A 72,089-nucleotide genomic window follows, 5' to 3' on the forward strand; every position below is an offset into this window, starting at 1 on the left:
CCAATGGGATTTTTAAAATACTGATTAAATCATGAACAGCTTGAGTACTAACACAGAACAACTTTTAAGACAGGGGACAACTTTTCCTGTCCTAATATCTGACAAATTGATGGGCATCCCCAACCTGAAATCCCATAGATATCTCCATTATAATATGGCTGCCTCAGAACCCACTTTCTTTTCCTCTGAATCCTTCTTTCCTCTTTATTTATTTATTTTGGTTGTGGGGACTGAAATTCTTCCAGTCATCCAGGTTGAAACACAGCCAACCAAATAGGAAACTAATGGAATAGTTCAAATGAGAAGTGTTATGGCAGTTATGGGAGTAAAGAGAAGGGCATAGATGTGAGAGATATTTTGGAAGTAAAAATGATGAGATCTGGCAAACTGATTAGACTGAGTTTAATACATGAAGTAAGAGATATAAAAACAACAACATAACAAGAATATACAGAACATGAAGATTTACAAATGGCTTGTATTGTCTCATTTGATATTCATAAGCCTGGTGCAATAGATGACACTTTGTGAACTTGAGTGTCTAGAAGGTTGGAAGTGCTCTCAATAGTAATAGGGAAGCTTAAAGGGAGTTGGGTTTTGGTGGGAGAAAGAACTCAATGTGATCTGTGATAAAGATTTCATCCATGCTTCCTCTTTTTATGGGATTGGCTCTATTTCTCACCAATGAAGAAGAAGGGAGGTTGGGACATTAGTCACTAGTCATAGATCTAGAGCGTGGAACCTACCATCCATAAAGCACCTGAAGAAGTCCTCAGATGACATTAGAACAAGAAATATATATGACTGGAAGAAGGAATTTTCCCCAGTGGTAGCTACTGCTATGGCACCCTCACTGAAAAGGAGGAAAGCTAGGAGCATGTACATTTGGGCAGAATGGGGCAATGTTGGGGAATAAGGATAGATGTGGTTGTCTTAGAGCCAAGGCTCATGAATGGTTGGTCATATGCCCTTGGTGTCAGGTCCATGGCTCCCACCTTAGAAAGCACTACCTTAGCCTTTTACAATATCTTTCTAAACTGTCTCTCTGATGATGCAATCACTCAGCACTCAAATCCGCCCTCCAAAGAATTCTCAAATTTGTAGTCGTATAGCACTACTTTTTGTCACTTCCCTATTCAATAAGCTTCTGTATTTTCTTGTTGCCTAGAGAATAAATTACTAATTTTTCTTTTGGCCTATAAAGTTCTTCACAATTTTTCTCTAATATGTCTTTCACACTGATTACATTCTGCTGATGTATTGTACATTACAACCAAAGCAGTTTATTTGCTCATACCCATAGGGGAGTTTCTATCTCCAGTTTAGGTAACTTTATGCAGGCTGGTGCCATGCTTTCTCTCATCAAGTATATTTCCTGGAAACCCTACATTCCTTTAAAGTTCAGATGAACTGCCATCTTATCCAAAAGGCCATTCCTGATTACCCCTATTATATAGATAAATATTCTCCCTAACCCTGGAAATTGTATCATATGAATCATATTTATAGTTTGTATTTGCTTCTCTATATACAAAAATAAACATATGTTTATTTGTATATATTGTTTGTCCCCAGTAGAATGGAAGGACTTTGAAGGAAGGAACAGTTTTATTTTTATCTCTGCATTACCATTTTTTTAAGCCCTTACCTTCCATCTTGGAGTCAATACTGTGTATTGGCTCCAAGGCAGAAGAGTGGTAAGGGTAGGCAGTGGGGGTCAAGTGACTTGCCCAGGGTCACAAAGCTGGGAAGTGTCTGAGGCCAGATTTGAATCTATGGCCTTCAGTCTCTCGGCCTGGCTCTCAATCCACTGAGCCACTCAACTGCCCCCTGCATTACCATTTTTCAAAGACTCAGTATAATTTTAATTATTGCAAACAGAATTTTTTAAAATGTAGTTGACAAGTCAAAAAATATATATTAAGTATTTATTATACATCAAAAACATCTTCTCAACCCTCACAAATCTCATGATCTAGATGCTGGGACAATATGCAAACCACTCAATAAGATATATACAGGGTAAATTAGAGGCAACTTCAAATGAAAGGCATTAGTACTAGAAGGGAACAGGAGTAAGGAAAGAGAGCATTTAGGTATAGGAGACAGATGATTAAAATGTTATAAGATACAGTGTTTTATATGATGAACAACAAGAAAGCTAAGAATGTTTAATTCCAATGGTTAAATTTATCCAAAGAATCGATTAATTTTTTGTCATTGAATTCTTTTTGGAAATGAGAATGTCTGAGAAAGATTACACATGTATCGAATACTTGTGTCAGGGCATTCTTAAAACTTAGCATTGCTAAAATATGGAATATAAATTAACTAGCCAACCCTCATTTGTAAGATATGTGTAGAGAAGGATATAATCTATTTATTATTCATTTTTTATTCATATTTCAAGATACTCATTCATATACTCATTCATATTTCAAGATACTCTAGTGGTTTGTCATTTCCTCCTGCAACTCATTTTATAAATGACAAACTGAGGCCAATAGACTTAAGGGACTTGTCCAGTGTCACACAGCTAGTAAATGCTGGTGCCTGGATTTGAACTCATGAAAATGAGCCTTTTGATTCCAGAGCTCACTCTTTTATCCACTGCATCATTTAGGAGCCACATATAATCTGTAGCAGTACCTTACAAATTTCAAAATTTACTCTTTTAGTTTACACATCTTTATTAATAACTTTGGGTTTCAAAAATAGAAATTTTTGTGAGATTCATTCTTTCCAACAGTGCTTACTGAGTGCTTCAGTTTGCTAAAAGAGGCATTAATTTAAAAATGCAAAATTTACTTGCTCTCTGTTCATCTTCAGTCTAGAATATGGATTAATTGAAAAGCAAATTGATTAAAAAAGTGACTTTCATCTAATATATTAGACTGAGTATTTTTGCCTCACTCTATTATTTCTGCTTCTCTGGCATACTGTTTCCCTAGGAATGTAGAAGAAAGAGCTCAGCATATCAAAATAGGGTTCTGATCAGTTTCCCTTTCTCAGGTCTCTCCCCACTCTATTATTGCCACATCTTCCACTCAAATGACTAAATGATCTTCCTAAAGTACAATTTAGGTCATGTCAATCCTATTTTTTTCTTAAACCTTTACCTTCTGTCTTATGATCAACTCTAACATGGTAGAATGGGAAGGGGTAGTCAAAGGGCTTTAGTGACTTGCCAAGGTCATATACCTAGGAAGTAGCTGAGGTCAGATTTGAACTCAGTTACTTCCAACCCCTGGCTTTCTATCCACTGTGCAAACTCACTGCTACTCAATAAACTACTTTGGTTCCTAGTTTCCTCTAAGATAAAACACAACTTGACTCCTTCTGCCTCTTCCAATCTCCTTATACTTTATTCCTTCCACATAGTCTATGATCTAGCTAAATTGGTCTTCTTTCTATTCCTTTTCCACCCAACACTCCATCTTACTGTTTCTGTGCCCTTTGAATGTCCTCCCACCTGCAGTGTTCTTTCTCTTCAGTTCCATCAAGGGTCTTCACTAATTTCCTCAGGAATAGCCTAGCCTCTACTTTTTATAACTTTTCCCTATTACATTCCACACCCTTTACTTTTCTCTGAAATTCCCTCACATTTGCAATGTATATAGCTTGTTTGTGCATAAATATTTGTATGTTATCTCTCTAATTAGAATGTGGATTACCAAAGAAGAGGGACTCTATTTTCTTTTTATGTTTCTTTTCCTTCGTTCCTTCCTTCCTTCCTTCCTTCCTTCCTTCCTTCCTTCCTTCCTTCCTTCCTTTCTTTCTTTCTTTCTTTCTTTCTTTCTTTCCATCCCCAGATCTTGATACAATGATTGGCAATTTTTAAGCCTTTAATAGATTATTAATTTTTGAGGAGCAAAATATAGTAAAAGGAGGAAAAGGGAAATAATTCCTGAAAATAAAATCCTCCCTCACAGAAAAATAAAACCAAACAAAAACAGAAACTAAAAGAAATCAGCAATCAAAAGAAGAAGAAGAGCCATTATAATCATATCATATTTATGGTAAGAGAATCTAAGGAAAATTTTCCACGAAAAAGGAATATTAATACTATGACTAAAACCTAAGAAATAAATATAGAACAACAACCAGAGCTTTCATAGTAGTTCAGAAACAGTAAAATAATTAAATATAGAGGGCTATGACTGGAGATCATAAAAGATAAAATATAATAACAATTAAAATTTACAATAATTTGCAAGATTAACATCAATGGAGATAGAAGCAAATTACAAAATCTAAAATATTTACCTGTTATATTTAATCAAAGTCTGAAATCCAAAAATATAAAAGAATAACATTCTTGCTAATGACACCCATAAGAGGTCAAAAAAGAATAGCTGTTTTTGGAAGAAAGTGATTGTACATTCATTTGGGAATAGTTGAAATAATAGTAGTCAAAACTCTAGGTGGCTCAGTGGATAAAACATCTGGCCTGGAGTAGGAAGACCTGAGTTCAAATTCAACATCAGACAATTACTAGATCTGTGACCATGCATTGGCAAGTAACTTCATGCTGTTGACCTCAGTTCCTCATCTGTGAAATGAGCTGTAGAAGGAAATGGTAAACCACTCTAGTATCATTGCCAAGAAAATTCCAGGTAGGGTCAGAAAAGTCAGACATAGCTGAAAAACAATTATTTTGTTTTAAAAAACAAGGAATATAAAAATCCAGAGAAAAGTAGGAGAATGTAGAATGATAAAAAATGAAGACATTAGAATCAACAAAATAAATTTAATATAGTTGTGTATATAAGAGCAACAGTAAATGATATTTGAACTAAAAATAATAAGCAACTGTGATCTCTGAGAACAGATAATATAATAGACATTCCTCTCACTTAAAGGAATGTTACAGATAGTCTTAGAATGATTGCTTTATCAGTTGAATCTGATAAGTAATTTTCTTTGTTGAAAAGGAGTAGATCACTGATGGTTGAGAAGTATGTCAGAAAAAGGACAATATTGTAAAAAACTTCAAGATCACTCAAAATGCAAAGAAAAGTCAGTAGTAAGAGAACTCTCTTTACTTTAGATTTGGTAAAAAAGATTATTGAACTACTACCTTGTCTATTACTTTTTAAATTTTTTGTTATATTTCTTAAATTTAAGATTACAGGTTTTTTCAGTTCATTTAATGTTCCTTTTAAGCTATTCATTAACCTCCTGCTAACACACTGTCCTTGTCTCAATGCAATTCCTGAATTCATATTAATTATTACTGTAGTAAAATATGGTGTTGTCAAAAAAAAGCACTTTTTTCAGAAACCTAGCTTTAGCCATATTAAATTCCCTATGGGTAGATTTCAGGGATTGAATTAATTTTCTCCAGGTAAACATAAACAGCAAAACTGAGTTATTTGGGTGGACTTTGTCCCAAATTATTTTTGAATAATTTTCTCTTAATGATTTGAAAATCTCAGGTTATTAGAAGAAAAACAAGAAACTGAGCTGAAAATGAAAAGGATACTGTTCTCTAAGGGATCAATTTCTAGGAACCCATATCATTCATTATTAGCTTAATTAATGATTATCAACAAATTCTGTTTGAGTTTAAAATATTATTTGACTTTCAAAACTGAATGCTTTGGGTAATGTAAGCTACCTATTCAGAAGTGTTTAGATCTTAGCAGTTGCCTCCTGAACTTGTGTAAAAGTATTCATTTACAGTTAAAAATTTATAATATATTATCAAAAGAGATAACAAATGAAAATGCTTTGAAAAACTTAAAAACATATAAATGGTACTTATAATTATTATTAATTTTGCCATTATAATGATGTCATGACTAACAATTCCTGTTTCTGAACTACTTATTTGGCATTTAGACTATAATACTTTAGCTTTTTTATATATTTATCCTGTTTCCTCTATTAGGATTATGTGCCCCTTAAGAACAAAAACTAATTATTATACCTGTTTTCATTTTTACGACTTTTCTAAATGCCTTCCATGTTAGGCAAACAATCTAGAGAAAAGCAGTAGTCCAGCATTCACACATTCTCATTAGCAAGTTCCTTAACCTCTCTCTGTACCTTGGTTTCCTAATCTATAAAATAGGGATGATAAAACCTGTACTGCTAATCTCACTAAGCTGTTGTGAAGAAAACCTTTGTAGATACTAAATTGCTATAGAAATGTGAAGGATGTGGATGATAAGGATATTGGTGATAATGTGATGTTTGACTTGGAGCTTTTGGGTCTAAATTAAATTACTTCTTCCTTATTACAATTTTCTTTCAAACCATGAGCTGACTTAGCTCCCCCACTCCCCCACACCATTTTTTTAAGAGGTAAAAGAAGAAAAAGGTTTTCAAACTACAATAGTTTTCTCAGTGAGTTCAGGAAGAACCAGAGAGATCTCCCATTGTTGTCTCTGAAAACTTCACAGCTTAAGGAGTCAAAAAACTGCCCTTTACTCAAAGGACCTCTTTTGTCTTCCTTATTTTTCCCAGAAGTAGAACATTTAGTCAATAGGAAACCAGATGAATATTTATCTTGAGACCTCTTCAAGAGGCAAGAGTTTCACCTCACTGCATATAGAACAAATAAGCCAATTTCATTGCCTTTAATAATGTTAGGCCAAATTTGTTCCAGATAGCATTTAGTAGTCTTTAACATGAAATTTGTTTCAGGCAAAACTAGCTATATTTTTGCAGGGGAAAGTATGGTCATTCAATAAAATAGAGGACTTCCAAGCATTTATAAAGAAAAAAAAACTGTACTTAAACAGAGAGTTTGTTGCCCAAATACAGAACTCAAGAGAATCACCATAAGGTAATTAAGAGAGCAGGGGTTGGGGGGGGGGGAATTAAAAAAAATCTTTTCTTTAAGAGACCCAATAATTTCAATCAATTTGTATCCCTAGAAGAAAAGAAGATATTGGCAAATATTAAAAATTGTTATTATCAAGTGGGTAACTAGAAGAAGTTTACATAGAGGGAACAGGGACAAATTGTATGGAATGAAATTTCAAGATATATATATATATGTAAATATGCATATATGCATAAATATATACAAAACTAGAGGAGGAAAAAAAGAAGGGAATATTAAGAAAATTGGGAAAATAAAATTTGTTTCAGAAAACGAATGGAAAGAAAATCCTGTATGGGATGAAAGCATTAAGATATTTTCTCCAAAGTCTAATAGCTTAAAGAAACTTTAGAGAGATTGAACAGTTAGTCCAAACTACTTTCTATGGGTCAGTGAGTGAAAGACAATAATTCAACTCTTATTGAAGTGCCATCTCCTGACTCAAGTGTCTCAGCAGTAGCAATAAAATAGAGATACAGGTGGTTAAATCTAGGAAGGTTTCATTTTGGATTGCTTAGTAATTAGGGACATTAAAGTTAGCTATCCAAGGGAGGAGATTGACTTCAGGGTTGCCCTAGAAACACTGCAGTCAGGACATCAGGAAATATTTGAGATTTTGTCTTTTCCATAAAGTGTTTTAACACTTCAAATACCAAGTTATTGATAAAACCTAGAAAGCTGAAAATAAAGAAGTTGCCCTATAGTAATTGTCCTGGGCCAGGGAGGGCACAGAGTCTACTTAACTCCTCTATGATGAACTATGAGTGGGAAAGTTAATTTTGGGATAAAAATTACATTTAAGAATTATAGTTGGAGGAAGAGAAATCTCTCTGGGAAGTCACTGGATTTCCTGTAGTTCATTTTAATTCTTATAGTTAGCAAACCAAAATACTATCAGGTCATAAGTCTCAGCCACTTTTCAAATATGCTTTTATCAATGTGATGTAAATCTGTCTCCTTGACTCTAAGCATTTTCATTGGTCAAACCTCATAACTGAAATATACTCTTTCCTAAACTCCAACTGCTGGCTTCACTGGCTTCTTTCAAGACATGTGTACAATCCTGTCTAATACAGGAAACCTTTTCTGTTCTCTAATTTTAGGGCTTTCCCTCTTCATTTTTCCCCCAATTTATCCTGTATGTAGTTTGTTCGTACATAGTTCTATACAAGCTGGCTCCCACATTAGATTGTGAATTCCTTGAGAGCAGGGATTTCTTTTTGCCTTTCTTTGTATATCCCTGATCCTCAACCTAGTTTCTTGCAAATAGTAGGCATTTAATAAATGTCTATTAACTGCCTACTCAATTCACAATTGAGTGAATTAATGAAAGAATGAAGGAATTTTAATGATATAATAAGGTGATTGGGGAATGGCAAAGACAGTTAGAACCAGAAACTTCTATAAGAAACTATCAGAGTCTATGTGATATCTATTTCCATTTTATGTATCCTTATTCAGTGGAAAAGATAAATCTGAACTGAGGGATTCTGTGTCTCTGAAAACACAATTTAGCATCACAGGTACCTGAATGAAGCTTACTAGGACCACAGCAAATAAGGATGTGTGTCCAGTTTTAGCACTAGAGCTTATATAGAACTATTGTAACTTCAATCTATTGTCAAACCAATAAACTCCAGTAAGTTAACCCAGCTTTATAATCATAATGAATCAAAGGACCTAAGCACAGCATCCAGCAATATAGGCAAGCTAAACTGTTACTTCTAAGAGAGAACCAAAACTCACATAAACTTTTATCTCCTCCAGCATCTTACATAATACATTAGATGATGTAGACAATGAAGAAAGTTTTCATGAATGAATCAATGAATGAATAAATGAACAATTGAGTGAATTAATGAAAGTGAAGGAACTTTTATGAATTGGCTTTGCTGTTGATTGAACAGATAAAGTTTGGTTTCAAGGTTTTTCTAAGTTTATATTTAGCTGCAGTACCTGAAATTAAACTATTTTAGCACATATTTGAAGCAGAAGGAAAACATGTTTTTTAAGAAAAGCATCCCTAAATTAAGATATAGCTAAAGGGATATCTGAAGAAGATCAACAACCTTAAGCTGGAGATATGTCTGTTCTTTTCCTAGCTACCCTTTGAAGCTCATAAAGTCAAGGACTATCTCATTTCCAAACAGCTCATAAAATATGGCTCTATATGGAAATGAAATTAATTTAGCAGTTGGTAGAGTACCATTTAAAAACTGTTTAGAAAAGTGAGCCAATTATTGATCTCTGGAAATCAGAACCAGAAATTAAATGCTCAGATAACAAGAAGAGTGCCTTATGATTAATATCAATATTTATAATAACATATTCATCTGAATCACTCTGTTGTGTCAAAAAAAATCTATGCTATTCCTGCTGATGAACAATTAAAAGAGCTCTGGCATACTTATCTGATGGTGTAAAAACTCGATTTAAAGGGCTTGAAATTCACACTAGAGACTTTTATATCCCCTGACAATAGCAACATAATACACTCTGCTATTCAAGTTTTGATGACAACTATGATTTGCTGAAACTAACAAAGAAAAATGTCCATTTGATGTATGGAAATGCAGAATTTAACTTGAAACCAATTTACCTTTTTCCTCCCCTGATAAATAACTTTGTTCATTTTTTTCTTTTCTCCAGCATCTAATTAAATATCATAGTGCCATACTATAAATAAATTCCTTGCTCTTTGGGTTAAATATGAGTAAACAGTGGTAGCTAGTTAAGTCAGTGGCTAGAAAGCCAGGCCTGGAGACAGGAGGTCCAAAGTTCAAGTCTGGCTTCTGATATGTTCTAGTTGCATGACTGAGAAAGTCACAACTCCATTTGTCTAGCCATTGCTGTTCTTCTTTCTTGGAACTGTTATTATTAAAAATGATGAGGGCCGAGATCAAAAGGAAGAATAGTATTTTAATAAAAGCCATGCTGATAGAGATAAACTGACCACGCGCCTGTAAGAAAAACCTATTCCAACCTCACCTCAGCCATTTACCTTCCTCTCTCCTCCAGCTCAGGTAACTAAAGAGGAAGTTCCAAGTCACTACCCCCTACTTAAAATAGTCCCTCACCTTTAATACATCATCCAAAACAGGAAACCCATGAAACACGTTGGACCATGGGAAATGTAGTTTTAAGGACCCCCACAGGTCCACAGAAGTTTGTCAAACACTATATTGAGGTTCAATCCTTCCAAATAGAACCCCAGGTGATTTTAACTAACACAGAACCAATACTTAGTACTGATTCTAAGATGGAAGGTAAGGTTTTTCTTCATTTGTTTGTTTGTTTTTAATTACATAAACAAATGATATAAGCTTTACATACATGTTTTCCTTCGTTTTAAAGGAAAAAAAAAGTTAGTCCTTCCATCTTTATGCCTTAACGATGGCTATGGCTAGATATGCTGTTTTTTCTCACTTCTACCCCCTAGAGTTTTCTGTTTCCTTCAAGACATGGTTTCCTATCAAATAAGATAACATATATAAAATCAGGTCATATGCATAAGACTCTTGTTATTGATGGTATCTGATAACTGTGCTTTATACCTGCAAGAGGGCAGAGTAGACAAGATCTTAGAAAAAGAGAAACCTGACTTCCAATTTCTAAAGAAAAGACATGATTCCTCTCTTTAGGTCCCCCAAAGGAGAAAAAGATTTTGGGAAGAAGCCAATAGGTAGGGAAGCCCCCCTACCCCCTTTATCATGGTCTTATGGCCATCTTGCTAAACTGGAAACTTCAGGGAATTTTCCTTTTGAATAAGATCCAGAACTCTCAGTTGATCCCAGATAGCTTGCTTGCTTTCAATAGGAGAAATCTTTCATTCTCTCTGTTTTCCTGTTTATTTTTACTGGCATCTCTTCTCATTTCTATTTACTATAAGCTTTGATACGTGGGTTTATTTGTTATATTTGCTAAATGGATTCATTGTAGAGCTGGCATTTGGTGGGAAATGAGTAAAGTCTTAAATAATACTTTCAAACTCTTCTTCCCCATTACAGATCAAAGGCTACACTTGAGCTTGAAAATTATCTTCCTTAAACTAATAATATTTTTGAGGGAGAATGATATAATTCTAGCCTGATACTCTTTCTCTGAGAACAAAATGGCCAGCAACTGTTCTCACCCTTCTGCTTCTCCTCCTAGAAGAAATCGTAGTCACTCTTTGAGAAGATGTGAGAAGCCAGAGATATAAATTCATGCCCTAGTCACATAGAGATAGACCCATAACACTTCCTATCTTCAAGGGCAAAACACAGCATATTTGCACAGACATTGGCAAAGTGCTTTGCAAACCTTAAACTATTATATAAATGTGAAGTATTGTTATTGTTGTTGCTTCGATTATTACTGTTATTGTTTTTTCTGAGTCAGCTCAAGTACCACCTTCTCCAGGAAGCAATTCTCTGTCTCCTCATCTCCTCAGCTAATAGTGATTTCTCTTCAAAGGCTATCGTGTAACTACTTTTTATAACTTAAATACCCACATATGAATATATTATGTCTTCGGCGAGCTTCTTAAGGGCAGGGACAATTTTCCTTTTATCTTTATATTCTGAAGGCTTAGCCCAGGTCCTACATGAAGCAGAGGCATAATAAATGCTTGTTGGTTGAAGGAATCGATATTTCTAGAATTTAACATATAATTATACTCAACTTATAAATAAGAAAATTCAAGTTCAAAGAGGTTAAAAAATTTCTCCAGATAACAAATGAGTAAATCAGGATTTGAATTACATCTTCTGACTCTATGCCATCTGACCCCTTTGGTAGCATCCTATTTGACAAAGTCCTACTAGCTAAATTCTATTTGTAGTTCTGTTTTCAAGTCATTCAAACTAATTAGTCATGTTCTACTCAACAGAACAACTGGAGAGAGGGGAAGGGGACAGGAAGAAAGGGTGAGGAAAGAGGCTAATTAATGTGATGGCCTTGGGAACAGAAAATTGCTTGTTGATAATGAATGATAAAAGGGAGATACAGCAGGGCATAGAGATTGTGAGCCAGCCTTGGAACCCGGAAAGCCTGAACTCAAGTTCCATTTTTTTGGAATTTGTTTTTCGAAATTTTCCAATTTTTGACATATGGTAGCTGTGTCACCTTTGGTAAGTTATTTAACTCTTCTGTGTTCTGGCCAACTAAGAATATAAGTTACAAAGGAAATGGCAACCTATACTGGTAAAGGAAGTTTTCGCCTCAAGGCATTCCTGATACAGATGACATCACAGGACAACTCCTATACTAGTAATAAAAGGAACTGACTAAATAAAGATGAAACATTTCATAGCATGGAATTCCAGGCCATATTTATTTCCATTTAACTTTTCAACTTGAGTCCTTCTCACACTCTACATTCTCACTAAACCAGAATATTCTGTTCCTTACCTTATCCTCTAAACCTAGAAAAATGTTTTATTTTTCCTATTTGCCTACTTAATTCTTTTGACCCTTTGAAGACTTTTTACTATGTCATGTTCTCCATGAGGCACTTCCTAATCACCCTGTCAGTTATAGTTTTTCCTCCAGGATCTTACATATTACTTTGTATAACAACTTGGGTAATGGGGTTGCCTGGCCAGAAAAACCCAGGGATTTGTACTTATTACCAATTTGGAAAAAGAAGAAACTAACTCAATATAAGCACTTGATTAGGAAACATTTCCACCTGCAGGATAAATTAGGAGTTTTAAGGGACTGTAAAAGGGCATGAAAAGAGAGAATGGGAGAGGTTGTAGTCATCTCATGGCAGTGGCACGAGGGTGGCATCAGCCAGTGTTTGCTACATCTATAGCTACCTTCTTCATGACCATGAAAAACCAGTTGTATCTAAAGGGGTGAGTCTCATTGTGAGTTTTTATTTGTTAGTGCCCATTGAACTAATCTGTTAACAGAGGTACTGAAATCAAATTAGTCAGAATTTTGCTTATTGCTTCTACTTCTATTTTTTAATTAATAATATCTAGGAATTTATATACTATGTACTATGTACCAAACACTGATTTTACAAATGTTTTCTCATTTAATCCTCACAACAATCTGAGAAGTTATTATTATTATATCCATTTTATAATTGAGGAAACTGAAGCGAATGGAAGTTGTGAATTATCTAGAATCACAGTGAATCACTTTCTGAGGTCAGTTCTGAACTCTGGACTTTCTGACTCCAGATCTAGTATTCTATCCATCGAATCAACAAATTAATTGATAAACACTTATTAAATATTTACTATGTGTTCCATGCTTTGATAATTGCAGGACATAAATAAACGAAAAAAGAGGCAAAATATTTTGTGTGAGTTGGGGCAGGGATGGTGTCTCTGGATTGATATTCTTGAATCATCTCTTTCCTCTTCAATATATCTACCTGCCACATAGGTGCCAAAATGGTATTAAAGATCTGAGCAATTTATTCTGTTGCTCAAGAAACTCATGTGGCTTTCTATTATACTTCATGTCTAGAATGCTCTAGATCACATCCAATTTAAATGGTATTCTTACATGAGGCCTTCCGTCAGTTGTTCTCTGAGTTGTTAGGACATTCTGACTATATCACCATCCCTACCCCACCACACACACAATATTTGTTTCCTTATATTTACTTATTTACAGCCATATAGCTCCCACCGCTCTGCTAAGAAAGGAAGCTCCAGACTCCAAAGTTAGTGGTGTTTTCCCACTATCTTTCTTCCCTAATACAGAGAGATCTTAAAAGGTCAAATAATTGAATGCCTTCATTTTCCAGACAAAGAAACTAAGAAATCAAAACTTAACTTACACATTCAAGATGACACAAATATTAAAGCAGCAATTATTTTTGTACTAGAGCCTAGTAAAATGTCTGGAACCTAGGCATTTGATAGATGCTCGTTGAACGAAGGGAATAATATACAGATGTTAGTTAGTAAAATTGAATTACTATAGAACAGTTGAGGAATGGTTCTTCTACTGCATGTGATAAAATCAATGCACGAAGGAGCAGCTCTTCTCAATTCTCCTTTCCTGCCTTCTTCCTAACCTACAGTCTCTCTTCATGACTTTGCTGTCTTAATAAGTTAAATATTCTTGTTTCTTTAACAAGTACCATGAATGAATTTTAAGCTGGATACTGAAGAATTCTTGCTTTTGGAATTATCCAAACACAAAAGCAATTGCAATCACGTGAGGATAATTTAACCTCCTGCCTCAGTCTTCTTTTAACTCTGTAGATAATATGTATGGGGCAGGGAAAAGAAAGCTTAGGGTATTCCTACTGTACTTTGTTTTGAGACACAATTCAAGTCTACTATGATTATGCTTAATACATTTCAGTTTATTTTTCTTAGAATGAATAGAATTATTTTCACCAAAGGGTAAACAGACCTATGTTCACTTATAGAGTGAAACATGAGTCAAAAAAACTGATCTGAATCTCTTTGTCTGAGATGTTATTTGATTTCCCACATAGCACATTTCTTTTTTCTTCTTAGATTACATCCCTGATCATTAGCTGTTCTCTATAGTTTCCATAATGTTTCTTTAAATCATAAAAGTGAGAAATCCAAATGTTATCTTATTTCCTTCCTACCCCCACTGAATTCATTTCTTGGATCCCTGAATTGTACTAATCAAAGAAATTATTCCTTTGATTTGAGTAACAGGTCAATCTCAGTGAATGATTCAGTCAGTTCTAAGTCACCACATGAAACATTCTAATGGGAAATGATTCTCTAATCATCAATAGCAAAGGAAGAGTTTCTCTGACTCATCCTTAGTTCACAAGGTGGAGTTTTCCATTTACTCATTCTATTATACACAGGTATATTGGAAACTCATTTTCACCTAATGTGATATAAACATACCTTACTAGGAAGTGAATGTTTTCACTTGGACATTACAATCTCATTTGTCTGCCTAGCCTTGCTAATATGATTGTAATCATATTACTTATCTTTTAATTTCTTTTGAAGCTGATGTACATCAGAAGTGGCATTCATTTGAAATTTTCATAGGTAAAATTGATTTTTATCACATTTAAATGTTTCAGAACTGGACTTGGGTTATCAAACATGCAATTCTAAACCACCATGGGAGCAAGGGTCCTAGAAAGAACGCCACAGGAAGAAATTTAATGGTGGGATATCACTAGTTGTTCATCACTCTGAAATGCTTCAATTACATCATTTATAATGATGGTATACTAATTTTGATCTTCTTTGCTTCTATCAGAGACAGCTTTGGACATTTTTATGAGCAAATGTGAGTAATATTTTGTTCTACTATTAAGGAAGTCAAATTATAAATGTATATGCCTGAAATAGAAAAACATGTTATTAATTATTCTTATGTACAGTTTTATTGGGAAGAGTGAAAAAATGTCAGTTTAAGAAAGACTCTAGCAATGCTGACCAATCATTATGTAAAAAATATCAATAATGGTTCATAGATCTAGAGCTGCTGGGGATCTTAAAAGTATCTAGTTCAATTCCTTCTTTTTTATAAACAAGGAAACTGAATCGTGTAATAGAAGCTATAGTCAGCAGATGAAGAGAAATTTTTGCCCTTTCTATTTTTTTCTCCTGTATTTTTTGAACCTGGAATTAAAAAGACCTGAGTTCAAAATTGGTCTTATACATATATATACTAGCTTTGTGACCCTGGGAAATTTCCTTAACCTCCTGGTTTCTCCACTTTATCATCTATAAAAATGAAATAATTATAGCATCTACTTCACAAGATTTCTTTGAAAATACAATTACCTGTTATTATTGGCTATGCAAAATAAATAAAAAGACTCATTTTTGCTTTGTGTTGTTTTAGTGTAGGGGGAAGGCACAAGCAATTGGGAAGATCAGGAAAAGCCTTTTGGAAGGTAGCACTGGAGTTAGGAGATTAAGAAGGCTTAATTTTTACTAGGATTATTACTCAGGAGCTTTGAGTCAGGACACTAAGTGGTGGAGAAGATAGGGCATTGGACTTGGGTTTAGGAAAACTTTATGAATTTAAATATCCATGTTGACAATTACTAGCCATGAGACCCTGGACAAGTCATTTAACCCTGGTAGCCCACTCAAGTTCTTCTCTACAAAAAAGAGCTGGAGAAGGAAATGGTGAACCACAATAATATCATTGCTAAGAAAATACTAAATTAAGTTCATGTAGAGTCAGGTCTGATTGAAATGACTCAACAACATGTGCTGAAAGTTCCAAGCTCTGTGCCAAAATAAGGATAAGTTTCCTAAAAATTAGAATGCTGCCAGTGTGGAATGTGTTGCCCTTCACAGTTCTAGATGCTTCCAAATTAAGCCTTGCTGATCCCATGTGAAACTCTGTGTGTTTGGTGATTCCCAGTGATTCCCAAAGTGGGCGCTACTGCCCCCTGGTGGGTGCTGCAGTGATCCAGAAAAGCAGTGATGGCCACAGGTGCATTTATCTTTCCTATTAATTGCTATTAAAATTAAAAAAAATAATTTCCAGGGAGCTAAGTAATATTTTTTTCTGGAAAGGGGGCAGTAGGCCAAAAAAGCTTGGGAATCACTGGTCTAGATGATCTGAAATTTCTTCCTACTCCTCAATTCTGCCATAATCTTATGAAACTTGTTTTTTCAACTCCTATAGTCTTCTGTGTCATTTCTACAATCATAGGGCAGAGAAAGAGGGAAAGAAAGAGAGAGCCACTAGAAACAGAGAGATAAATTTGTCATTCTTCAATACTAGGAGGGAAGGTAAATTCTTTTTAGCCTTAAACACTAAGAGTGACACAATTCCCTGAAATGCTTTCCTAAGGATCAGAGAGATGAGTGCGTATACACTATTTTTTTTTTTATGTCAAAAGGATGTGCTCTAAATCTTCATCTAATCTCTTGGAAAGCAAAGGGTATTTTTGGAACACATTATTTCCCTACAATAAATCAGCCTAAATATGGGTTGAGATATAGAACATAATCTTTAAGAGTTTATCGATAAATGCTGTCACTAGCGGGCTGTCCTTACGTTTAGAAAGACAAGTTCAAATGTCATCTCGGACATATATTGGAATATGGCCCTGAGCAAATCAAGTAACATCACTGTTGACCTGGGCAACTCTCTTAAACTATAACTTGCTGGCAAATCTCAACCTAAATTGCCAAAAGGAATTCCCTGAACCAGAATTTCCATAAACTAATGAAATAGAGTCAGCCAGATGACTCAGGGAATAGACCACTGGGCCTGGAATCAGGAAGATGTGAGTTCAAATTTTGTCTTAGACACTAGCTGTGTGACCCTGTGCAACACCTGAGCAACAACCTTGGTCTTAATCCACTGGAGAAGGAAATGGTAAACCAACTTCCATATCATTGTCAAGAAAACTCCATGGAGACTTGGGCCACAGGGTCATGAAGAGTTGGATGCTACTGAAAAGCTGATCAATAAAAATGAAATAAATCTCTGGTCTAATCCTCTATCTGTCCTCTAAAAGAACCATTTATTCAGGATCTAACTCCATTATCTAGGACAACCTTCTCCGGAGCCCCATCAGAGATTAAAACCTAGAAAAACCATATTGCATTGTCTCCCTCACTGGAAAATAAGTTCCTAGAGGGCAGAGGCTATCTTGACTTTTACAGTACTTATCACAATACGTGTCACCCAGTAAATATTCATTAAATGTTTGTTTTTAATTCTGTGCAAAGCAAACAGAACACTATCAGTTACTGTGGAACTAGAAAGTTTGGATAAAATATAGCCACCTTCAAAGGTTCTTGACCTGATGTCCATGGATTGATTTGTTTTTAAAAACAATTCATATGACTGTATTTCAATATAATTGGTTTATTTCATAACTTTATGTATTTTATTTTATGCATTAAGCACATTATTCTGAGAACATAGGGTTTAGCAGACTGCCAGAGGAGGTCATAACAGAAAGATTTAAGACCTTCTGGTCTGGCTTATTTCATTTCTAAGCCTTGGTAGTAGAAAGGATTGGTTAATTTTGAAATCCACTAAATTCACAGAATGATGAAACTTCCAAACAAATTAGAAAATAAATTAGTAAATAATCAATAAGAATTGGTTATTTTCTTTTTTTATTTTAACTTTCTATTTAATTAATTAATTAAGAACATTTTCCCATGGTAATAGGATTCATGTTCTATCCCTTCCCTCCTCTCACCCCTCTCATAGTTGAAGCACAATTCCACTGTGTTTTACATGTGTCATTTATCAAGACCTATTTGCATATGATTTATATTTGCACTAGGGTGCTCATTTTGAGTCAATATCCCTAATTATATCCCCATCTTCCATGTGATCAGGCACTTGTATTTCTTCTGTGTTTCTACTCCCACAGTTCTTTCTCTGAACGTGAATAGCATTCTTTCTCATAGGTCCCTCATTGTTGTCCTGATCTTTACATTGTTGCTAGTACAGAAGTCCATTACATAAGATTTTACCACAGTGTATCAGGCTCTGTGTACAGTGTTCCCTTGGTTCTGCTCCTTTCACTCTACATCAATTCCTGGAGGTCATTCTACTTCACATGGAATTCCTCCAGTTTTTTATTCCTTTGAGCAAAACAGTATTCCATCACCAACAGATATCACAATTTTTCAGCCATTCCCCAATTGAAGGGCATCCCCTCATTTTCCAGGTTTTTGCCACCACAAAGAGTGTGGCTATAAATATTTTTGTACAAGTCTTTTTCCTTGTGATCTCTTTGGGGTATAAACCCAGCAATGGTATGGCAAGCAGTCTTTTAGTGAAGAGTTGGTTATTTTCAACCCAAACAAAGAAGGAAAAAAAATACCAGTAGGACAATTTTTTTTTCTGTGTTGACTTAGTGTGCAACTGGTTGCACAAGTACATTAAAATTTTTGTATATATTTCCACTGCACTCACCAGCCACATCCAATGTATTTACTCTGGGAGAAAAGAATCAAGAATCATGGTAACTGAAAATCTGAAATTGAGAAATAGTTTTTTTTTTTTTTCCAAATGGATTTTATGTAGAACCTCAGGTGAAACTGGTATTCTCATATACAGGGTTTTCATGCTGTTAAGATGGTTTAAGGACTTGATTATAAAGATGTAATTGTTAAGAAGAGGTAAAGCAAAAGTCCCTGATGACAAAGGAGCTTTAAACTTTCCTTAGATATAAATAGGAAATCAGATAATTCAACTAAACTTCCTGTAGAATTCCCCCAACCAATCACAGTGTGTTTTTTCAGGAAGACTAGCCTCCTGGAACCAAATGATGTTTCAATAAATGATAACTAAATCTATAATATCAGAGTAACAATGATAAATTGGTAATGTATCTGACTAATGATATTACTGATACTAGTAAAGCTTAACTTCAGGGAGTAAGGCTGACTCCTCCTCTGGCCCTTCAACTTGCCCTAAGACTTCTTTGAGGCTGACCTGTTGCCAGGTCAAACCAACAAAAGGTCAGTCGCTAGACTGACTTTTAAAAACAAGGCTTTTACTGGTATAAATCAAAACAAAGGGGTAACTGGTAGAAGGGAAGAGGGTTATTAGGAGACCCTAAATGTAGTTTGCTCCTAGTTATGTGTTATATCTAACAGCTTTAGAAAGTTGACAGCTGAACTAACCAGGCCCACTGACTCAGGCAGGTTGCCTGCCTTGGTGAGGCACTGCTTGCCTGTAGACAAATTAGACGGTAGCTTGATTAATTGATGCTCGACTGCTGGCCCAGGGCTGACAAGCCCTGAGCCAGATGAAGAATAATTAGTTGGTTTGAAATGTATTTTTGTAGTTTCAGAGATTGTTGGGTTTGACGGTGAGTTGTTGCTATTTGTCATCTAAGTTGAATAAATCCTACCTAAGTTATCTAATCCCACAATCCTCCTCCCTCCACCCTGGATCCCAGGTTCCAGAATGAGTCCCAGGGTCCAGTCTCTGCCTCCCTTATATAGGGCGCAGCCCAACCAACGACTGGTCTCATGCCCCAGGATGGCATCAGGACTCTCCCAAGATTCCAAGTGTCCAACTGCAAACTGTGGCCACAGGCATGGCTTCTTGCAAAATCTTGCAAAACTTAACTTACAATGCACCACTTGACCATTATTACAAGACAATTCATGATTTCATCTTGCTAAAGTTGAGATATTATTTAATCACTATCAACCATGATTTGGGCACTATTTGGGGTTTAGGAGTGTGGAAACCTCTGCTACAAGTCCCTATTCAATGTATTCTTTCACTAATAAGTCATTCAGTCAATAAACATTAACTAGGCTCCTGCCAGGTGCCAGGTAGTGTGCCAAGCTCTTGGGATAAAAAAAAAAGAAATGTAAGAGAGAAAGATTCCTTATCCTCAAGAGCTCACAACATAAAGGAGGAGGCAATATGCAAATAACTGTACAAATATATGGGATAAAAAAGACCAAGAGAGGGAAGATTATAGGAAATAGAGAGTCTTCCTGTAAAAGATAGAATTTGCTTGGGACTTGAAGGAAGAAAAGGAGGCCAGTAAATGGACAGAGAGAAAGCATTTTAGGTATGGAAGAGAATAATTATACCAGTTTAACAAATGAAAAACAATTTAAACAAATGAAAGCTTTTCTTTTAAACCTCTAAATAAGAAATTCTTTCCTGGGAAAGTGAAGACTAACTGAGAAAACAAACTCTGATTACAGTATTTTGCTAAAGGGTTTTTCAAAATGGGCTATCTTCAGCAGTATTCTTGTCTAGTAGCACAAAGAATTTTTTTAATAGAATTTATTTCCAAGTTTCTCAGATCCTTCAGTCCCTCCCAACATCATAGAATGCATCATCCCACAAACTGGTATGTACTTCTAGATTATGCCTTTTATGTTTCCATTTTTCAGTTCATTCTCTGGAAGTAAACATTCACACTTTATTCTCCAAATATTAAATGTTTAGTTGTATATAATGTTCTCTTGGTTCTACTCTTTCACTCTTCATTATGTCGTGTAGTTCTTTTCAAACAGTTTTTTTCAAATTAATCTATTTACCATTTCTTTTGATGCAGTAGCATTCCATCATAATCATATACATCAATTAGTTTAGCCATCCTCCAATTGATGGATATGCCCTCAATTTCCAGGACTTTGCCACCACAAAGAGAGAATGCTATAAATACTTTAAAACATATAGGTTCTTTTCCTTTTTCCCTGATTTCTTTGGGAAATAGACCCAGAATTGCTGGATCTAAGACTATACTCAGTTTTATAGGTCACTGGAAATAATTACAAATTGCTCATGCAAATGTTTGTATCAGTTCACAGTTCCACCAACAATGTATTGGTTTCCTCCACTCTTCTGCATTCCCTCAAAAATTTGTCATGTTGCCCTTTTGTCATTTTAACCAAATTTATGAGTAAGATGATATGTCAGAAATGTTTTGCTTGACATTTCCCTAATCAGTAATGATTTAGAATATTTTTCCTTTATATGTCCTTGAATTTGATTTCTTCATCTAAAAACTATCTGTTCTTATCTTTTGCCCATTTATCAATTGGGGGATGGCTCTTATTCCCATAAATTTGGCAATATTTCCATTGTGTTGTCAATATGAGACCAAGTTTTCTGCTTCCCTTCTAATCTTGGCAACATTTGTTTTAGTTATGCAAAAACCTTTCCATTTAATGTCCTAAAAATTATTATTTCTACATCTCACATTGCTCTCCATTTCTTGTTGACTAATAAATTCCTTTCATCCATGAATCTGAAAATATGTTCCCTGTTCTTCTAATTTGCTTATAATATATCCTTTTGTGTCTAGATCTTATATCTACTTTGATCTTATTTTTGTGAATGATATAAGACATTGGTTCCATTATTCTACCTTGTTCCTTCCAAACTAATTTCCAGTTGTTCCAGCAATTTTTACAAAATATAATTTCTATCCCAGTAGGTCGGGATCTATACTTTTGTCAAATACAATATTAATAAATTTTTTACTACTATTTGCTATATATCTGTTCCGTTTTACTGATCTAACTTTCTATTTCTTAACCAGTGTCAGAGAGCTTTGATAACTACTGCTTTATAATAATTTAAAATCTAGTATTACTAAACATCCTTCCTTTATATTTTTCATTAATACTTTTAATATTGTTGATCTTTTATTCTTTTGATTTATTTTTTTCTTCTTTAACAAGATAATTTTTTGGTAATCTGATTGGGATGGCATTGAATAAGTAGATTTGTTTAGGTAGGATTGTCATTTTAAATATATGTGTTCTACCCATCCATGAACCATGACTATTTCTCTAAATAATATACATTTTTTTATGTAATGAATACATTTAAAGAACTAAAACATTTTATCTGTATACAAAGTGTTTTATAGTTATTTTCATGTAGTTTCTGAGCTCATTTGGTAGGTATAGTTCCAGGTCTTTTATTCTATCTGTCGTTATTTTAAATGGAATATCATTTTTATCTCTTCTTGTAGGTCTTTGTTAGTAATATATAAAATTTTGATGATTTAGGTGGGTTTATTTTATATCTTGTTACTTTATTAAAATTATTGATAGCTACAACTAAGTTTTTTTTTATTTTAATCTCAGGGATTTTCCACATATACTTTCATATTATCTTCAAAAATAGATAGAAGGATTATGTTTTAATGGTTTCTAACTGCCAGTTTTGTTGGTTATGGCAGTACAGAGAAGGCAAAACCCAAACATTCTTTTCCTATTTTGCTTCTTTAAAGAGTTTACTCTTTTGACATTTATTCAGCATTTTTATTGCAGTATTCTCTGCCTACCAGTAGGCATGGCATGGAGAGGTAGGGCAGTGTCTGAGAAGACGGGAGACAGAGAAATACAGTTTTTCTCTTAAAAAGCTGCAAGTTAGTTGGTGTTCTTGACTTCCAAGATGTCAAAAATCAGTTTCTAATATGAGAGGTTCTCCTTATTTCACCTTCATTTCGCGTGAAATGTGACAAGCTGACAGCTTCAAGTAATGTTTTCCTTTGGCCGGCAGTAAGCATTTCTGCTTATCTCACCAATGTAATAGAAATGACCTAGATTTTTGTTTGTTTGTTTCTTCAGCCTGTCATATTCCATTTTCCTTCTTCAAACCTTCAAGTACTATAATGAAATATAGATAGATAGATATAGATATAGATAGATAGATATTATCTATAAAGGTGACAACTCCCTGAGATGCTGATAGAACAACATTTATTCTTTATACCATAGGGCTCTCCCCTAGGTCCTCTTTTCTTCTCCCTCTAAACTATTTTACTTGTGACTTTATCAGATCCCATGGATTTAATTACCATTTCTATACTAATGATCCTCCTATTTCATTTATTCAGCCAAGCTCTAACTTCTCTGTTAACTTCCAATCTTATAACTCCAGCCCCTACTGGACATTTTGAAATGGATATTCTGTAAACATCTTAAACTTCAACATGTCCTAAAGTGAACTCATTATTTTTACCCTAGACTTTGCCCCTTTCAAACTTCCCTCTTACTGTTTGGACATCCTCCTCCTCCATGTAACCCAAGCTCACAGTATTGGTGTTATCCTGAACTCCGCCCTATATTTTCTTCTGTCCTTCCCTCTATCCTCACATATCCAATCTGTTCCAGAGGATCATCAGTTTCACCTTTTCACATCTCTCAAACATGGTCCCATCTTGCTTCTGATACTGCAGCCACCTGAGTGTAAGTCTTCATCTTCTCATACCTAGACTATTGCCAATTAATAGTATTAAGTAGCCCCAGAAGAAATCTTCAGGGTTAGGAATCAATAGGAACATTGCTTTGAATCTCAAAAAAACATGAAATGGGAATGAATTACACTAATATTATTTTATTCACTAATGAGCAAATATTTGAACAACTTTATTTGCAGCCTGGATGACTGCCAACAGAAAGCACTGTCAATAGAAAAGAGATGAGATCCTTCTGCTTTTTCAAGGCTATGATTTCCTCAACTTTTGGATCCTTTTAAAAGTTAGTTCTGAAACATTATAGAATAAGCCAAAAACCCATGTTCTGAAGCCAACAACCTAAGGCATTTTATGCCAAAACATGAACATCTGAGAAGAATTAGATTTGGATGTAGATTTATTGGAGTCTATTTTTAACTAGAGAAGGAAACATGGCATCAGAAAAGGAATTTACACTGTATAAGTGTCTTCACAAATCAAATCTTCAGCTCAGGCTGTTTCTGAAAAAATACATGAGTAATGTGCCCAAGGAGGAAGACCTTCTCCCCACAACAGACAGGCTTATCTTTGTTCCTAGACGCACAAAGATCAACTGATAAAAATAAATGGACAAAAATTATCTTTTTATTTTGGGGAAGGTTTTTTGGCTAGGCAAAATGAATTTTCCTTTCATCTAAATCTAATAATTAAACTTTAGAGAAAATGCTTAGAAATTAATGAAATCTAATTCAAGAAGTATTTGTCAAAAAATACTACTAACAAGACAAAGAAGTATTCCCTGCTCTAAGATTACACTCCAGGAGAGAATGATTGTATGATAAAAAATACACATACACACAATATACATAAAGTAAGGAAATACCAAGCTATTTAAATAACAGTAAGGGCACTAATCAGTGACTTATTTGTAAGCAAGAAAAAAATGTAAATAACAGTTAGAAACTCAATAATTAAAACAACAACAATAGAATCAGTGTTTGTTTCATTCCAATGGATAAACACAATAGAACAAATGCAGTGATTATAATAATGGCAGGCTAAAAAATCAACCTTTTTCTTCCTAAGATCAACTAAATTTTGTTTCTCTGCTATTTGAACAGAAAACTTCAGGCCTTTAGAGCCAGTAAGCTTTCCTAAAAGACTTGCTGATGTGTAGTAAAAATATTTTAGTGTGAAAAGACTACTCCCCAGTGTACTTGTTTGCAAACTGCTGAATTTCAAGATAACTCTAACTATGTTCTGAAGACTATTTTTGATAGTGTAGATCTGGTGTTGAAATGTTTCTCTAAAGAATCAACACTTTTTTTCCCTTTTCTTCTTTCCTTGTTCTTTTTTTTTAAACCAACTAAAAACCAGAAGAGAAACACAAAGAGGCTTGGATGGCATTTTTTTGTATGATAAATAATTTGTTATATTGAACCCAGACCCTACTGTTTCATGGTTATAAAACAGTGAAAAGCAGTCAAGTACAATGCAAATTAGCATTGTATTCAAATACACTCTTTTGCAACTAATTCAATTGCCAGAAATGTAAAGTAAGGTTTTAACACTGTTATTAATTATATTTTCTGTGCCAGAAACAGGCTTGCTATTACCTCAAAATTATAAAGAATTGTTTTATCCCATCCAGAAATTTCTGTATAATTTAATTACTGTTTATTCTGATTTATCCTCATCCATTTTAGTTCAAATAAAAAATGAGGCAGCTAAGCAAATACTATTCTTAATGGTTCCGTTGAAATCAACTACATTGTGAAGTCAATACAATTATCGCTGTTTGAATCTACTTAAAGTAAGACTAAAAATTAATTTACCAAAGGTTTTAATTTATAGCTAAACTTTATATGTACTTGAATTACTTAGGATATATCATTGTATAACGCTGTCCATTGAAGTCCTCCAGTATTGAGTTGGGGGTAACCCATGTAAGGAATAAAAGGTGGTTTGGAGGTTCTTCACCAAATTTATAAGCATTTTTTGAGAGAGAGAGAAAGAGAGAGAGAGAAAAGAGAGAGAAAAAGAGAGAGAGAAGATAGAGAGAGAGGGGAGAGAGAGAAGAGAGAATGAAAGAGAGAGAGAAGAGAGAAAGAGAGAGAGAAAGAGAGAGAGAGACAGACAGAGAGAGAGAGAAAGAGAGAGCGAGAGAGAAAGCGATAGAGAGATTGAGAAGTATCGATCTAACTGGAACCAATTCTTCATTTTGCTGGGTAAGGTCCTGAGGTCCTGTCCCCAAGGTAGGGTAGCCATAGATCAAGAGCCAAGGTATTATACTGGGCCTGGACAGCTTAAAGAACCAGCAAAAAGAGCAAGCAAGTGCCCAGCTCACTTTCTGAATGGGTTTAAGAACCCTCCTTGCCCACTGCCTTTCGAAAGTTGTGCCCTCTGCCCTTCTGTGGCGACATTCTGCTGGCTCTTCCCTGTTTGCTAGGGATGCCCGCAGTCACACTGGTTCCCCAGGTTGTCACTCAGGATGACATCGATGTTAGGAGACACCAGGAGATACCAGCTCACATAATCAGAGTGCTTGAAGGTTAAACATTAAATAGAACCAGAAAGGGACCTAAGTGGTACAGTAGCCTAGACTTAGAGTCAGAAAGACAAATTAAAATGCGATTCCTGATAATCCCTAACTGCTTAATCTTGAGCAACTCATGAAGCTACCTACTAAAGCAAGCAGCAGACAAAGTCAACATGTTTCACCTATATACTCCCTCCCCCTCTAATCTCAGGTCTTTCGAAGTATTGCACAACAAAATTAGTTTGCCCATATTTATTTATAGCTCAATACTTCACCATATAATTATTTCCTTGGTAATTAATTTTATATTACATATAATTCATAAAGTTCTTTCATTTAACAGGACAAAATCCAATTTATGATAGGGTTAAATAATAGTAATAAATACTACAAACTATTTCTACTACTAATAAGATGTACATATAGGGCTTTAAAATTTGAACAGTGCTTTACAATATTATCTCATTTGATCTTCACAACAATGTTTAGGAGGTAGTTAATTCCCATTTTCCAGATGAGAAAATGGAAGCAAACAGAAATTAAATGATTTGCCCAGGGTCACACAGATAGAAAGCATCTGAAATAAGACTTGAACTTGTCTTTCTAACTTTAGGTCCAGTGTTCTTCACACTGTACCAACTGGCTGCCTCGAATTCATAATTGATACATTAAATGTAGTATCTGATGTTTTAGTACAGTTCACAAAGACGATTTCCTAGGAGCAAAGCTATTTATATTTATGTCTCCTATGAGTAATATGACCATTTAGACAGCAATCAGATAATCTTCAGAACTCTATATATGACCAGTAGGTAAGGAACTTTCTAGCCCATTTCACAATCTATTGTGATAATTTTCATTAAACAAATTTTACCTTCTGCTATATTGATATGCACCATTCTTCATATTTGATAATATTTTTTATCTAAATATCTTTAACCCATTAACTTAATAGTGATTCCTCTCCTTTTTCCTATTATGATCATAGGGATGCTGTTGGTGGAAAGCCACCTGAAGATGGAGAGATATTGGGTAATAACATGAATGGGTAGATCAACAGAGGTCTTTTTAGGCTGAGGGAGATTTGGGCACATCTACATGCAGGAGGGAAGCACTCAGTGGCTGGGGAACAATTGGAAATTAATGAATGCAGGGATGATAGAGCAATCTGCATAGCAATGTGTGCAGCAATCTTCACAGAAGACAGGATGGAATGGGATCACCTGTGTATGTAAAGTAATTTGGCATGGCAAAAAAGATCCATATCTTTATGCAAAACAGAAGTGAATAAGGAGATTGTGGCTGAAGGCATCAGTGATATGAGATGGAAAACAAAGGAGAAGAGAGAGCTCTCTGAATGACCTGCTTTTTTCAGCAAAATATGAGACAAGAGAGGTAAGAAGAGGAAGATTTGTAAAATGATTGAGGAAGGATAAAAAAAACATTTTAAATGTCATTGTGGTGCAGGGGATCATAAATAATTTAGGGAACTATGAAAGAATTTCCTTGTCATAGTGAGGGACCAGGTGAAGTTATGCAACATACATTTTTAGTGGACACAATAGAACTTCATTATTTTATTCAGTATCTTTCAGGAGTGTCTGAACAGGAATAAAGGCAGTGGATGATGGGAGTGATCAAAGAGGGGAGACTGCAAAGTCCTGATCTTCAATAGGATAGTGAGGTAAAATGATTTAAGAGAAGAGGATGGTATGGAGTTGAACTGATTGATCAGGAGAGTCAAGCAGGAGAAGAGAAGAAAGTGTAGCCAGTGCAAAGACAATGATCTGGGAGAGAACTGCAGTGTAATGTTGAGGAAAAAAAATGTGGTGTTTGGAATTGCAAGACAAAGACAGATGTAAAAAGATGAAACTCATTAAATAAAAGAATTTCAGGGTTCATTAAGATGGAAGTAGAACATTTGTGAGTGAATGAGTTATGGGAAAATTAAAACTATTTCCATCTTTGGTGTAGTTGTTGTATGTGGAGTGAGTAGGTCATCAGAAATGAATATTAAGGAGTTGGCAAGTTAGTGTATCTGAGAGAGTTTCAGTACATACGTTGAAGTGCTCCAGTATGAGGGCAAGAGTTGGGGAGACTGAAGGAGACTATCCTAGATACCTGTAGACAACAACTACCAGAATTTTGAATGAATGATCAATATGCATTTAATGATCTTCAAAGGACGAGAAGTTACCTGTTGGTAATGATAAAATGAGAGTCTGAAAGTGGCAATGGGATGGAGGCAATAATAATCCAACTTCTTCTTTGCCATGACCAGTCAGTCTATAAATAAGAGGGAAAGTGCAGCTACTGATGGAAAGGGTATCCAGGAAGTCATCAGGAGGGAGCCAGATCTTACTGAGTGCGATAAGATGGAGGGATCAAGAAGAAAAACATTTTTAAGATGAAATCTAGGTTTTACCTATGGAAGAGCCACTGTGGAGAGCACAAGGGAAACATTGAGTAGCCTCAGAATAGAAGCTTGAAGGTGGACTGTCTGGATCAAAGGGTGGGAAAAAGGAGGTTCAATGGAGGATGGAGATTGGAATTATAACATTGGCAATTTGTCAATTCAGTATCACTGGTATGGAGTAGGTGTGACTGGAAAGAAGTTTGTTAATTATTAAAGATGAGTTGAGGGAAATTATCATTGTCTGTAGTAGGAGTTTGTCCTCTTGTGGAACTGTCCCAGGGTGTCTGGCAGCTAAGTATGTGAAAAGCAGACCTAAGGGAACCTGCATGAAGGGTACATGAGCAGGTGAAAGGCAGATCCTGGGGAAATGTAGATGGTGGTGATTGGTGCATGCCTAGAACCTGGCAGGAGAGCAAACCTGTGGATTATGCTAGCTTGGAGTTCAAAAGGAGGATCCAGGTGAGGCATGAAACTTTAATGCATGAGCAGCATTCCCATTCACTGAACAACTACTAGGGGAAAGGAGGAAAAGAACCACTGGTCACAGGGAGAATTTAGGCAGATTGCTCAAAAGGGAGCAGGGTCATAGGGGATGGCTGAAGAAGAAAAGAGGGTTATAAAATGAATAGGAATCTTTATTCTGATGCTATTATTGACTTTTGATGGTAAGGTGTTGGTATTCAGGAAGGAGAATAATAATAAATGATACTTCTTAACAATGAGTGCTAGATTAAAGTGGAATGGACTACCTCATTAAACTTTGGAGTCCCCATCATAGTAGTGAGCTTTATATGGGAACTGGAGATTCTTTTTAGAATTTTAAATTTGTAATTCAGATATTAGTTGAACTGACTGTTCTTTAAGCTATCTTCCAAATCTGACATTCAACTTAATGTTGAAACTTAAGGACATAGCATTATAGATATAAAGATAGAAGAGTCCTCACAGGCCTTGTAGTCCAACTGCTTAATTTTATGGAGGGAAATAGTGAAACAGGGAGATTAAAACAATTGAGCATAAAGTTTTCAGTAGGCTCTTTGAGCCCTTACTTATACATTCATGTTAGGTCTCCAGAATATTATTTTTAAATCCACCATCAGGATTTTAGGGGACTTTGAAGGTTTAGAGATTGATTTTCTGTGCTATCATTAACTCACATCTCCCCATCCTGTTATGTTTCTTCCCATGATTTTCAATTTATATTAGTCATCTAGATTTAATTAGCTTTAAAAAATAGTATTTGCCAAAGAGGTATAGTAATATTAGTAGGTATACATAATTTCTTAAAAGACTGTGGGGGCAGTGAGGGGGGCACAGTGGTTAGGGCACTAGCCTGGAGTTAGGAAGACTTGATTCAAATCTGTCTGCAGACACTTCCTACCTGTGTGACTATGGGCAAGTCACTCAACTCTGATTGCCTAACCTTGCTGCCCTTCCATCTTATAATTATAGTAAGTCAGAAGGTAAGGGTTTGGGGAGTAGAAGAGACTGTAACCACATTCTCTCTAGTGCATAGAGTTGAGGGAAAAAAGGGGCTCCTCTTTGTACAGCCATTTAAGACATTTTTCTCAGGCATGATATAGTTGCTCTGTGCACCTTGTAGAAACTTGAAGCTCTCTCTTCATTGTGTGGTTTGTCCTTGGCTCTTCTTGTAGACAGTAAGTTAGCTGTTCCTGGGAGGCTGTTAGAATTAGGATATCAATTGGAAGTACCAAAACGCTCAGATCCTTTGAGGTTCTAAACATTCTTCTCCACTGTAGGAGAAGGTAGGGATAGGCTGAGACACTTTCTTCCCTCTTTCTCCTCTTAAATGATTCCTTCTCAGGTCAATTTCACATGACCAAATTTCTGATTCCAAATTAGATTTCTACCTTTATATAAAGCCCACAGGACATGGTCAAGCCCTTCAACAAATCCAAACAAACATTTCTGGCTTAAAAATGCCTTCCATTGTTCAGTTGCTTCAAACAGAGATTTCTAGGTCTTGTTCACACCATTGACTGATTCAATTAAGACCATTCTTAAGAAGAGAAGAATTAAGTGGGGTGAGTTGTTTGACTAAATGATTGAATCAATGAACCCCCATCCTTACACCTAGAAAAACTGATTCCCCAGAGTCCTTAATGATCACCTAGCCCAACTTTATCAATTTCTCATTCTGATGGGGGAACAGAAATCAAAAGAAGTGAAATTACTCCCTCCTAATGATAGATGATTACTGGCAAAAACTAGAAAAGGAACCAAGTCTGTTGAATCTAAGGCTTATGTTGACTAACCTTTGGTGCCACCATTTTAGCATGAGTGTGTTTTTAATGTAGATTTGTTGTATAGATAAGCCCATGTTAAGTTTTAGGATTTTAGAGCACCATCTCTATGGTTTTTTTCAGGTGGACCTGCCATATGGCAGACACCTCCAAAGCAGTCTAGCTCAGTTTCTTCATTGTTTCTGGTCACATAGGGTACCACCTGACAGAAGTTGGAAATTTATTCTAGACACTAACTAAAGGAACACATTAAGCATTCACAGAATCCAGCATTCACACATTATTAACAAAGGAGAAAACAGAAAGGGGTAAAGAGATTAGAGCAAGATTGTGATCAACACAAATCTCCAGCAAACTTCTGACATATATAGCACAGTGACTATTTCAATACCTCACCATTTCCTTTCTACTTTAAACTGCTCTCTTTGGGAGCATTTTGTTAATGAAGTGTTTGCAAGTACAATTTAAGGAAGTATGAGAATATGTTCAATGAGAAAAAATTAACTGAACCTTAATAGTTTGGCTAAAATGAGTTTCAAGACTGAATGCTGTGGAAATATGCAGAGTGGAAAGAATTTGGGATTTAGAGTGATCAAGGGCAACTAATCTAACTTTTTTATGTCTCATTTTATCCTCTGAAATATTGTTTAAATAAAATATAGGTAAGTTAAGGGAGAGAACAGCGGACCTGGATTCAAGAAGCCCTTACTTTAAATCCTACTGCAGATGATAGATGTATGGTCCTGGGTAAATCACTTTTTAAAAGTTTAAAATGAAAGGACCAGACTCAATGACCTCTAAGTACCTTTCCAATTCTAAATCAATGATCCTTTGATGCTATTTTTGGAAGTGCCTAATGTAATCCTGAGGAGCAAATGAAATTATTATGAAAGTTCTTTGTAAATGTACAAATAATGCTAAAAATCTATTATTAAATTGTTTCAAATGTAACTCCACCTCCGCACCCCAGCAAATTCAATATTCATGGCAGTGGTAATATATAATTTTGTCCTCTGTCTAGGCTTTCTCTTTCCTTTGAAGTTACAGATTAAAAACAATGGAATCAACATCTTTTGAGAAGGAATGAGAAGTTCATTTTCATAAGCTAACCCAGCTCTTCTGGAGAAAGGCAAGAGATGGAGATAAAAAGACAGAAAAATGGAGTGCCTTTCAGAATTTCTGGTTTCAGGCTGGTATTAATATGAGCAGGAGGAATATTGCCCAGACAAGTAACTAGGGAGAGGGCAAACAGGATTCATCCTCTATGACCTGACTCAGAATAGCAAACAGTGATTCCTTTGAAGGGTTCAAGATGACATTCCCCCAGAAACCAAAAGAGACCATCTGTGTGAAGGGTAGGTACATGAATCTGGGAATAAAAATAAACACTCCCCCCAAAAAACTTCCAAAGGCCAAGTGGCTTTTTCATTTAGAGGTGTGAAAAAAAACTTTAACCCTTTTAGCAAAGGTGTCAGAAAAAACAAAAACAAAACAAAAACAAAACAACCTTCAGAGGCCAGATGCTTCAGAGCTCATCCTCTGCAAAGGAGATGATATGAGGACTATCTTTTTAGTGGAGAGCTGAATTACATGACAAGTGAGATGAATGATGCCATCGGAGAGAGAATCAGCAGGGATTAGAGAGGGCAACGGTAACAGCAGTGGGGGCAAGGAGATGCAAGAAACCTGATGGGAGTGGAGGAAGGTTATATGCAGTGCATGTAGTGGAATTATGGGGAGAAGACAGAAGAATTGCTGGCAAAATAAAGATATATCTCATAAATAATCTTAGAGCAGCAGTCTTAATGTTTTGAAACAAATCTCAGCTTTCCCTTTGCTGTTACTAAAGCTAGGACAAATACTCTAGGTCATGGAGGTAGTACAGGATTTTGCATGAACATGGCCTCCTAAAGGGTGCCTTGACTCACATGTGAGATGATGAAAAGTACTTTTATTTATAAATAAAACAAGAATATATTTTAAATCTTGGGACCCAGAGTAAGGAGATTGAGAGAGCACATGATACAGATATTTCTAGATCCCATATACGTTGGTAGTTCTTTTTGAATCAGATGAAAAGGTTACATGATCTACCCTCTCCTGTGACATTTTTTTCCTTATTATAAGTTTAAATCCCCTACTTAATTGAATGGACTAAGTAGTAGCTTCTGGCCTGAAAACTCTCCTAATTTTAGATACATTACTTAAACATACCTGAGTATTCAAGTCAAGAAATCATCTTTTGGGGGAATTTTTGAAAGTGAGTGATGAATCGTTCCTTAATATGTTGGTGCCCTCCTGGCAGTCTCTAAATGCCATCTCTCTATGCTGGGTAACACATCAGTCAAGTGCTACTGAAATTTGTTTTTGATCGTACCTATCTAAGTAAGATATGCATCTCATTTTGCTTTATTTCCTCTGACCTTGCATTTGTTGTAACCAGTCATTTCAGTTCTGCCTAACTTTTCATGAGTCCATTTGGAGTTTTCTTGGCAAAGATGACTTGAGTTGTTTGCCATTTCCTTCTCTAGTTCATTTGACAGATGAGGAACTGAGGCTAGCAAAGTTAAGTGACTTGTTCTGGATCACACAGCTAGTAAGTATCTGAAGCCAGATTTAAACTCAGCTTCGAAGATGAGTATTCTTGACTATAGACCTGGCATCTCTTTTCTCTAAAATCCATTCTCTTTTTTTTCTTTTTCCCTCATTACTTCTTTGGTCCCCATTTTGGATTACTTTCTCAGAAAGGCCTGTAGGTCTCCTGCAGTTTACTTATGTGATTGTCTTTAGGTTTTCGTTTCATTGATCTGTCTTTCGGGGGGGATTTGAGAAGCAAGGTCTGGACTGTGGCTTTACTGTCCTGTTGGCCTGACTGATAACAAATTTTGTTCCTCCTTATATCCTGTTTTCCTTTTCTTCTGGAACAGTTCTGGCTGGTAACCAGACTCTGCATTCTTTAACTTTTGTGGCTCCAGCCAGGCCTCAAGACAGCTGACTAGCTGGCATAGCACCCTCAGGAACAAGGACATTCTTCCTCTTTGAAGGATTTAACTCTCATTGCCCAAACATACCACACACTTCCTGAGGGCTTTTCATGCTCCTATGACCATTCTCTGCCTCTGAGACTGAGTCATACCCATTTAGAATCAACCAGTTGGTGAATGAATCCTATCACATCCCCCCAACTCTAGCATGCAAAGTTTTGTTTTCTTTTAATGCTCCAAATACTGTTGTGGAAACACACTGTAGCTACATTAAGATGAATCAGAGATCATTTTTATTGTAGCATTTAAATCTAATAATATACTTCCTGGCATTTACTAACTTCTTTCTAATATAATTTCCAGAGTCTGCCTATAATAAAGTACATCTTCATTAATATTTGTTTTCCCTGGCTATTGACTAGTTATATCAACACATCCAAGTCACATGTTTTCCTTCCTGAACTTGTATTTCAAAAAAAATAAAAAAGTCCTCAAGGAACCTCATTTTGTGTTACTCTGATCTGCTTTCGGAGGACTTCTATTTTGCTAATTAAGCACAAACTCCTGGCATTTGTGTGTGGAATGTAGCATAAGAGGACTAACAGTTTCTATTGAGTTGATCTCTGTCATATATTTAGAGCATAGAAATGGAAATTGATTTTATTAGAGATGCATGCTTGGTTGTGTCAGCACTTTCCTTAGAAGTTCCTCCTTTTAAAGGTTTGTAACTTGGTTATATAAAATATCTCTACAGCCAAAATTTAGCAAAGCTAGAACAAAGGCAATTTAGAAATCAAATTTAAAAGATAAATATGTTCAGTCACTTGTAAAGTCAGAGATGTTCATTCCTTTGGAAAAGAGAAGAAATAAAAACCACTGACTTTAATAAAACTGGCCTGGTGCATACCAAAGTAGATGCCTAAACTATCTTTCTGCATTTCTTCTCTCCCATCTAACCCATCCAGGACACGGCTGCCAAAAAAGTTTTCTCTTCATGAATAGGTCTGGTCGCTTTATCTGCTCCTCATCCCACTGACTCCCAGTGAAAGCTTAAAGTCTTTTGTTTGATATTCAGGAGACCCGTAACCTGATGAATTTTGTCTTACTGTATCTCATATAGTGTACTTTGCCACTAGCATTCATTCTCTAGCCAAACTAGACTTTTCTTTGTTACCTGAACATACCTGTTGCTTCCTGTCCCCAGGATTCTGGATTCAGCATTCCCTGGGTCTTAATACCATCCTTTGTCTCTTCATTTTGTAAGCCCTGATCAACTTTTAAAACCTAATTTAAATGTATCTTTTTCTGAAGACATTTTTAAACATGGTATTTCCACTCAGACAATTACCTCCACTCCCTCCACAAAAGAAAATTTGATTCTACACCCTGGAACTTCCCTGAGCTTTGATAAGGCAGTTTGGCTTTATCTTGTTTAGTTCCAGGCCTCCAGGCCACTTCTTAGAAAAATTCCAGTCATGCCACCTGCTGGTATGTGTCCCTCCCCAGAGATGTCCTGTTTTCCTCTTTTAGAATGTAAGCTCTGCCACATAATGCTTAATAAAACTGCTTTGTCTCAGTCTCTGTCTGAATCTCTGTATCTGTCTCTGCCTCTTTGTCTGTGTCTGTCTGTCTGTCTCTCCATTTCTCTCTTCCAAGGACCTCCTCCCATTCTAATTGTCAGTAATGACACAGCCCTGTTTGTTATACATCTCTAATAAACATCATATATCAAGGGGTAATCCAGTTATCTCTAAATGTATAATAAAAGGTATAGAGTATAGAAAGCCAGCTGCCAAGTCTCCAAGAGCTGCTGGTCTGTATTGGAAAGAGTTCCTTATACCAGTGAAATCCTAAGTCCAGACAATGCCTCCTGCCTACACAATGGGATAGAGATTGAGAGAGGGGAAAATGATGTGTCTTATTCCCTTACTAGACACTCACCTTTAGGAAGGATGGGAAATACTCCATATCATCCACGTTGTCTAACACTTGGCTCTTTACATGCTTCGAATATGTCTCCTAACTCACACATGTGTAGATCAGCATTCTTTGTTTGGTTCTTATCCAAAGTCTCCCATAAATCCTCCACGTGAGTTCTACTCAACATGAAAAGAGGCCTTCTAAATCTCTTGGGTTTAATTGGATATCAATCGAATAAATGGGTTGTCCGACAAATTTCTTTGCCTTTCACTATGTGAACTACATTTTTATTCATAAATTTCCCTAATGGTATCCTTTATACTGCTTCTCCTGTACAGTTTATCACTGGAAATATATGAATGCTGGCTCAAGCCCACAATATATTTCTCTGATGCCCTTAAATGACTCTAATTTTTCAAAGATAGTGGCATTCCATGACTTGCGACAGCAAACACAAAAGAATGTTGACATTTAAAAAATGAAACCTTGCTCTCTAGAGTAGGTGTGGTTTCCAAGAATGCTGTTCAGAATTTCCCCAAAATGATGGAATCCACTCTTCCCCTCATATTCAGTTATGAGACCAGTTCATTTTCCATTTGCTGTGTCTGTTGAATATATGGACAGATTGACCAGTTCTTGAGTTTTTCCAACTAATTATATATTTCTGTTCCTTCCTTATCCAACATTCTTATCTAATCATAAATAAACTTGCTAATTTTTTTTCACATTCATTCTCAATAAGAAAATATTATTAGAAATACAATATAGGCTACCTACATCCACATTTAATTTGCCTTTGTGTTGCTAGGAATTTTTTTATTCTTCTGAGAATATGGTGAATTTTCATTCACCTCCATATAACATCTCTGATAGAAAATTGTTCTCAATTATATTTCCTTTACGAAAAATTCACTAAAGTCCTAATATTCTTATCAACAGTGGCAATACAATGACTCAATTTAAAGTGTTCCCTCCCTCAAGGATCTTACATTTTACAGGAGAGAAAAAATAGTCATGTAAATTAACAATTATAAATTATATTCACAAAAATAAAAACTTTCATAAGACTTGGATTAATACCTAATATCCTAGTTATATGGAGAACTAGTATAACTTCTAGATGAATTACAAACTTTATGCAATGATGCAAAAGAGTCATTCCATCATTAATAAAAATTAAAATGGAAAAAACTCTGAAGTTTCATTTTATATCTGTCAAATTAGTAGAGTTAACAAGGCCTAGAAACAATAATGTTAGTGGTATTGTGAAAATGCAGGTATATTGATACACTGATGGTGGAGTTCTGAATTGATGGAGTTCCAAATTTGTTCAATTATTCTCATAAGCAATTGGGAATTAGGGTCAAAAATTGCCTAAAATGTCTTTATTCAAATATCCTCATTGCTAGGCATAGATAAGAAGGACATCAAAGACAGAATAAAAAATTTCTATATACACAAAGATATTCATAATAACACAATTAAAAGCGATATCCACTGATTGAGGGGTGCCTAGAAAATTAGTGGTAATTGAATTTGATAGAACAAAATTTCAGTGATAAACTAATAATATAGATAAGCATAGGGAAACCTGTAAAGTGATGCTTAGAGAATCAAGCAAAACCAGATTTATAATATTAATTGAGAATAACAGTAATGAATTTGAATGTTAGATGATTGTGCTGACCAAGTTTAGCCTCAAAAAATAGCTGAGAAAAAAGATGCTTCATTAGAGAAGCGAGTGAGTAGGGTTGTGGGATATTCCATACCCTGTACACCATGTTTGATATGGTGGCTAATTTCGCTTAATTCCTTTTTCTTTCTCTTTAATTTGTAATCTTTGAGACAAGAGATAACTTGTTATATAGGGGAGTGAAAATATATACTCAGAAACAATTAAGAAGTAAAAAAAAATTAGCAATAACCGTATGATATAGATATATGGATATAGATATGGGTCAGCAAGGTGGCACAGTAATTGGAAGCCAGGACCTGGTGTCAGAAAGACCAGAATTCATCAAATGAACTAAGACATTAGCTGTGTGACTCTGGACAAGTTATTTAACTCCTGCCTACATGAAATGGAGAAGGAAATTGCAAACCATTCCACTATCATTGCAAAAAAGCCCAATGCATTTGATTCACTGGATCACAAAGAGTCAGATGCTATTGAACAATAACACAATATTGAAATATTTAAGTGGCATAATAATATAAGGGAATTTGAAGGAGAGCATAAATGCTAGTTGATGACAGGATTATAATAGGTATTATATAGAAGTTCTTACATAAGCTAATTTTTGAAGGAATCTAGGAACTCTGAGAAAGGGAAATGAGATGAGAATGCTTTGCAAATGAGGGAGGCATTTTATAAAGAAATGGGAGATGAAACAACTTGGACAGGGAAGATTTAGCAGACTACTTTGAAGTGGAAAGTGTGTAAAGGGGACAAATAAGAAGAAAGAGTGGAGAGAAGGCAGTCATGATAGGAGGACTTTAAATGTCAGGCAGAGTGTGTCATATTCACCTAAAATTTGTCCTGTTAAGGGGTGTTAAATAAGAGGAACTTAAGTAGGTTTTGCTTTCAGGGCCTTTTGGTTTTATGATACATAACTCTCAAGTTCAGACATGCACAGTAAGAACAGCAAAACATTAAATGTTACTGATGAGATCACGGGTATATGTTACCTTTAATTTTTTATTGAAAGCTTTGAGACAATTGAGATATGTTAATTAATCCCAAAGTAGTACTGAGAAGAGTTAGTCTATCCCTCCCTTCCCACAAACACTCTATAAAATCAAGTTGTCAAATTCTTGCCCACTGAGGTCTCCTCTGTCTCCATCTGGGGCCATGTTACAGAGTGCTCCCAACTTTAACCAGCGTTATGTGATCCCCTCTCTCTCCTCATCCTCTTTCCAATGCTGCCTGCCTTCTTTAACCATCAGGTCCCTGACCCCATTCCCTCTGCCTCTGTGCCCCCTTTGCTGCTTGTCTCTCGTCTTTTTATGCTTGCTTACCCCTGCACCATCTATGCTTTATTAAAGTGTGATTGCAGCCTCACTTTGCTCTGTCATCATGTTCTTCCCCTGCAAGAACAGGACATTAATGCCCCATTTTATAATTTTATGAATTAATTATCAATCAGAGAGTATTTGGTATTTTATCCTAGAGACAATAGAGACACTCGAGATTTTTAAACAGGGGAGTGATGGGTTCAAATGTATTGTTTTAATGATTTCCTTTTGGTAGATGTAAGAAAGTTGAACTGGAAAGGGAAAAAGACTAGGATGCTCCAGGAATCATTTGGAGGTAGGGTGATGAGGTCCTGAGGAAGGTCAAAGGCTGTCTGAAGCCACAAGGGCTGGATTCTCAGATGCCATTTGGAAAGGAGTCACAAGACTTAGCAATTGATTGAACAATGAGGTGCAGGGGAAGGAAATAACAATGAACTGTGTATTTTGGGGCAGGGTCATTCATTTGCTATATTCAATTTTAAACAGAGTCAACTATCTATCCTTATATCATGGCCCAGATATATGAAATGATTTGCTAATTCAATTGACTGCCCATCCAACTGTATGTCATAATCTGGGCAATTAGCATTTTCATTCATTCATTTTTATGTCTCTTTTACTTTCTGTGTGAATTATTAAATCAATATTATTTAAGAGTCCTTGGATCTGATTGTAGAGATCAAGAAGTTTTGGGGAACTTCATGTAGCTACCACAATTTCATCACAAAACAGGAACACTTAGAGTAACCTGTCATCTATAAAAAAATCCATCATTATTTTGGAACTTGCACAAGACATTTTCTAAAATAGTGGCGAGCACCTACACTGAGATTGTAACACCTATGTTTTATGCTTTATTCAATGTTTATGATCAAGCAGATCATTGAACAAAGTGTTTTTCCCTAGAAATCTGATATTCATTTCTATATTATTAATTATTCCTTTTAATGGAATATTGTTACTGTTATTTTTATATAGCATACATTTCTCTTGTTTGATAATATCCACAATGTGTACATCTTTTGGTGGAATGTTGACCTAAGCCTGATTTTGGCCACATTGCTTTCATTGTTTCCATAGTTTTTATCCTTTCAGGTATATTGAATATTGAATTACCATGTTCAATTATTTTTGATTCTTATGTAGTCTAACCTATTTATCTGTTTCTATTTTTGAACAGTACAACAAACATCTGTAGAAAATTAAAGGGGGAGAAGTTAACAATACAAAGGAACCAAAGACCACGAGCCAGGTACTTGATGTAATTCTTTGTCCCAATAGGAAGAGAATGCCATAGACCTGGTTGATGGGAGACAGCAACCTACATGAATGAAATGGTATAAGATGATTGTGTAGACCTCAAAAGAAATAATGTAAAGAAGATGGAGGATAAGAATGGTCCAGAAATGGGAGTGGAGAACAAAGAATCTACATATCCTTCAAATTGGCATAATATTTCAGGTTATGTGGGGAAAAAACAACAACAAAAAACTTCTCCAAGATAAGTTTACAAGTGATGTGGGATTATTAGGGAATTAGCCAGATTTTTGTTAATGTGAGAAAACTATCTTTTTTTTAAAGAAAAGGCAAAAGTAAAAGGGAAAACATGAAAAATTCAAAGAAAAACAAAGTATCATTGGATCCAGGACTCAATTTATACAAATAGACATTTATTACCATTAAAATATTTCTTTTCCATTGTCCAATACCCGAGAGCCTATATTTTTAAAGTTTGTATCCCGATTATGTAACATGATTATAATGTTATTCAGGAAAACCATAAACATTGAAGCCTAAATTTTCAACAAGCTTATATTAGTCTTTCTTTCTTGTATGAGCCACTAATTGCACCCGTAATCAACCAATTGCACTTTCAAGAGGCTAATTAGTTGCACCTGACATTGTACACCTGGAATTTTTGTGATCTCACAAAGTAAAGAATCATGACTTTGGCCAAATTACTAACCTTTCAGTTTAGTCAATTCCATTTATTATTTTTTGAAAGCTTTAATGTTGAAACGTCCACATGATTTCTTATGGATGAACAATACTATTAAGAATTTTGTATTAATTTTTTTTTAATTTAGAATATCTTACCATGGTTACATGATTCATGATTCCACCCCCACTCCTGCTCTTTCCGACTTACTCCCAGAGCTGACAAGTAATTCCACTCGGTTATACATGTATCTTTGTTCAAAACCTATTTCCATGTTATTCATATTTGCAGTAGAGTGATCTTTAACATCAAAACCCTAATCAAAGCCCTATTGAACTACATGATCAGTCATATGTTTTTCTTGTGCATTTCTGTTCACACAGTTCTTTCTTTGAATGTGGATAGGGTTCTTTCTCATAAGTTCCTCTGGATTGTTCTGGATCACTGCATTGCTGCTAATAGAGAAGTCCATTAAATTCGATTTTATCACAGTGTATCAGTCTCTGTGTACAATGTTCTCCTGGTTCTGCTCCTTTCACTCTGCATCAATTCCTGGAGGTCATACTAGTTCACATGGAATTCCTCCAGTTCTTTATTCCTTTCAGCACAATAATATTCCATCACCGTCAGATACCACAATCTGTTCAGCCATTTCCCAATCAATGGACATCCCCTCATTTTCCAATTTCTGCCAGTACGAAGAGTGGGGCTATGAATAGTTTTGTACAAGTATTTTCCCCTTTTATCTCTTTGGGGTACAAACCCAGCAGTAGTATGGCTGGGCCAAAGGGCAGGCAGTCTTTTAAAGCTCTTTAAAGAACTTTTATTAAAGACAATGATTCCTGCTCTGATGATCAGGGAGATTTTAAGAAGCAAAAGGGGTCTCAGAAGTACCCAATGGCCCACCTATAAATAATGCTGTACTAGAGCATGGGCTGAGCATAGTAAACTGTCATTTTAGTATAGCCCTCAGCTACTATCTTGACCTTTCTATCCTGACTTTTCCACCTTTATATTATCTTAGTCATACATATACATCTCAGTATTGTTTCTGTCTAGATTATCTTGTTTATTGACCTCATCAATCACATTCTTAATCACATAGCGTTTAATAATTTCCTGTTTTGTGGAAAGCATCATGCAAGGAAAGAGTGAAAATATAAGACAAGAAAATGAAAGATGACAGGCATTCCTGACTTCATTATCTTCTGGATGATTCTCCCTTTTGTATTCTCTATTTCTACTATGAACTCATAAACTGACTCATTTCACTCACCTCTATTCTGTAATCCAATGACCGTGGCTCCCTTGCTATTCTTCTCACATGATAGTCCATCTCTGACACAAGACATATTCAATGGTTTTACCTAATACCTACAATTATCTTCCTACGTCATTTTTGCCTCCTGCATTCCCTGGCTTCTTTCAAATTATACTTGATCTCCTACCTTCTATCAGAAGACTTTGCTCTTCTTCCTTAATTTTAGTGCTATCCCTCTGAGATTATCTTAAATTTATCTCAGATATTCAGTGTTTCTGTGGTTTTTCTAGGTTATCTCCTCCATTATATTGAATGCCTTTAGACTAGACTTTTTCCTCCCTTGATTTCTTTGTCTGTCCAGTGCTTAGCACAGTTCCTACACATAGTGGGTGCTTAATAAGTATTTATTAACTTGAATTTTTTGAGGTTCAGCTCCTGTCCTTGGAAATTAATCAATTGAGCATTTCTGGCTGAGGGACATGAGTTTTGCCATCTACTTATCCTTTGTTCCTTCTCTAGAGAAAAATGGAATATGACAGAATGTTTTCAGTGAGTGTATAATGAATAACTTAAGTTGATTATCCCGAAGAAAGTTTTGGAATAGTATCAAAGCAATAAACACTGAACTTTAGATAAAACAGATTAAAGTAAAAAGCTTTTCTATACTTTGCAAAACAATATTACTTATGTCATTCATATTTTGTCACAAGTTCTACTTTTGATATTGTATGGAAAATTCAAGCTATTTGGGACCAATTAGCATTTTGAAATACAAAGCAAATAGTCAAAATAGTTATAGAGACCATTACTTTAAGTAGTCCTTGGGCAGTTGTATTTTCCCCCTTTGCCTGGAGATGCTAAAGATCAGCTCCTGGTAATTTGAAATGAAGTCAAAGAGATGAACCATTTAACCTAAGATGAAAATTAATGGTTGGAAATGAATTAACTCCCTAAATATTTAATTACATAATGATATAAAAGGCAGTGGTCAGGATCAAAAGCAATTTTTCGACATTATGGCCCCTACCATTTTCCTCCTCAGTCACACATTACATTTTTAGGAAATATGTTGAAGTCACTTTAAAAAAAATAAAGGCATATATAATTTGTTCTCAGGTATAAGGACATGATGACAACCTATCAACTCTGAACTGAGAATATCATGAATCTGAATGGGAGATTCTAAGAAAAACAAGTAACAAAAGCATAGGGTTTTCCCCTGTAAAATAAATTTATTTGAATATCTCATAGAGAAGTAACATATTAAACCATTTAGAAAATAAAATTGAGTTTATAAAGAGGGAGAAAGGAAGTAATAGGTTTTCCTAATCGCCCTGATGTGATTCAAAACTTGAGATGAGAATTTAAAATTCCTGTAGTTTCCACTGCACCAAGATAATCAGGCACAAAAGTCTTAAGGCGTAATCCCTGTAGTGTCAGATTGAAAGGAAATTCATTCTTCAGCAAGAAAGACTGATTCAGAAAAAGTTTATCATCCTCCTTTCTCCAGTCACCAATGCCACTGAAAGCTGACAGGAACATGTAGGAAGCCAACAAAGAAAACAGATTTCCTGTTCCCTGAGTTCCTCCTACCGCAGTGATGGGCAAACTTTTTAAAGAGGGGGCCAAAGGAAAGGAAATGCTCATCTGTCAGTCTGTTTCTAAGGCAATTCTTTCGAAGTTTCATTGTATTGTATCCTAGTCATTGTATTCGTCAGATTAGGAATAATCTGATCATGGCTGGATAGAACATTTCAGGGGACCACATCTGGCCCTCGGGCTGTAGTTTGCCCATCACTGTACAGGTACTGGGAAATACTTGGTAGCAGCAATGGGGGACCACAAGAGATGGGACTTAGGAGTAAGAGCAGGTATGGAAGTCAATTTAAGCTTTACTGGCCAATGTTCATTAAAGATGCAGAAAACATGGCTCTCACATTGACACAACTTCAATTTTAGGAGTCACTAAAATTTCTCAAGTCATAAGAGTCTTGCAAACTCTCAACCAAGAGGTTTATTACATGGGCATTATGCAGGGTGGGGAAAGGCCATTTACCAGCAACTTTTTCCTCACCACTTAACAATGAAATTCATTTTTCAAATCTTAAAATCAAGTATGAATTTTCTCATGAAAATTAGCTGGATTCCTCCTCATGAATTAAATAGGGGTATTCTTACACTTTTAAGAGTAGCTTCTTCACAAATATAAATTGTTGGAAAATAATTAAAAGGAAACAATTTGGCAATTATCATATTCTAATTATCTATGTGATATACCTATGAATCAATTAAATAGTTTTGCAGTGGTAGCAAAACAATATTTTTAACAGAGTGTGTGTGTTGGGGAAGCATATAAAACTATTCAAAACTTGACTCTAGAAATTAAGATGAAGGCAAATGTGAAATTAAGAGAAGCAGGTTGATTTATTTATTTGTTAATATTTTTAAGACTCTTACTTTTCATCTTAGAATGAATAGTGTGTACTGGTTCCAAGGCAGTAGTAAATCAATAAGAACTAAGCAATGAGGATTAAGTGACTTGCCCAGGATCACTCAGCTAGAAAATATCTGAAGCAAAATTTGATCCCAGGACCTCCCATCCATAGGCCTAGCTCTCAATCCACTGAGCCACCTGGCTACTCATAAGCAGGCTGATTTTTAAAATTCAAAAATCAAAATTATCTGTATATATTACTGTCATTCAGATGTTTCAGTCTTGTCTGAGTCTTCATTGGCCCCATTTAGGATTTTCTTGGTAAAGATACTGGAGTAATTTGTCATTTCCTTCTCCAGCTTGTTTTCCAGATGAGGAAACCAAGGCAGACAGGGTTAAATGACTTGCCAAAGGTCACCTATCTAGGAAGTCTCTAAGGTGAGATTTGTACTCGGGTCAGGCCTGATGCTCTAACTACCGTGTCAGCTAGCTCCCCACAATCCCTCTACGGGGAATGGAATAAAACAGGACAGCTAAGTGGTACAGAGAATAGAGTACCAGGCCTGAAGTCATCTCCTGATGAGTAAGACTCATCTTCTGACCTCAGACACTTAATAGCTGTGTGACATTGGACAAGTCATTTAACCCTGTCTGCCTTGGTTTCCTCATCTATAAACGAGCTAAAGAAGAAAATGGCAAATCACTTCAATATGTTTGCCAAGAAAACTCCAAATGGGGATATGGAGAGTCACATAGTACTAAAAAAACAATTAAAGGAAATAATATAAAATGAAGAATTAAGTGAAATAATTAATGATAACAATAACGAACCTTATAACACTTTAAAGTATGTAATAGACTTTAAATTGCATTGCATTCACTCTGAGAGGAAACCTTGTGAATTTGGTGCTATTACTCTCTCTTCACAGGTAAAGAAACTGAGGCTCAGACAGGTTAAGGAACTATGTGTCTGAGGCAAGATTTGAACTCATGACTTCCTGATTCCAAGTCTAGCACTCTGTCCACTATGCCATCATCCCACGAATGACATGACATCCATGAATAAATTAAGGGAAAAAAAACTAGGGAAAGAAGATCTATAAAGAAAATGATACTCCAATCCTATTCATGTTTGAATTTCTTGAAATCACACATTGTTACATACATCCCTGTGCTTTAATTGCTATTCCTTTGCTACTGTAACAAATTTTTTGAAATGTCATAGAATGTTATAATTTTGGTATTCTTGTTATACAGCTTTTACCATTGTAAATATCAATGGAGCTGTTTTCACCTACCATTTTTATTTCTACTCCTCAATTAATGCTAATCACAGTGATTATGCTAATCTATGGCATATACAGCATACAAGAAATAACAAGGAGTCCCATTCTAGACTAAACAGCCAAAACAAGATACAGTAGACAGAGATCCTTGAAGAGTAAACAATATGAATTAGGTCGCATGCTGAATAAATAGCAAATTGATTCAATTTCCTGTGAAAAGACAGAACTTCACTGAACCCAATGAATTTTATTTGTGGCAGTTCATACTACAAAATTTAACCCCTGATGTTCATGTTGTCATATCACTGTGTCCTCTGCAAGATATTGTGAACCACTGATACAGAATCCTAAGGGGCTGGAGACTGGGTCATTTTGCTCCAGGAGAACACTAGATAGTCTTACTTGGGTTAGTTAAAGAGGTTCTTTCTATAGTCCCCCCTAATAATGCATCTCCTGGGACATTCTCTGAAAATCAAGGGCAATTTATCTCGTATATCTCTTACAGAGAGAAACATGTCAAAGATGGCAGCTCTCTAAGTTCCCAGGTTAAGAATATTTACCCTTAAACAAGTATAATTACTGGGTACAGAGAGGCTCAAAAATGGAAAAAAGGGCTTTTTCCTTTCTCTTACTTGGAAATGTCCTGCAGAAGAACTTGTAGAGTGCATCTCATTCCATTTTAACTTGAGCAATTAATATGGAATCATTCCAAAGTTTTTATCACCCTCAACCTCTCTGAAGCACTTGACACCATGAATCATCCTTTCCTAATATATACAAGCTACTCTATTAGACATCACTTGGCTTTAGAATCACCAGATTCTCTTACAACAAAATCACATTCTTGGTTCCTAGTTCTCTTCCTGCCTTTTTAAGGCTATTGTTCCCCAATATTCTGTCATTGCCCATCTAGGAATTTGCATCTACAGTAATAAATCATGTTTAACATTGGAAGGCATTTTACATTTATTTAATATTGGTTCTTCACATCCTTATTCATTAGATTATTATCTTCATGTTAAAGATCATACAAATGAAAGTCAAAAGAGATAAAGGACTTGCCCTTAGTGTCATAGTTGCTATGTACGTGATTCTCTAACTCCAAGTTCTGAGTTCTTTTTATTACCCTGATGCTAAGAAAGCAAAGAGATGGGAATAAGGTAATGTCCTGAAACTTGTTGATCTCAAAAAAGGGGAAGGGGTTCAAGAATGTTTTGAGAAATATAGAAATGCTTTAATTTAATAATGCAATTCCTTTGCTAGTGTAACAAATTTTTGGTTGCCTCTATGTCATAGAGAAAACAAATCTAGAAGCTGTTCCCTCACCCCCAGTTCCAGATAAAAATTTCAATTTCTATAGTTTGAAAATAGGGCCAGAAAATTTCATACATTATTGGGAAATGACTTGGTCAGTTAATGTTTTTGGCATTTGGAATCTCACCCTTCTTGGCCTCTCCCACATTACCCATCATTATTTCCTCTGTCACATTTTTTAGTTAAGTGAGATGAAGGCAGCTTCACATTTGCATTTGCATTATGCAAAAATAATATGATATTTCATTGTTCAGGCATAACTCAATAAAGAGAAAGCCTGATGAATGGGCATATCTGCATTTCACTCAATGTGCAGCAGCAGTTTTTGCTAATATATGCAAATGTACATATGTATAGACATATATGTGTATATATGTATTTTTACACACACACACACATATATATATATATGTATAGTACTGCCTTCAAGTGATAGGGAAATTCTTAGGTAAGATATAAAAATGACTATGTCTTGGCAAAAATGTTCTATGCATTATATTTTAAACATTTGGATTCATGAAATCCATAAAAAATTTTCAACACTGAATTTTTCAGTTCCATGTGGACACACAACATTACATGGAATTTGGGGCTTGTTTTGGTGCCTAAATCCAAAAATCATTTCTCCTTATGTTCTGACTGCTGCTATCTCTTACAAAATTAGCTGAAGTTTGGTGATAAAACTATGTGCATGTTTGAGATGTGCATATGCACACCCATAAATACATACACATCAAGAGATAGTGAGAGTCTGAGATAATCTCAAGAGTGAATTGAAAAATAATTCTTTCAAGAATTATCTTCTAGCCAATTTACATAGCAATAGGATCTGGAAATCTCTGCCAGGTCATCACTGGGTTGTACTGAGCAAATATTGGTTGATGGGACTTGTTCCAGCCCAAGCTGAAAACCTATTTAGCCCAATTCAGGACCCCTGGATGTGGCCATGGTGCTGTTTGTTAGCAATAGACATCAAAGCTAGACAGACTAAATTCATATTTTCTAGGCATCCTTAATAGCTTAATTTAAAGAAATTAAAGAATTCTCGGGTGTGAGGGCCCATTCAGAGAATCAATATTGATGAGGAAAGAAGGACATTGAAGATATTCTACATGAACACTGAATGCTATTTTTTACTTCATAATTCCAAGTTTGATTTTGCAGTCTGGCAGAGTTCATTGAGGGATAGGTTTGTAGTTATTTAAATCTGTGGCAACCATTCAGTTAGTCAACTATGCTGAGCACTGGGAAGGCAAAGAAAGAAAGAAAAAAACACAGTCCCTGCCTTCAAGAAGCACATCTTCTAAAGGGAAAATAATATAAAAACAGATATGTATAAACCAGTCATAATCCAATTAGTTGGAAAGTAATATTAGTAGAAAAGCACTGGCAGCGCTGGCTTGGGGGTCAGGTAGCTGTTGAAGACAAGTCCTCCTGCAGATGTTGGGATTTTGCCTGAGTCTTGAAAGAAGCCAAGAAAGCTAATACATGGGGTGGTGAACAAAACACTCCAAGCATGGGCAGGAGCCAGGGAAAAGCAGTTACAGAGTCCTGTGAGAATTCTCGCAAGAGTGAGAAGGAAGACAGTATGAAAGATGTATAGTGTGAAAGAACCAACAAGAAGGCCAGTGTCACTGGTACATAGAGAGGACTAACTTTGAAATACTAGAAAGATAACAAGAGGTTGTGAGGTCTTTAAAAAGTCAGAGAACTTTGTATTTGTTCCTGGAAGAAAGAGGATCTTATTAAGTTTATTTAGTAGAACTCTGGGAAAAGTATTCAATGCTTTCCTCAATTATCTTCAGAAAATACTCATTGAATTTGATTCAGCAAGAGTTTAGAAAGCACAAGTATCCTTTCCACATTGCAACTTTCCCTATCATAGCTATATAAATGATGGGTTGGTATAAAAATTTAAGTGGGAATTTTGGGGGTGTTATGTGGAAGCTGCAGATACTTTATGACCCGGAGATGACAGAAAATGTTTACAAAGTCAGAAATGCATAAAATATGTGTAAAGTATTATGTAATATCTATATATTTGATCATTTAATATAATAAATATATAACATTTCTATTTTAAAGTTAAAAAGTTAAAGTTTGCAAAAAGAATATGAAAGCCTGCAGATGACACAAATGGTTAGAAATATAGAAATAGTTTTAAAAGTTTAGCAAATCATAAATGCATTAAAAGTAGTTTGAATTATTTTGAATCCCTAAAACTACATTACCCAAACTTCTTTTCTGTATTACCCACAATTCCTTTTGCCTTTCTAGGCAAATATGTGTGTCCTTAGGCAGTCTGTATATAATTTGGGTTTGCTCTGCCATGGTGTCTCTCTCTTCCACATGGATTGAGTGGCGAACGTTCCCTGTGTTCTCTAGCTCTCTAGTAAAATATTAATAAATCTTTAGAAATATTATATTTTGGATATATTGAATATTAATTTTAAAATCCACAGTATCACTGATACGTAGAATATTACCTGTAGAGTATGTATCTTACTATTTAATAAAATAAGCAGCTATACATTTTTTAAAAATTAAATTTGTAGTAAAAGAATTGAAGTTCTATGCACTACATTGGGGATTCCAAATATGTTTACAGTAATTCCTATATGACACCTCACAGTGATCTTTGCAATTAGAGTTTCTTGTATCTTATTTCATTTAAACACCATAAATACATTAAAATCATGGGTCCCAAGACCAATGTTAATAGTAACTTGGAAAGTGCTCCAAAAAAAACAGAGGAAAGTGATGAACTTGAAACAAAAAAGTAAAATGATTAGAAATGCTTCATCCAGGCAAAATGGCTGCCACCATTATGATGTTAATGAGTAGACCATAAGGCATATTAAGAACAAAGGAAAGAAAATCCATGATGCCAATGCCACCTCTACAACAACTGTAAAACATTTGTATAAACCTTGAGATCTAAAACTCTCATATAGAAAGCACGACATTCTTTTGGACCCAGGATTGTCATATAAGCAAGGCATTCAAAATAGTCTCTAGCATGATACATGAAAAGGCTAAATCTTTATATGATTCCCAAAAGGAAAATGAAGGCAAAAGTTTTATCCCTAAGGATTTTCAGGCCATCAAAGGCCTGAAAATTTTCTTAGAAGGTTTAAACTGTGCAATGTAAAAATGATGGGAGAAGCAGCCTTTGCTGATCAAGGGGCCACTAGGTACTTTCCTGAAACCATAAAGAAACTGATTGAAGGGAAAGGCTACAAACCTTTGATATTTATTGCTGATGAAATTGCCCTCTATTGGGGAAAAAAATGCCTCAGAGGACATATATCAGCCAAGAAGAGAAGTGAGCCCCAAATATTAAAAAAGCCACAGGGGAAAGTTAACCCTGCTCTTTTTGTGTCAGTGTTGTAGGGTTCATAATAAAGATAGCCCTGTTATATAAAACTGGTAACCCTCAAGTTTTGAAAAGAAAGAAGAAACACCAGCTGCCTGTCTTTTGGATGTTATTTGGCAATGCCATTAGTTTTTCTTTTATGATGGTGGGGAAGAAGATGATTATAAGCCCATAAGGCATTATTATCATGATGAGCAATTAGTGATATGGTCTATAAACTGGGCCTAGAGACAGGAAAACCCAACATCTCTGAAATTTAAATTTTTAATTTCAAAATAACATTGGTGATAATACTTATACTATCCACCCTTAAAATTTTTATTCTACTATAATCTCTAAATCTTGTTAGCTTTGTGGCTCGGAGAAAGTCTCTTATATTCTGTCTGCCTCAGTTTATTCAACTGAGAAGCACAACAGAGTGCACCTAACAGAGTTGGATGTGAGGATCAAATAAGGTAAAACACTTATTTCCTTCTATTCCATGCCATCAGGCAATAGTTCTTGAAGGAAGGAAGGAACTGTAAACTGCAAGAATTTTGTGTTTGCTACTTACTTCCAGTTTCCCCAATGAAAGAACCAGAAAGCAAGAAATGTCTATGGAGGGTCTATGGTGTGAAGATCAGATAGTTAATAAGCATTTATTAAGTGGCTACTTTGTGTAAGCCATTGTGCTAAGTGCTGAGGTTACAAAAAAAAAGACTTTACTTGTTTGCAATCTCAAAATCTCTGGATAATAACTATGAATCTAGAAAATTGAGGACCCTGAAAAAACTTGAGACTTACCACCAAGCTTTGGAAGTAATTATGATTGTGGTCTACTGTTAGTTTGTAGTTTCTGAATATTTTGGGTGGTGAAATAAAAATTTTACTCTAACATGAAGAGACAAAAGAGAGAGAGAGAGAAAGAGAGACTGAGAGATTGACAGAAACAGAGACAGAGAAGCCTGAATAGGATCTGAAGGCCATTTTATCCAAATCTAGGGTTCCTATATAGGGACTGCATCCTGATACTGTAGAAGGAAATTTTAAAATGTGTAAGACAAAGGGAGAGAAGATTTTAAGTTTTAGTTTCTGATTTTGGACAGTCCATTTAAATGCAGAGCTTAGAGTGCTAGGTTATGATTTACACATTTATTTCTTATTTACTCCTTTTCATAAATATTTACTCCAGTAAAATACTATTTCATTTTTGCCTTGGTATTTTTAGTGATTCGCACAGTAGTTTTTAATAGTTGGGTACTTATTGGATTGAAAGAAATTAAATTCATGAATGAGATCCTTAAATCCTTTATCCATCTCTAAAAAGACCTCATTTGACTATCCATTTAAAAAAAGTGAAATGAATGAAGAACATTCGCCAGATTATAATGTTGAATTTTATAACTCAGAAGACTGATCCATCAGCGTATGTTTCTTGAACAGATATTGTATAAAGAGTGCAACCTGGGACTAAACCTGAAAAGGATAAATCAAGTGGAGTATATTATATTTAGAAGTTTGTGCCGTATTTTTTTATAATACCAAATTTGTCCTTAAAACTAAAGTCCATAGGCTTAGCAAAAATATTCTTCTCTAATTACATAATAGCTAGGAGTGATGAAATATACCATTGTCCCTAAATAATTAACACTAGAGGACACCCAAAGGGCAACAGAATGGCATATTGTGGGCATGAGTAAGCTGTAGCCTATTACCAACAGAGACTTGAACTGATAAATTGGTGCCTGAAATAGCATTAGATAACCATATGACCAGAAAAGGAAATGGGTCTGTCATGTAGTGAGAGAAAGGGATAGTTAATACTCCATCAGTAAAAGCATTGTCAAGAGATCCTGAAGTCCAAAGGATGTTTTGAACAGGCCCTGCAGAGGATTTATTGTAGGGTAAGAACAAAAATGATACCCAGGATGGAGTCTGGCTAGGTTATAGTTGCCATCATTCTAGAGAGTACCCAGTTAAATTAGATCATCAAGCCATGGAACTATCCAATTTAGAAATTAATTGGAATATCTTTTAATATGTAGAAGGAGTCTCTCTAGAGTATCCACAGGTGATTGCTGCAGACTCTTCAGGGTATATAGTTTTTTTTTGTGTGTTTCTTTTTTGTTTCAAAAGGCTGTGTCTTTAGAAAGCAGCAGAAAAGCCTTAAATGAAGCTAGGCAAATAGAAAGAAAAGAAAGAGAAGCATAGACTTAACCAGAGAGTGAGAGAAAAATGGTCCCAGACCTAAGGGCTTCTCTTTGGCTTATGTCCACCATACTAAGGTTAAATTTTGACTTCCAATCATTTATGTGATACTGGAGGGAAGGGCATCATTTCCTCCCTATCCGTGAAGCACCCAGACAAATGGTTCAACTTACTTCTGGCAAACTTTCTCTGACTCTCAGCCTGCTTTCAGCACTCCTCTCAGCATAGTCAGGGTACTCAAGGAATAATAGCAGGACATGAGAGATTTAAATGGTTCAGAGTGGATGAGGGAATTAGAGATGAAGGTAGGAACCAGCAAATGATTGGCAATGTGACTACAGGCTCTGGGCTGCTGGCTCTCGTTATTTGTAAAATGCAGGTATTGATACTTACACTACACATCTCAGAAGTTTCCATTAGGAAAGTATTGGGGGACCTAAAAAGCAATACATAAAAGTGAGCTTAATCTATGATACAGATACCATCCAAAGTTCCATTGTAGTTTTAGATAACATTGATTAAAAAAAAAGATGTGTAATATTTGGATTCCTAGAAAAAGACTTCTCATTTATATAATGGATAATGTTCTTAATATTTAAGAATGGGCCGTATTTTGACCATCAGGTATAACCAATTCATATGAATGGTAAAGCAACACACAGGCTGATGGCTTTGCTTGGCTAGTATTAAACAACTACACTAAACATATGTTGGTTCTGGTCCTTAGTTCCAAACCAATTTTCTTATGAGGTACCTATGACATCCTACCTCAACTTTTGTTTTCCAACCTGTCAGTGCCACTACTGAACTGTAAGGAGAAGAACTGCTTAGAACGTGGTAAATGCTTAATACATATAAATGCTTAATACATTAATTAATCTTAATACATAGTGAAAATGTATAAATGATAATAGATTTTATAGACATTTCTTTGAAATAAAGAGCCTCACACAGATATCATAAGATGAGAGAAACTGAAGTTGACACATGTGACCAGTTCCAGTCAGCATTGTGTTGGGGAACAATGTTACTCTGCTGAATCTTTGTGGAATTTTTTTAAAAAAGATACTCAATAGAACAGAAAATGGGGTTTAAAGTCAATGAAACTTTCCTTTGATCTAACTCAAATTCCTTTTTATTTCTTTTTAAATCATATTTTCCCAAATTATTTGGAGATATAATTTCTAAAAATCATTTACTGAAATTTTGCAATCCATGTTCTTTCCTTCCATCCCTCCCTCCAACCTCCTCAAGACAATAGATAATATTATATGAGATATATATGCTGTCATGAAATACCTATTTCCATGTTCACCATATTGCAAAGGAGACACAAATAACTTGTATGATAAAAAAAAGTCATGAAGGGAATAAAATGCAAAATGATAGGCTTCAATCTTCATTCATACTGACAGAGGTCAGTTCTTTCTATGGCATTAGATAGTTATTTTTCATGATGAGTTCCTTGGAGTTGTCTTGGATCCTCACATTGCTATAATAATTAAGTCATTCACATTGTACATTATTGTGATTTCTATGTGTAACATTCTCCTGGTTCTGCTCATTTCACTTTGCATCACTTCATAAGTCTACTTTTGTTTTTGTTTTTGTTTTTTTGTTTCGCTTTTGTGATCATCTTGTTCTTGTGATCATCTTCATTTCTTATAGCATTCCAGTATTCCATTACAATCATATTATTTAGCCAATCCCCAAATGATGGACATCCATTTAGTTTACAAGCCTTTGCCACCACAACAGAGCTTCTATAAATGCTTTAGCACAAGGAGGTTCTTTTCCTATATCTTTGATCTCTTTGGAATATACACCTATTAATGGTATTGCTGGATCAGAGGGTATGCACAGTTTTATGGCTTTTGGGCATGATTCCAAATTGCTCAAGAATGGTTATATCAATTCACAGCTCTACCAACACTGTATAGGAAATTTTTTCCCTACATTCGGAATTATATTCATTTCTAATGCAGGCACACAAGAAAAGGAAATTGTACCAACAGTCTGCCAATAAATACTAGGAGATGATTCTGAGTTATTAGAAGGAATATTTACTACAATCCTTCAAAGATTTTCACTTCAGTGTTAAGGTTACTCCTCTAGTGGACTCTCATCTCAAATTCTCTCCATCTTACCATCAGCAAGCATCATCTGCAATGGGGATAAATTAGAAGCCTTTCCAATAAGATCAGGAGTGAAACAAGGATACCCATTATCACCTATATTATTGAACATTGTACTAGAAACACTAGAAGTAGCAATTAGAGAAGAAAAAGAAATTGAAGGTGTTAAAATAGGCAATGAGGAGACTAAGCTATCACTCTTTGCAGAAGATATGATGGTCAACTAAAGAATCCTACAGAATCAAATTCTCAATATCTTGCTAAGTAGTATTTGAAAGTTACTACGGAACAACTTATAGAGTGACTATGTCATAACATTGTAAAGCAAAATATCTTGGAAAAATGTTAAGAAATGAAAATGAACATAAGAAAATGAAAAAAAACAAACAAACAATTACCACTCCAGAAGACTAATGATCTATCATACTTCCCATGGCTTAACAAACAGACTGGAGGGGCAGAATGATATTTGAATTATCAGACATACCATTTTTGTGCTTCTTTTTTGTGTGACAATACATATTGGTTCTAAAAGAGGACTTTAGCTTGAGAGGAGACAGAATTAAGGATGACTTACTGATAACAACATTTGAAAAAAGAAAGTATAGAAAAATATTGGTGAATCATAAAAAAATGAAAGTGAATATAATAAATTAGAGAAGTAGACATAGACAAGCATAGCAGTGTTGAGACTAATATACTTAATATCAAATTTTTTTTGAAAGTCTGTAATGGGAAGAAGTTATTGTTGCAAAAAAACAAAAGTTGTCAATCTGAAGACAAATTGGTAATAGATATCTCTGAATTTAGCTAGGGCATCCCTTTCCTGGAGCACTAGAGCAAATTCCAACTTTGACTCTTCTTAATGCATTGTAACAGCAACTTGTTCATATACCAAGTACCTCAAATGGTCTTTCTTAATGAAGAAGGTGAGGTTCCTGCTTCTAAGAGGGTTGTAATAAGCTGGAATGAAATTGCCTTAGAGAGACTCAGAAGCATGAATAGAGATTCTGTATTTGGTTCCAGTTGGCTAACCGTAGGGTGAAGAGTATATTCTTTGTTATGCTGTTGAGACATTTTAAAAGGCCTATTAGCCTTGGCCTATGAGCTTTTGATCGTTTCTCCTGCTGTGCTGTTTGAGGATATTACTGGCTCCTTTGCTCACAGCTTCTCGTCAGAGAAAATGCTAGAAGGGGAGAGACCTTGAGAACTTACACCCTCTGAGGACACATAAAATGATTTTCAGTCAGTAGGGTACTCTGGCATCCTAATGTTCCCACATTCGAAGTTTTATAGTCAATATAGCATCAATTGCTGGATAAGAAAAGAATTGTATTTTGGAGTCACTTGTAAGACCACAAACCAGTGGCTGTTGAGAAAAGAACTCACCCAACAGTAATGCCAGGTTTCAGTGGTTTGGGTGTAGACTAGGTAGGTCTAGTTCTACACAAGAACTGAGCTTATCTGAACCTTTTCTCTCTCCTGACCAGAAATGGAGTTCTAAGGGGACAGACTTTTCTTGAGGTGTTAGGGGATAATGTTTTGTTTTGTTAATATTTCCTACTATGGTATACAAATATACCTTTGTAAATGATAATTGATCTCAGTTGGTCAAATGGAACTGGCCAACTGGTGGCTTGTCCCTAAGAAGTAACATAATCAATGGGATTTAAGGTGATATAAAGTAACATGCCCACCCACCTAATACTTCATGGTACCATAGAATACTAAGAAGGAAATGAAGTTAATTGGATCCAAAAGAATGAATTTTAATGCACTTTTTTGTTTGTTTGTTGTTGTTATTTATTTTAAACATTTTTTTTCCTTTTAAATTTATATTTCCAGATTCTCTCTTGGACTCCCACATCTCAACCACTCACTGAGAAGACAAGCAGTATGACATTAATTTACAAATGAAATAATGGATACATATTTTCAAATTAGCCATATTGCCAAAAAAAAAGAATTAAAAAAGAAGAGGTGAGAAAATTCTACCTCCACAGGTACTCAGAAGTTATCATTATTTCTCATGGAGGTGTACAGAACTTTTTCATCAAGTCCTTCTGAATCGTCTTGGATTATGATATTGATAAGAATGGCCAAAATGTTCACAGTTAATTATAACATTGCTGTTATTGTGCACAAAAATATCCTAGTTTTTCTTACTTCACTTTGCACCAATTGAAATAGCTCTTGCCATGCTTTTTTCTCCTTAAAACAGATCCTTCATCATTTATTATTATGCTCCATCAGGATTATATGCCACAACTTACTCAGCCATTTATAAATGAATGATTTCCAAATCTTTGCCACTAAAAAAAATACATGATTTTACACACTGGCCCCTTTCCTTTAATTTTTTTTACTCTCTCCAGGATTCAGATGTAGTAATGGCATTGCTGGGTCAGAGACTATGCACAGTTTTATATCCCTTTGGTCATAATTGAACTACTTCACCACTCCACATAATAGTTCATTAGTATATCTGTTTTCCCTAATCTCTCCAGCATTTGTTATTTCAGAAAAGTGTGAGGACATACCTCAGAATTGTTTTCATTTGGATTTTTCTAATCAGTAGTAATTGAGAGGATTTTTTCATATGACTGATAGCATTTATTTTTTCTTCCAAAACCTATCTGTTCATATCCTTTAATTATTTATCTATTGGGGAATGACTCCTATTTTTATACATTTAACTTAGTTATCTACATAGAAATGAGGCCTTTATGAGAGAAAATTGTTGTAAAGTTTTTAAATATTATTTAATTACCTTTTTACTTTAATTCACTTATTACTACATTATCTTTTTAGCAAAATGGAGTTTCCCTGATTATGTCTTTTAATCAGGTCTGTTTTTACTTTTGCTCTGTCTTAGACTATAATTTGCAGTTTTTTCCTTCAGCTGAAGCATAATAAGTTCTGCTCCAGACTTTTATTTTAACTCTAAGTGTATTTCTTTTTCAAATATGTCTCTTATCCACAACATATTTTTGAATTTTGGTTTCTAATCCACTCCACTTACCCACTTCCATTTTGTGGGTTAACTCATCAAGTCATATTCACAGTTATGATTACTAAAAGTATATTCCACTCCATCCTGTTTTCTTCTCTTTCACCTTCTTTCACCCTTTTAATCTTGTCTCTCCTCAAAAATTTGTTTTGCTTTTGACCTTCCTTATCCCACCCTGCCTTTTATCAACAACCCCTGCCTTGTATCCCTTTCCCTGCCTATTTCTCTAATGAAAAAAGAGAACTCTCTACTCAACTGACTACAGACTTATATTCTTATCTCATTTGATCAATTAAGATGAAAGTGAGGTTCAAACCAGTACTCAATTTTCTCCTTCACTCTAAAATATTTCTTAAATATCTCTTTTATAGGATAAAAATATCTTCAATCCATCTCAACCTTTCCCCTTCTCTCAATGTATCTTTCTTTCTCAACCCTTTATTTTTTATGGTAGGGGGGAGATCATCCCTATATCAAATCAGTCCCATCCCTTCTGTCTATGTAAACTCATTATAACTGCCCCAATAATGATTAAGTTCTGAAGAATTGCATGTATCATCTTTTCATATAGGAATGTAAACATTTAACATTATTGAGTCTGGCTATTACTCTTTCAGGTCTACTTTTTATTCTTCTCTTGAGTCTTATGTTTTAATGCTATTTAGGTTTGGTCTTTTCATCTATAATGCCTGGAAATCCTCTATTTCATTAACTATTCATGTTTTCCCTTGAAGGATTATACTCAGTGTTGTAAGTAGGTTATTCTATTCTAGGTCAGTTATGGCAATCATAGCTCCTTCACCATTTGGAGTAGCCTATTCCAAGAACTGTGTTCCTTTAATGTGAAAGCTGCCAAATCTTGTGTGATCCTCATTGTGGGCCCCATGATATTTGAACTGATTCTTTCAGGCTGCTTGCACTTTTTGCCATTAGAACCTAACACTCTGGAATCTGGCTATAATAATCCTAGCAATTTTCATTTTAGCATCTCAGGAGAAGATCAGTGGATTTTTTCCCCATTTTATCTTATCCTCTGGATCGAAGCTATCAGGAGGGCTTTCCTTTAGAATTTCTTGAGATATGATACCTAAACTTTTTTTTTTGAAAATGGCTTTCAGGTAGCCTGATAGTGATTAAATTCTCTCTCCTCAATATATTTTCCATGTTAGCTGATGTATTTTTCCAATGAGGTATTTCATATTATCTTCCATTTAAAAAATATTTTGACTTATTTTTATTGTTTCTTGAAGTCTCATGAAGGCATTAGCCTGATTCTAATTTTTAAAGAATTCTTTTCTTTAGTACCTCCATTTTGAAATGCCCTGCTTTTTAAAATATTCTTTTTTTTTTGCAAATGTTTTGCTACTTTTATCATTAGGCAATTCTGTTTTTCATTGTTATTTTTAACTTCTTCTGCTATACTATTAGTTATTTTTGCAATTTTTATCACTCTCATTTCTTTCCCATTTCCTCTCTACAACTTTTATCTTTTTCTTTAATTCTTCAAGGAATTTTTGTTGGTGTATGGTCCAATTAGCATTTTCATTCCTCTGAGACTTTGCTTATTATCTTCTTCTAAATTTATGTCTTACTCTTCCTTGCCACAATAGTATTTTTTAATCATCAGATTCTTTTTTAGGGGAATCTGAGGGTGTTTGATCATTTTCTTATCCTCTTTCTTCATTTTAAAGATTAGGTTAAAGTTGCGCTCTACTCACCTGTTTGTGGGTAGGCATTATGCTAAGCTTCAGGCTTTTTTATACTCTGTTTTCAGAGCAAATTCTGAGTCTGCAAGTTTTCAATGATTCAAAGCAGGTATTATCCTGGAAGAGGTGTAATCACTGCTCTCCTGGTCTACATTTTGACATTTTCTTAGAAAGAGATCCTGTTTCCCTGAAGCAACAAGCGCTAGTCCTCCACTTGGCCCTGGAACTATGACTAGGGTCTTTTCTCCCTTGTGACTGGTCATAAATATTTCCATTCCCCCTGGAAGTGCAACCTAGAACTGCTTTTCGGCAGTAGAATTCCCAGTCACTATCAACTGCACTCAGTGCCAGCAAAGCATCCTTGGTAAGGCCCACTTATGGTACTTCCGTTGTGCTTGGGACCTGTGGCCATTTTGATGTTGCAGAATTCTCCTATGGACCTCCTAAGTTGTCATATGTTGGAGAAACATTTTCCTTTAAACTTTTGTTTACTTTGTAGCTTCAGAATTAGTTTTAAGTCTTTATTTTAAATTATTTAAAGGAAATGTTGGGAGAATTTAGCTATATTGGATAGTTTTGTTATAATAGAAAGGAGATGATCCTAGCCTATCAACTCTCCCCCTAAAAACTTAATTTTATTTCAATATTAAATTCTCAGTTTTACCTCTGTATTGCTGAATTCCATCCCAGGCACTGGAAATTTAGTTTTACCAAGATAAGACAAATTTATAGTACTGTCTCCTAGGTTGCAGCATTATTCTGATGAGGCAGTGTGAGGGATGAAGAAAGAAAGAACTCTCACTCCAAAGGGACTAGAAATGTGGGAGGAGGTAGTTTTAAGAAACAGTTAATGAGTGACTGAGTAGATTTTCATCTGAATTCATCTAGCATTTAATTTTAAGTAAATATCCTTCCTTCAGGCTCTTTAATTTGGACTTGTCAAGGGACAGATCTAGTTCATAGGCTTTTGACAAGTAGTTTTGAATATATCACATTGTTATGGGAAGCTCCCTTCTGATTCTGATAATTTTGCTTATTGAAAATGCAAATACAAATAGATTTTTTTATATTCAAGAAACACTAGTTAAGCAACTTGCAGTGATAACATGTAGGGTAAAGATGGATACAGTTTCACAATACTTAATTTCCATATGACTGATAAAAGAACTTTAGATATAATACCTGGGGAATCATCAACTCTAACACTGTTGTGAAATTATTGGATAAATATACACATTATAATTAAAATTTACCTGGAAGTAATGAAGATTTTATTCATGATAAAGAGCTAAAATTGAAAGTTCTAATTCAAGGAAGCTAATTTTGGACCTGGAAGATGGGTCTAAGGATTTTTACCATATCTTGGAGAAAGGAATGCTTTATTTTCTCTGCACTTCCATTTGCTTTCTTGATGATGGAAATCCTAAACAGCATAGCTAGTATGGCAGACCTAGAAATTAAAATATCTCTGAAAATCTGGGGATGAAAAAGTATAGTACTGCCTTAAAAGGAAAGAAGAAGGTGAGGATCAGCCCAAGAGCAGAGAATAAGGGAACAGAGCAGTGGTGAGACCAAAAGAAAGCTCAGCCCAACAGAGAATTGGGCCAACTAATGAATGGAACAATCCAGTTGTGGAGTAGTCCTTTTGAAGGACAGCCCAGCTTAGTAGAATAGCCATCTATTGAATCTTAACATTATGCCAATCAGTGCTTTTTTCACTAGATTTTTCTATAGAAAAGAAATAATACCAATGCCAAACTTGGAGAGATGTATTGCTCAATGTACATAATTGCCTACCTACAATGATATTTTAAGTGTGTGCCCCCTTATCCTAACATACATAGTATGCATTGATGGTAGAATATGATCTGGTTTGTAGATAAGTCCAACATCGTGTTATAATTATTCATACTTTTACTTCAGTTAAATAAATGTTTTAACGAGTTAATAGACTTAGTTGACTGATGCATTGAGTGGAAACACCACAAATTAGAGGTGAATAGCTATAGTGTTACTGTATAAGAAGAATAGCTACCCACTTGGCTTACTTCTAGATGTTGGGTGAGTTAGTTGCAGTAGTCAATAAGTAAGTTAGGAGTCAGTGAATGCCATTATGGGTGCAAGTGGGGTGAGCAAACTAATAGAAAGATTGAGAAAGAGCCTAGAGAGAGAAATAGGAAAAAAAAATAAGAGCCAAAAGGAATCTTACACACCATCTTACATCAACCCTTTTAGTTTAGAGATGAGAAAACTAAAGTGATAAGTAAGAATTTAGAATAGAAAAACAGAACTCGTGATAAAAAAGAGAAAGACAAAGGAAAGATCATTGCTAGAGATATAATCTTAGATGAAAAGTCAGGCTCTCAGTGACTTGACTGACAGGAATGATAGCCAGAATACTTTGAGGGAGAGAAAAAGGAATTATTTTATTGGGTGAAGAGAAGGTGATGAAAACAAAATAAATAAAATTAAACACAATAAAATAAGAACATTTAAAATTCCCAGGGCAGAAAAAGCAAAAAATACATTAGAATAATTGGATATTTCGGGATGAAAGAGGTTTCAAACATAATGAGCTTTAAGAGATCCAAGAATTCATCTAGTCTTTACTGTCTGAGACCTAGGGAGACAGTGATTTATCCAAGGTCACACAGGAAACAATCATCAGATATGAAATTTAAAGAATAAATGTTCTTTCCATTATATCATAGTGCCTTCACTTTGAATCCAAATAAAAGAATTTGGAGGATGGGAAACAGGGCAAAAAAAAAAAACTTGACTTCTTCAAGATGAGAAAGGGATATCAAAGGAAACACCTTGATATAGGCCTAAAGGGGAGAAGAATAGCTTTCCAAAAGAAATTCAGATTATCTCTATAAACAGTAAAGTAAAAGGTAGCAAAAAGATCCTTGAAAGGACTTTTTGATATTTTAACTTGGGTTTCTACCTATGGAGAATTGAAAGTTATCCAATTATTGAATATCTTGAAATGTTCTGAATAAAAATAATGGCTCTTATGATACATTTTAGCAGCATATTAGTCTCTATCTCTAGATTCCATCACATTTCAAAACTAGTACATTAGAAAAAATTAGTGGTGCATTTAGACCACATGGTTATGTTGGACTTTAGGGGGACACAGGGAAAAATGAAAGATTATGATTATAAAAATTAAAAATGTGGTAACAAAAGTATTCAGTCAGTCATTCCATAAACAATTATTAAGCACCATTATGTGCCAGGTACAGTGGTAACCATAGGAGTCATAAAGATAGAAAAGAACGCTTCCTGCCTTATTGGGGTTTATGTTTTATTGGGATGAAAAATACACATGAAATCTGTGGACCTTAAATGCAGAGTAATTTCAGAGCAGCACAAACAGCTGTGGGAATCAAAAATAACGCTGGCTCTGCACCTGAGTGTCAAAGGAAGTTATGGATTAGAAAAGGCAAAGGCGAAGAGTGAATACATTCCAAGCCTAGAGGACAGCCCGTGCAAAGAAAGGCATGGAGACACAAGTGGAATGTTGTGTAGAGGCAACCATAAATAAATCTACAGAAAGCATATGAAATAGAATAAATCCAGGCAGGCTAGAGCAAGAATAGGAAATCACAAATAGCAGAGCTGGGAACCTCTAGAACCATTTAAGAAGAGAAATGACTTGGTTAGGCCTGTGCTTTAGAAAAGAAAGGCTATAGTAGGTGAGATGAATCAGGAGGCTATTATAATCCTAAAAGTGAAAGAAAATACGGACCTGAAGTAGGGAAGCAGGCATTTAATTAGAAAAAGGCCAAATAGAAGAAATATAGAGAGAATCAAAGGTGTACTGATCAATATTGAACAATAGAATGTATAGCATACACTTTTAAGTTTAATCTGCATTATTGAAATTTTCTCCATCATTTAACAAAACAATAAATCAATTTGTGAGTTGTGATGTTTTCCTACTTCTGGGACATAAAGGTGCAGCCTGAAAATTTAACAATTGGCTTTTATAGCCAATTGACCTGGGTCCAGCACACTACATACATGAGTAGAATTTACAAAATTTGGCAAGAATCTAGATGCTTAAGGAGAGGGCAAAGCTTTCTTTGAGATGGAGAAAATGACTAACACTTTTCTTTTGGGTGCTAAAAGTAAAGAGGAAGCCCCAAATCTAACAATACTAGGTTGGGAGAGTGTATTCCATTATGTTTCACACATAAATAAATACTCTATATAATACAATGTGAGAAATGCTTGGCAGTGAGAGACTTCTCTAGCTGGGTGAAAATAATGATATCACAACAGGGTATGGTAGAAAACATCAGAAAAACATAGAGGATCTTTTCCTTTGTCATGTTAGTACACAGCATCAGACTGCAAATTATGTGATTTAACTTCATTAGTTTAATGTACTTCATGAGATTAGAGAAACTTAGGTGGGAATAATCTCTGCATATATTGTAGCTCTATCTAAAATTATCCTAATCTCTTCAAACATGTTCATAAGATTTTTTTCCATTCCTGTATTTAATGAAGAGGGAATAAAACCATTTCCCCTTCCCTCTTCTTGGGGGAAAAAATCTCAAGTAACGTAGTTAGAATGGCTAATTAAAATGCTTATGCATCTTGACTAATTAAAAATAGTTATTCTAAAGAACAAGACAGCCAATATATCTATATATATAGATAATGCCAGACAAAAAGTCTGGAAACAAGTAACCGGAGCAGCTCAGCTCTTTGAGTTCAAGTCTTGGCATTTTCACAGATATATTGTCTAAAACAGTCCGAATCAGGTTTTTAAATAATCCCTCCACTGGTGGCATGGCTAGAAGGCAAAGAATCCATGATCAGTAGTGTGAAAGTTTTCATTACTGAGTATTATGTCCACAGCCCAGAACGTTAGTCACTCTTGGATTAGAAGATGTCTGTTTTTCATTAGAGGATTTAAAGCATCCTTTGGATGGGATGTAAGCCCAAAGAGAAGGCTTGAGCCTTCTAGAGTATCTCAGATGTCTGAGAAGGGAGGAGCTACCACTCTGTCCCCCCAAAATGTAGGAACCACTCGTACAGAAATACAAAATGCATCATGACATGAGGATCTGACACAACAGTCCTTGACAGTTTAATGAAGAAAGTAGGAAGGAAGAATTTTGAATAGAAATGTCAAAGGACTAAGGCTTTATTCTGAGGATGCTGGAAAGGCTTCACCTTGTTGACTTTCTTGGAATATAGATTTTCCTCATGCTTTAACGGAAAATAGAAACGTAAATATTAGCATTCAGACTGCTAGGCTCACTGTCTCTTTAGGACTTTCAAAGATCTTGGGGACTAAGAAGTATGATAGTTCTTAAACTTTTTGACTTTGAGTGGCAAGTTCTTCTGTTTGAGAATGGATTAAAAAATAGCTGCATTTAACAGTGGGAAATCTCTTCCACACCCCTGTCCTCCCAATGGAATAGTATGGGTGTATAGGAATCCTTCTCTCTACGATAATGGACAAAAATTTTAAGCTGATGAAATAGATATATAAATGTTTACTGTTACAATAGTTCAAAATTGCAGTTAATCCATGTCTGCAATTCAGAGGTTTTCTCTTGAGGAAAAATTCAAATAAAAAATGTATTGAAGTTAAAAAAATAGAGAACAAGGTTACTAATAATAAAGCTCAACAAAAAAAGGATACTCATAGCCCAAACTTCCCTAACTAGTCCATTTGAAATTCAATTGGTCAACCAAAGAGATTGGTAGCTTGAGTCACTTTATCCTCCTTTAGTATAGTGGGGCATTTCACAAGGGAAGGTTTACTTTGAGTAGGAAAGAAAGGAAATGTGATATATTGGATTGAGTCTGGATTTGGAGTCAGGAAGAACTGGGTTCCTGTTCTGTGTCTTAATACCAGCTTTTTAAAACCAGGGACATGTCACAACATTTTATGCCCCAGGCAATTATCTAAGAATATGAGATGTCAGTATGCATTGATGAAGGGAATTTCCACACCAGGAGTTCTCTTTAATTGATGAAAAACTCTTCCCCTCAAAATAAAGAAAATGTCACCATGTCTCCATGAAGCCTTATTATACTTCTTTGCAATGGAATCGAAATGAATTGGTTGGTAATTGCCTTCTTTCTGGACCTTCCTTTATGTTTTTAAAACTCCCTAATGCATAATTATAGCTATATTCCTCTAATAAACTATAAACTCCATAAGGGCAGTAACCATATTTTACCTAAATTTTGTAACTGCACAATACTTAACATATTCTTTAGGTAGCAATTGTATAAGAAATATTTTATCACTACTGAATGCTGAGACTCAAAAATTTCTGTTGGGTTCTACAGATTTGGGAGGATTCAAGTATAACTATGGTAATAGACAGTAGGCCAGCTATCCAAGGAACATGCGGTCTAAAAATGAGGAATTCTGGACACAGTGTGTTGGTATTTTAACCATGGTAACTTAATGAAATGGACAAAATACTCCAAAATATGTTAGCATATGTTTTTGCTACTTGATTATTTCAATGAGAGATAATGAGTACTAAAATGAATAGAAGTAATTTAGAAAATATGATATGAATGAAGAAATGAAAAAGTGCAATGGCTTAGTGTAATCAAATCCTTAGAACTTTCTATCCCAAATACAGTTTTCCAAGAAAGAAATCATAAGGAAAACAATGTAAAAATGACCAGAGATGTCATAAAGATGAAATTGGCCACATCTTCGGGATCATGTGAGTTTACTCAGATCATTGACTGGTTAGAAACAATTAAATACCAAATTAGGGAAAGGGATAAGTATGAAAACACATTGAATAGGATTATAATAACTAAAACCTTGCTGTAATGGAAAAATCTATCAACTTGGAAAATGGAAAGTGAAGAAAACCAAAGATACTGCCTTTATACCTATAACTGATAACAAAAGAGAAAGCACTATGAGGAAGTTGGATATTTCTGAATGTAGATCCCTTGTACAATTAATTGTACATTTCCTGTACTAAAGGGAAGGCCAATCCCACCTAAAGAGGGAAGGCCAATCCCACCTAAAGAGTGAGAAAGTAAAATCAAAATCATGACCAGAAAAAACTTAACCAAAAGGTCAGTCCATATTAATATCAAAGTTGATTTCGAGGTTTTTGTTTTTTGTTTTTGTTTTTCAGATTCTGAAATATTCATGGGTGAAGATAGTAATACTGAGAAATTCAGCAACACAGGACAAATACTACAATCTCTGCCTAAGGGCAAGTAACTAAAAGATACAGTCAGTTCAATTTTTAAAGATATGTTTAGTTGGGGAAAAGAGAGAGAAATATTACATATCAAAAAAATAATAAGTGACATTTACATAGCACTTAAAGTTTTGCAAAGATCTTTAGATAGATAATTTAATTTTATCTTTACAACAACTCTATGAAATAGTTGCTATTTTTATCCTGATTTTATCAATTTGGAGACCGAGGTTGAGAGGTCATATAACTTGCCCAGTAATATAAATGTACCAAGTATCTGAGGTAACATTCAAATTCAGGCCTTTCTATTCTTAAGTCTAGTATTCTCTCCATGATATCAAACCCAAGAGGGCAAAAAGATTTTTCTGATGGACAGAGACACTCATACTCTTCCCTTCCTCTCTTCTCAACATAGCTGGGTATAAGTCATGTTGGGAAATACTGTTAAGTAAGGAAATTCATATTTTAATTATTCTTTCTAAGTGCTAAGCTCAGTTTGTAACTGGAGAATGATTAAGAAGACTTTCAATGTTCTCTAGTGCAACAATGAACTGAGATGAGTAGAGAAAAATTTGCAGGAAATAAGTTCTAAAAGTTAGTTCTGGATCAGGTGTAAAATAAAGCTATGTCTCTGGAGAAGTTGTCTTTTAGTTGCATATCAGTTGCATAATTCAACCCATTTTTTCATAAAGGTTCACTTATTTTGTAACAATTCTTTTTTATTACTTGTCCATCCCCCAATATTTGTTGTTATGGCATCATAGTTCTGAGTCAGATCTGCTATGCCATGGCTCAGAAGCTACATTTTGCCTCAAGAAATAACTGCATCATCTTGCTAAGAGAGGATAATCAACAGTGGTGTGACTCTAATAGAATACTGGGAAAACAAAAAAATTCTGAAAAGAAAATAAACCAAATGGGAATTTGTTAAAGTGAATAATTCCAGAAGCATGCACAGAGGAAGCCAGAAAGAGTACAGATACAAATGATGAAATGGAATATCTTTTGGGATTTCTTTAACTTATTCTCACCCACAAAGAGAATATCACTGGCACATTTGAACTCTATCACCTAAATACCCTCCCCATGTTATGTAAATAAATGTCATTGGCTCTTTAGAGGATGAAGTAGAGGACTGAACAAAGACATATAGAAAATAATCTGTATTCGAAGCAATACCACTTTTAAGGACTACAAGAATTGATATGATGAATTTCAATGACTGAAAGATTCCAAAAGAATAGAAAATATGCCAAGCCATATTTTGACATCTCTCTGCTCTTTCCAAAGAAGAGAAACCAATTATTGACAAATATATCTACTTTTTAATCTCTGAAAAACCTTTATGAAATGCATGCATTAAGTTCATCAATGAAAACATAAGGAGGGACAAAGAAGACTTTCATGGATAATTTTATGGAATAGGACATACTTATTTTTATGTTCATTCAAATGAATTACTAGAAAATATAAGATGTTTCAGTGTGTATTGTTTATTGATTAAAAAAAACAATTGGACTTGGTGAAATAAATTTGAAATAATGAAAGCTTTCCAGCAACATTTCTGCCAGGCATATGCTAAAATTATATAAAATAGAATGACAGATGGAACTCCAGAGATAACTTTGTTTAATTATCTGCTGTGTAATGAGATCAAGTGAGGTGTACAACAAGGAGATATAAGCTCACCTAAGGTGCTTGGCATTGTCATGGAAAAAGTCTGGCAGAAATTCCAAATAAAAGAAGGATTCCCTTTCAAAGGCACCATTTTCCAAGTATTCTAATTTTCAGACTCACTAAAGTAATTGTATTGATCTCTGAAGCACTTCAAGTGCTCAATGAAATTTACTAAAGCACTAAATAGATGGGTCTAACAATCCACAAAGGAAACAAATAAAATGAATGAAAACCATCTAGTGTCCATTCATTTTTGAGGGTTTAGTGTAGAGGGTGACCTATGGATCCTTTCAATGTCTATTTTGCCCTCTTGTTGAAGTACATCAGGGCAATTCTCTTGGATAATTTCTTGTAGTATGGAGTCCAATTTTTTAATTTCTTATTTTTCAGGAAGACCAATGATTCTCAAATTGTCTCTCCTAGACCCGTTTTCTTGATTTATCATTATCTCAGTGAGATATTTCATGTTTCCTTCTCTTTTGTCATTCTTTTGACTTTGTTTTATTAGTTCTTGCTGTCTTGCAAGATCACTAGCTTCTACTTGCCTTATTCTGGTCTTTAGAGACTGGTTTTCTGCTATAATCTTTTGATTTTCCTTTTCAATTTGGTCTATGTTGTTTTCCTGCTGTTTAATTTGGGTCTCCAATTTTCTTATCATTTCATTTGATTTTGGGGCATCTTTCTCCAATTGGGAGTTTCTATCTTTTAAACTGTTAATTTCCTTTTGAGCTATTTCCCACTTTTCTTGCCAAATCTCTTCCATCTTTCTCATTACCTCAGATTTGAACTCTTCAAGAGCTTGTGATCAATTTTCATTTTGGGGGGAAGATTTGGATGTATTTACTTGTTTGTCCGCCTCTGCTGTCTGCTCTGTTGTCTGGATTTTTTCTCTGCAAAAGTTATCAAGTATTAATGCTTTCTTCTTGTTCTTTCTCTTGGTTAGTTCTTGGGCATTGGATGCCATTATTATGCTGGTTTCCCCTTCTCAATGAGAAGTCTGGGTGAGGTGGGGAGGCTCTCTGTTTACATAGCTGTGGAGCAGTTTTTGCCTGAGGCTACTTTACAAGCCACAGAGCAGTGCTGCCCCACTCAGCTATATCCTCATGCCCAAGGTCTGAGCTCTTTAGGCTCCTGTAGTCTCAAGTCTAGCTATTCTCAGGGTCGAGCCTCTTGGTGGTCCCAATTAGCTTCCAAGGCCACAGATATTGCCCCATGCTTTCTCCTCTACCCAAGGCTACTTTATGAGTCCCAGTGCATGCTGCTTCCACTATCTTTTATGCCACAACTCTAGATCCGTGCCCAAGGCCCATGCTAAAAGTCTGCGTTCTTTAGCCTCTTGGGTTCTTAAGTCTTGCTGCTCTCAGGAGCAAGCCCTTGGTGGTCCCAGTTAGCTGTCAAGAACTTAGTGAATGCCCCACGCTTACTCAAACTTTTGTGCACTGGCACTGGCACTGTAGGAGGCTGGGGGGGTGTTTATCAGCTTGCATCTTATTGGGAGCTATTTCACCCCTTACAGCATGGAAATGCCCAAATCCCCTGTACCTTCTATGCCATGCCCTATTGTGGGGGTCTCTTCATTCATCTGGATTTGGTTTTTGTGTCCTTTTAAGGTATTATGTATGGGTTGGTAAAGAGAGTTAAGGGCCCTACTTCTACTCTGCAGCCATCTTAACCTAGCAGTCAAGTGCCCATTTATTTAAAAAAAATGTATTTGTTTATTTGTTACATTAAAGTTCCCAAGTATCTCATCCCTTATTCCTTCCATTTACACACTATAGAATATACACTATGAATATACACATAGAATATACATATAATATACAATTTAGAATATACATAGAATATACATATACACTTTAGAGAAGACAAAATCTTAAAAATAAAAAAATGAAATTATACGTGTGTATAAATGTGTATGCGTATAAACTATATCATATATTTATTCTATTTTTCATTTTTTTCTCTGGAGGTGGATATTACTAGTTATTCTTCAAAAATATTTCTATTGCTATATGTAATATTCTCTTGATCTTGTTTTGCTCTTCATAATTTCATGTATTTCTCTGTGTTTTTTAATCTGCTCATCATTTCTTACTACATAATAATTTTCCAACAAAATCGTATGCCACAACTTGTTTAGCCATTCACCATTTTATGGGCATCCTCACAACTTTCAGTTTTTTGTCCCCACTAAAAGAGATATTACAAATATTTTAGAAGTTATCCGTTCTCTTTCTTTTTTCCTGATCATCTTGGGAACAAACCTAATTGTGGTATTTCTGGATCAAAGGGTATACATAGAATTATAACTCTTTGGGCACAATGCCAAATTGCTATCCAAAATGGTTAGATCAATTCACAATATCTCCAACAGAGTTCTAGTGTCCCTATTTTTAACAATCTTGACTTTATTTGTGTTGGTCTTCAATGCAAGGTAAGTCTTTTTTAGGTAGATTAGTGCTATATACAGTGTTAAGGAAAAACAATAAAGAGCTGGGTAGTCATAACTGGTGTTATTAAAAGAATCAAAATTTATTAAAAGAAAGGGAGGGTGTAGCCAATATGGCAGTGAAGGAACATGGACTATCTGATCTCTATTAAATTACCCTCCAAAAACTGATATGAAACCTCAGAATGAGTTCTAGAGTCACATAACCAACAAAAAGATGAGATGTAGTAACTTTTTAGCCAAAATCAAGTTAGAAGACTGGCACAAAGCATCTAATACACTGGGGTGGAGGTAGAGCACAGAATAGCAGGACAGAGTCCACTGATGCAATAGCAATTGGCTCTGGGAACAGCTGAAGCAGCAGCAAAGCCTTCTGCAGCACTCAACCACAGATGGTAATAGGAATCAGGCATTTGTTCAGAAAGCTATTACAGGGTCTTTTTTGCTAGTTCTGGCTACAAGACTGCTGTTGCACTGCCCATACATAGATCCAGGAAGCAGTCCTGGGTTGTGCTTTCTGGGGGAGGAGGAACACTAGCACACACCAACATTTGTGGTCACAGGAGATCAGGTGAACCAAGTCATAATTCCAAATTAGAAATGAGTGTCTGTTGTGACCTCCCAGAACCTAGCACAAGCTTGAAGATTATTAAACATAACCTCTCTTTACATCATATTAACATGGAAAAACTAAAAACAGATTCCCAAAGCCACTGCTGAAGGCAACTGCACAAAGAACCTGAAGCTTGGGACAGTGTTCCATTCACCCCAGTTACAGACTACAGCTTTATTAGTTTTTTTTAAATTAAAATAAAAGTAAAAGACAGGAAAATGAGCAAACGATAAAGAAGCTCAATATAGAAAAATATTTTAGTGACAGGGAAGACCAAAACAAAAACTCAGAAGACAGCCAAGTCAAAACTTTGTATTCAAAGCCTTGAAATAATATTAATTACTCTCAAGACCAACAAGAATTAATGAAGGAACTCAAAAAAGGACTTTAAAAACCAAATAAGTGAAATAGAAGAATTCTTCATTGGGTCTCTAAAGCATAACAAGTTGCCTACTCAGTCTAGCATAACTTCTGGAGGATAGTTAGGAATCCTTTCATTATCCAATTTACATAATAATTTACCCATGATTACCAAAGAATATTTTGAGCCCACAGTTTCACTTTGGCCCTTGAAATCTCAAGTATAATGAGGAGGAATATTATCCCTAACAACTTTGAAGTCAACGCTATATTAACCAGTATAAGCAAATGGAAAGTGAGATGTCCAGTGAAAACTAAGAATTCACAAATGACAGAATATCCCAAGTGAAAAAATTCTACCTGCCATGCAACTAGAATTTCTCAACTAAGATATTTTAATTATCTGTGTACCCAAATTGCTGAGACCATGCTTTGTGAGTGGATCTTTTATTTTTTCTGGACTGCCACTGCAATTATTATCAATTATTATGAATTTTTAAAATAATTCTACTGAATTTCCAGAAATATCTTTAAGTGATAGCT

Source organism: Gracilinanus agilis, chromosome 6, assembly GCF_016433145.1.
Source record: "Gracilinanus agilis isolate LMUSP501 chromosome 6, AgileGrace, whole genome shotgun sequence".
NCBI lineage: Eukaryota > Metazoa > Chordata > Mammalia > Didelphimorphia > Didelphidae > Gracilinanus > Gracilinanus agilis.